The sequence below is a fragment of the Coregonus lavaretus genome (assembly GCF_964263955.1).
Source record: "Coregonus lavaretus genome assembly, chromosome: 5".
NCBI lineage: Eukaryota > Metazoa > Chordata > Actinopteri > Salmoniformes > Salmonidae > Coregonus > Coregonus lavaretus.
The window spans coordinates 30,155,694-30,227,782 of record NC_139992.1 but is presented as its reverse complement, the minus strand read 5'-3'; the positions used below and the strand labels follow the sequence as shown (position 1 = coordinate 30,227,782).

The window sequence follows — 72,089 nt, the reverse complement described above, 5'->3', positions numbered from 1 at the left end:
AATGACTAAAATGTAAATGTATTCCCTATATTGTGCACTACTAGAAGGAAATGGGGTGCCATTTGGGACTCAGACATACTGTTGGGCCTATACAGTACAACTAATCAGACACTTACTTAGCATGCAGAAGAGGGTCGAAAGGAGGATGTTGAGCACCATACACATGTTGTATGCTGTGGAGAGGAAAGAAAACACAATGACCTATTGCTATGTTTTGACAAGAAATCTACTGAATTAATGTATTACTGTGTTATAGTGAACAGTGGATAACATGTCAGTCAACTAATGCCTTGATACAGTTAAAGTGCACTCCAATAATGAGCAAATTCATAGAGCATTAATGAGCAGACTAACTTTGGTTTACTCAGGTTTCATTTGAAAGCAGCTGTCAACAGTAGTTGGCAATGTGATGCCCCATTTGATTATCTGATGAGCTAGCTAGCCTAAATGTGAAGTTACTTGAAACTTGGCTACACATCAGAAAGAAGTTCAATAAGTCGTCTTGTTATTTCATTGTTTGTGTGTTTACAATACGCTCTGACAAAGAGTCAGTTCAATCAGAAAAGGCTTCTAGCTAGCTAAATGAAAACCCTAGTAAGTTAGCGAACTAGCTAGCTAGGAATGTTAGGAATTCCTAGCTAGGAATGTTAGCTAGGAATGAGCTAGCTGGTTAGCTAAGCTAGCTGTTTACCTATCCGACTAACTTATACTAGCCTTTAGCTAGCAAATGGCTGCTGATGTGTTCTCTGCACTCACTGTCGCAAGAGTATGCGCACGTTTGACAAAAGTATGACATAAAGCAAGAAATCATTGTTGATATGTGAAAAATAAAATGTTAACGTTACAGTCAGTGTGAACTGTATTTTCAGATTCAATAGTGCAACGTAGCTAGCTATCAAGCTAACAAGCAGAGAGCAAATGTAGCTAGCAAGAAGGAACACGTCACTTACCTGCCAGGCACCTTAGCTGTGTTTCTTTTCCAGAATTGTTTCTTGTTTCCATCAGTTGACATTTTCTTTCCCCGGTACAATATGTCATATACACAAAAATCCGAGTGTTGTTAGCTATAGTTTTTAAAACGTCTAACGTGTGTTTATTTACACCTAGTTCCCTCCTCCAAAACTCAGAAAGTCGCCATGTTCGATCTGAAGTCCTCTGAGCAAGCGCTGCAGGGATTGGTCCGTTTCACATTGCCCAGCCATCGCCCAATCACAAGTACGATCTACAGTAAGTGATTTGAGACGCGTGTTGACGTCAGCTTCCACTGGTGTCAGTTGCTGCATTCATGTGCTAGTCGGAACTAGAAACTCTGAAATGTCCGACTTACTAACAGGTTGTAGTAATATACGAGCCGCATTCGAAGAATCAGCAAGTCGGAAATGTCCAAGTTCCCACCAGCTTTGTGAACGCGTCAAGTGTCGCGGAGATATAATGCCGCGTTTCACGTCCTTGTCGGAACTAGGAATCTCGGAAATACCCGACTTCATTGAACGCAGCACGTCATTAACTACAACCAGTTAGCAAAAAAGTATTTAGTCAGCCACCAATTGTGCAAGTTCTCCCACTTAAAAAGATGAGAGAGGCCTGTAATTTTCATCATAGGTACACGCCAACTATGACAGACAAAATGAGGGAAGAAAATCCAGAAAATCACATTGTAGGACTTTTAATGAATTTATTTGCAAATTATGGTGGAAAATAAGTATTTGGTCAATAACAAAAGTTTCTCAATACTTTGTTATATACCCTTTGTTGGCAATGACACAGGTCAAACGTTTTCTGTAAGTCTTCACAAGGTTTTCACACACTGTTGCTGGTATTTTGGTCCATTCCTCCATGCAGATCTCCTCTAGAGCAGTGATGTTTTGGGGCTGTCGCTAGGCAACACGGACTTTCAACTCCCTCCAAAGATTTTCTATGGGGTTGAGATCTTTGCCCCACTTGAGCGTTCACGTCCTTGTCGGAACTAGGAATCTCGGAAATACCCGACTTCATTGAACGCAGCACGTCATTAACTACAACCAGTTAGCAAGTCGGATATTTCCGAGTTTCCTAGTTCAGACTAGCACTTGAAAGCGGTATAATATGAACGGTCAGTGTGGATGACAGATGATAATTTTATGTATAGGCGGCAGGAAGTCTAGTGGTTAAGAGCGTAGGGCCAGTGATTGAAAGGTCGCTGGTTCGAGTTCCCGTGCCAACTAGGTGAAACATTTCGATGTGCCCTTGAGCAAGGCACTTTAACATAATTACTCCTGTAAATTGCTCTCGATAAGAGCTTCTGCTAAATGACTAAAATATATAGATCAAAAGCAGCAATAAACATGTAAGATCAGTACAGGGCTGGTTCATGACATAAGTGGGCACTTAGGGCCCCTGACCCAATATATATATATATATATATATATATATATATATATATATATACAGTGGGGAAAAAAAGTATTTAGTCAGCCACCAATTGTGCAAGTTCTCCCACTTAAAAAGATGAGAGAGGCCTGTAATTTTCATCATAGGTACACGTCAACTATGACAGACAAAATGAGGGGAAAAAATCCAGAAAATCACATTGTAGGACTTTTAATGAATTTATTTGCAAATTATGGTGGAAAATAAGTATTTGGTCAATAACAAAAGTTTCTCAATACTTTGTTATATACCCTTTGTTGGCAATGACACAGGTCAAACGTTTTCTGTAAGTCTTCACAAGGTTTTCACACACTGTTGCTGGTATTTTGGCCCATTCCTCCATGCAGATCTCCTCTAGAGCAGTGATGTTTTGGGGCTGTCGCTGGGCAACACAGACTTTCAACTCCCTCCAAAGATTTTCTATGGGGTTGAGATCTGGAGACTGGCTAGGCCACTCCAGGACCTTGAAATGCTTCTTACGAAGCCATTCCTTCGTTGCCCGGGCGGTGTGTTTGGGATCATTGTCATGCTGAAAGACCCAGCCACGTTTCATCTTCAATGCCCTTGCTGATGGAAGGAGGTTTTCACTCAAAATCTCACGATACATGGCCCCATTCATTCTTTCCTTTACACGGATCAGTCGTCCTGGTCCCTTTGCAGAAAAACAGCCCCAAAGCATGATGTTTCCACCCCCATGCTTCACAGTAGGTATGGTGTTCTTTGGATGCAACTCAGCATTCTTTGTCCTCCAAACACGACGAGTTGAGTTTTTACCAAAAAGTTCTATTTTGGTATCATCTGACCATATGACATTCTCCCAATCCTCTTCTGGATCATCCAAATGCACTCTAGCAAACTTCAGACGGGCCTGGACATGTACTGGCTTAAGCAGGGGGACACATCTGGCACTGCAGGATTTGAGTCCCTGGCGGCGTAGTGTGTTACTGATGGTAGGCTTTGTTACTTTGGTCCCAACTCTCTGCAGGTCATTCACTAGGTCCCCCCGTGTGGTTCTGGGATTTTTGCTCACCGTTCTTGTGATCATTTTGACCCCACGGGGTGAGATCTTGCGTGGAGCCCCAGATCGAGGGAGATTATCAGTGGTCTTGTATGTCTTCCATTTCCTAATAATTGCTCCCACAGTTGATTTCTTCAAACCAAGCTGCTTACCTATTTCAGATTCAGTCTTCCCAGCCTGGTGCCGGTCTACAATTTTGTTTCTGGTGTCCTTTGACAGCTCTTTGGTCTTGGCCATAGTGGAGTTTGGAGTGTGACTGTTTGAGGTTGTGGACAGGTGTCTTTTATACTGATAACAAGTTCAAACAGGTGCCATTAATACAGGTAACGAGTGAAGGACAGAGGAGCCTCTTAAAGAAGAAGTTACAGGTCTGTGAGAGCCAGAAATCTTGCTTGTTTGTAGGTGACCAAATACTTATTTTCCACCATAATTTGCAAATAAATTCATCAAAAATCCTACAATGTGATTTTCTGGAGAAAAAAAATCTCTATTTGTCTGTCATAGTTGATATGTACCTATGATGAAAATTACAGGCCTCTCTCATCTTTTTAAGTGGGAGAACTTGCACAATTGGTGGCTGACTAAATACTTTTTTTCCCCACTGTAAATGCATGCTCAACTCTCAAGTTGAAGTTGAACTTAGCGGCTGCTAAGAAGGGAGCAGTAGCAAACCACAACACTGCAGCCAAGGCAGCACTGGTCCACACCTGCCCTGAATGTCGGGTGAATAGTGTTGGTTGGTACTGTACGTGCCTGCTCTCCATGTAGGCTATTGTACTGGCCTGTGTGGTACAGTCTCATATTTGTAGTAGTTTGTTGCAACGTATTGCTTAGTTTATATTTGTGTCAACATTGAATTCAATCTAAACCAGAGATTAACTTCCTCCATCTCCTATGGGAGACTGGAAACTCGCGAGGAGTAGGAGATCGGGGAGGCAGTCTGGCCACCCTTCATCTATCCGAGAAAATCCGATCCAGCTATCAAACATCTTTGCCCCACTTGAGACGGACCTACAAGCCCCAGGAGTCAGCACGGATCCTGGGTGTATGCCAACAGCCGGCGGCCGCCCAGTGGCACCCTCCCCCACAGCCACCGCAGTTCAGCAGGTCTCTTCCCATCGGATTCCATCACAACCACCATCATTGTGGGCAACTCGATGGTGAGAGATTTTGGCCTGCATACGAACTGTGGACCGACCAAGGTCCACTGTCACCCAGGAGCCTGTGTCCATGACATCAACTCCCTCCTGCCCACGGTTCTGACCAACTATTCCAATATTGACACCATCGTCACTCACGTAGGTTTTAACGACCTTCGTTTTAGGCGATCTGAGGGAGGACTGCAAACATTTTTTAAACACCCTCGCTAGCACAGGGAAGATAATAATTATCTCTGGCCCCCTCCCGTGCTACCAAAGGGGTTCGGAACGTTTCAGCCGACTCTTTGCCCTGAACGAGTACCTGAAGAAACTTTGCAAGACGGGAATGTCTCTTTAATTTGCTGTGGGAGCAACCAGCACTTTATAAAAGAGATTGGATTCACCCTAACCGCAGGGGTTCCAGGATTATTTCCAGCAACATCGCAAACTGTTTTAGAGACTGACGGACAGGGTCTGGTAGTACTCATTTACATTTACATTTTCGTCATTTAGCAGACACTCTTATCCAGAGCGACTTACAGTTAGTGAGTGCATACATTTTTCATACTGGCCCCCCGTGGGAAACGAACCCACAACCAGGGGCGGTGTGTTCATTAGGGCGATATGGGCGACGCACTGCCAAACGGGAAAAGGAAGGGATTTTTTTTCTAATCAATTATATCACAGCAACAGTAGTTTTCAGTGTTCTAATCTAGACGTCTGATCTGCCACTAAATGTCCAATCAGGCTAAAGTCGTGCTTCAAATGGCCCCGCCCGTTTTGGGGCGATTTCAGTCAGGTTGAAAATCGCCCCAGAAGTCTCTCAGACTCTCATGTAAAATCTTTTTTTTTTCAAATATCAGAGCTTTCAATACAATCTCTGTGGGTTCCGGGAGGGCTTGCACTTACGCTCTTTCGTCATACGTAACATAACCATGAACATAACTAAGAAAAGAGCGGGTAGCAGCGTCAATCAATTCACGTACTACTGTGAAGATGGCTAGCGTTCAGTGCAACTCGATTGTCTCTTTGAAAGAAGTTCATTTTTGTCGGCGAACAAATCAAGATAAATTGGCAACGAAACAATTAGGACCTCCCAGACCAAATTTAATAATTCAACAGGTTTCTACTAAAGGGGGAAAGTCCTACTCCCGAGGATTTTCCAAAAATTGGTACGAACGAAAAACCTGGCTAGCAGGCTGCGATGTAGCTAATGCAGTCTTCTGCTACCCCTGCTTACTCTTTCACCCTGAAGGCGGCACGGCAGACAGCACCGCTTGGACAGCGACTGGTGTAACGGACATGCACCATCTTTCAGAAAAGATTAAGAAACATGAGCTGTCAAAGACCCACATGGATAGCTGTTTGAGATTGTCTGCTTTGGGGAGAGTGAACATTGCCACTCAACTGGATGAGGGATACAGGCTAGCTGTCCGCCGCCACCCTCAGCCGGCTAATCCAGTGTGTGAAGTTTTGCGGAGTGTTTGAGTTAGCTTTGCGAGGCAAAGATGAAACTGAGGGCTCCACCAACCCTGGTATTTTTCTTGGACTTGTCAACTTTGTGGCACAATTAGATGAGGTGTTTGATGACCATCTTAAAAATGCTAAAGTTTTCAAGGGCACATCAAAGACCATTCAAAACGAGCTACTGGAGTGTATGCTAGCGGTCATGAGGGAACATATTGTGGAGGAGGTGAAGTCGGCGAACTTCGTAGCTATCCAAGCAGACGAGACCACGGACGTTTCTACACAGACACAGCTGGTGCTTGTGCTGAGGTACATAGATAGCAAGAAGATTTAATTTTTTTCCTGGGGCTTTTTCACAAAATCATGCCCCACGTCGACATTCTGTACCAGAAGCTACAGAAGAAGGACATCGATGCTGTCTTCATCAAACGTGCCCTCGACAGCTTCACAAGCAGTGTGCAGGCCATAAGGTAAGATTAAACAATATCATTCGATCTTTCTCAAAGCAGAGCTTTATTTGAAAATGTATGCATGAAAGGAGACATCATCATATTTACAAATCTATACAATTGGCCAGAATATGGTTGTTCATTTTTACAAAGCCATACAGATAGCTGTGTTTACCTTTTCTAGAAATTATTTTCAAATTCTGTTTTCAGGCAAAATGTCTATCACTGTTCATTTTCACAAATCTATACAAGAGGGCAGAATATGGAAGTCTATAAAAATGTCTTATTACCAATAACTTGCATCAATGTTTTCAGTAGCCTCTATCAAAAGCTCCTGCTTGCTTGTTGTGAATTATGCTCAGGTGCACATATTTCCAATTCAACCACGAGGCCTTTTTGAAGCAAGTAATGTGTATATCAGTATTGACTTATATGCTGCCCCTGTCTTCATGTTGTTGCTGGACATATCTTTTTTTAAATGTGTGTAGGTCACCTAAATCATCAGAAAAATTGCCCCCCCTGAGAATTTTTTCAGGAGCCGCCACTGCCCACAACCCTGGCGTTGCAAGTGCCATGCTCTACCAACTGAGCTACAGGGGACTAGCTCCAGTTCTCCCTGTCAGAATAAGCAACAGAGGACTTGGCAAGCATATCAACTCCTGTAGAAATGGCACTATGGTTATTGTGAGTAACTTAATTTATGTTCCTTTAACTCCTCCTTCTATTGCGTTTATACTGTACAAACTGTCATCTCCTACCATTCTGATAGATTAGAGACTGTCAGAAAACGTGGTTGTAATGTTAATAATTTGGTTGTTATTCCATTGGTTACCTCGAGGCAGATGCACCAGGGGCAAAGTGGCTCACATGCATTGAATATGGCGCTTTTAAATGTTAGAGCAATCACAAGTAAAACCTTTCTCGTGAATGACCTCATTACTGAGCGCAAAGTTGATTACATGTTTCTCACTGAAACATGGCTGGCATCAGACTGTAGTGCCGCTCTTATTGAAGCCTCCCCCCGGACTACAGCTTTTCAAATTCTATCAGAAAAGGGTGGGGGGACAGCCTCTATTTTTAATAATGCTCTCAACTGTAAGGACATATTTTTGTTTGGCATCATGCTAAATGTCAGCCACCAGTGCTGGCCAGAACCCTGTATAGGCCACCAAAGCACTGACCCACCTTCTTTACTGATTTATCTGAACTATTGTCCATTGTACTTGAGAACTATGACAAAATCATTGTGTTGGGCGATTTTAATATTCATGTTGACAAATCTTTTGAGCTCTAGGGACTTTATCCAACATGTTACTGGGACCACCCATTACTGCAGTCATACTCTGGACCTGGTTATTACCAAGGGGCTTTCTATTGACATATCCTCTATTGTTGATGTTACTTTATCTGATCACCACTGTGTATTTTTTACTACCTTGTTGCCCATAGCACAGGGTACTACTGAACGCATTATTAAGAAATGCTATCTTACCTCTGAAGTTGCTACAGATTTTATTGAGCGTATGAACAATACTCCACCACCTATTCTGCCTTCCTCTTGTGATGATTTAGTTGATAACTTTAATAGCAAATTAAGGGCAACCATTGATGCCATATCTCCAGTAAAGTTGAAAAAGGCCACATCCAAATGGAGAGCTCCTTCGATGAGTGAGGAAACTAATCAGTTAAAGAGAAATTGCAGAAAGGCAGAGCGGAAGTGGAGAAAGTCAAGTTGCAGGTCTATTATGATATTCTGAGAGAGCAACTTGGCATACATAACAAGGCAATTAGAAATGCCAGACGGGCTAATTTTTCTAACTTGATCACTATTAATCTGAATAATTCGAGAGTGCTATTCTCGACCATTGATGGCCTGATAAATCCTACCCCCGCAAACCTATGTGAACTTTCCTCCACATCTAAATGTGATGAGATGCAGCATATTTCAGAGATAAGATACCCAGCCTAATGTTGGTTATCAGTCCAGCAAGACCTGATGAGAAGTTTGATATGTGCCCTAGCCTATCTTGAAAAGGCACTATGGATTTATTTTCCCTGGTTGACACAGACATGTTCAGGAAAGTGATCTCACAACATAAGCCTTCAACCTGCCTCCTCGATCCTATCCCCACCACTTTCTTCAAAACAGTTTTTAATTGCATATCTGAAGAAGTGCTAATGTTAATGTTAATCACTCCCTGTTCACAGGCACTTTCCTCACTGCACTAAAAACTGCTATGGTGAAACCCCTTCTGAAGAAAAGTAATCTAGGTTCTTCAGTTCTTAGCAATCTCCAACCTTCCATTCTTAAGCAAAATTCTGGAGAAAGTGGTGTTCAAACAGTTAAATGCCAATTGTATTTTTGAAAAATTCCAATCTGGTTCTAGTGCCCAGAACAAATTGGTAAATGATCTTAGAGCCAAAACAGATGCCAAACAGCTCTCTGTCCTTGTACTCTTAGATTTAAGTGCTGCCTTCGACACTGTTGACCATGATGTCCTTCTGGACAGACTGGAGAGGTGGGTTGGCCTCTCCGGTCCACTTCTACATTGGTTTAGGACCTATTTAACCAGTCAAGAGTTTTTTTTTTTTTTTTTACCCTTGGTGAACATAACTCAGAGAAAATAGATATCACATGTGGCATTCCACAAGGTTCGATTTTGGGTCCGGTACTATTCAGTTTATATATGTTATATATATATACAGCATTGATTTTCACTGCTACGCAGACGATACACAGCTTTACAATTTTGTGTCACCAGAGGATTTTAGCTCCACGGATAAATTATTAGACTGTATTAGTGATTTAAATACTTGGATGGCTCACAAATTCCTCCAGCTAAATCAAGACAAGACCGAGGTACTTATTGTTTGAGCCAAAGCACAGAGAGAGAATCTAGCCGCACATTTTAATTCACAGGCAATAAAGATAAAACACCAGGTAAAAAACGTAGGTGTTATTTTAGATTCTGAACTAAATTTCGAATCACACATTAGGAATAGCTTTTTACCAACTGAGGTACATTGCCAAGGTGCGGCCGTTTCTCTCTCAGGCTGATACAGAGAGACTCATCCATGTTTTTATTATAAGAAGGCTTGACTACTGTAATGCTCTCCTGTCTGGTCTACCCAAGAAAGCCATTGGTCAACTGCAAAGCATACAGAATGCTGCAGCACGGGTACTAACAAAGACCAGACGGAGAGCACACACTACACCGGTTTTAAGGTCTCTGCACTGGCTGCCGGTGAGTTTTAGAATTCATTTTAAGATTCTGTTAAGTTGCGTCAATTCAAATCTGGTATTAGGAACAAAAGAGGTCAATACACGTCTTCTAAAATAGACTAGTATTTTAATTAATGCAAACCACTTCAATGGTAAATATGATGTTCGTATATACGGGTCCACTGAAATACCATGCAGGGCACTCAGAGAACTGATCCATTGTTCTAAGTTCTTCTTCAAATACTCTGACAGAGATAGTTCCCGCTCCCTGCTGGCCAATCAGAGTAGAGACTGAGCGTGGTTTAGACTTACTCAGCCTATCCGTTGGCGCACAGGCTGGTCCCAGCCCCTTGGCGCTCAAACCGTTGCACACTGTTGCCAGGCATAAGTTGTTATCATCACAACCTGTAGAGTCAGCACCCATAGACACTGTTCCCCTGTACTCTTTGTACCTACGTCCTTGGACGGTTCACAGATCAAAGAGGCAGTGTTCGTGTATGTGAGACACAAATTCTTATCTCCCCCTACTCCCTAACGTTCCTCACATGAATCACAGCTTGTTATGTGAAACAATTTATATCAGTACAGTACAAACCTTTTATGTTTAATCATTAATGCATTCTTTCTAAGCTAGTCATCACATCCAGTTATAAGAAAATAGATCCCCACAATCCCCCTTTTCACACCCACTGGGTGTGAACCCAAAATAAGAAAACATAGGGTGCCACTCATTAAAATACAATACAAACAAAAAGAATCACACTTTTATTAATAGGCAATAATTATAATAAAAAGGCCTTCAGTCCTTCCATCTACACCTAACTTTTACTAGGTTGGCTACCAGCCACCCAGGAACTTCAAACCTTTACATAAGGAAAGACAAACATTCACAATGGTTAACTTGATTAATAAAGCATAAAACACAGGATTAATAGAACACAAAACACAAGATTATTAAAACATAAAACACAAACAGGGAAGTACATTTTGGCCCCCTTTAGACACCCTCTAGGGTGTCACTCCACCAAGCCTGGTAGGTCATATCCTTCATTCCTTAGGTCGGAGTCCGGGATTGGGCCGTATCTCACCATCTGTTGGGAAACCGCCTTCTCCATCTCCTTTCTCACCAACCCTCGGACACAGGGAATAAGACAACATCCACAAAGAACAAGTATATCCATAGAAGCTATAACTTCACCCAGAATAGTTACAACAATAGTTTTCCATTTACCAAATATGTTATCAAACCAACCGTTTAGGGAGCTATCAATACCAGAGTTCTCAGCCAGTTCGTTCGCCAGCGTGGTGAGTCCCTGAAGCGCTTTGGTCACGGACCCGTCCGGTGCTGTATTGTTGGGGATGAAAGTACAGCACATAGATCCAAACAGAACATAAACTCCGCCCCGCTCAGCCAAAAGCATATCTAAAGCTATTCTATTCTGCCATGCCATTAAGCTAGTTGCCGCTGTCTGCTCAGCCAATCCCTTTATTGCATCACGAGTGTGGTTTATAAATCTTTGCTGGTTATAGTAAATATAATTTATCCAATCTACGTTTTTATTAATTGTTGACCACCAGAAAAGACTTGATTCAAACCCAGCTGCGATCTGATTCCTAGCTTTGAATTATTCTGGAACCCCTCGAGGTACTCCTATCCCATCAATATATATCCTTTCATCAAAGGATCCCGGGAGGAGGTCCCAATTTCTACGTGACAACTCACCAGTCTCTGACACGTTTGATTGTTTGCGTATGTAGGTGAGTTCACAATCTGTTATCACCACACAACCATCAGATGTCAGCACGGGCCTGGTTTTGGTTCCTAAAATCATCTGGCTGCAACAAAGAGGAGAGATTAGTCATGGTCTCTTTAGTTGTGACATTCTCTGTGTGGGAGCAGGAGCTAAGATGCCCTACCCTGTATCCTATCTTATTAGTCCTAGAAAAACAATAATAAGAATCCCCTGAGACTTCAAACGGAGGCAACCTAGGTCGGGGTGACTTTGTTATCGGGGGATACAGATAGTGCAAGTTACTACAAGACTCCTTCACCACATTCCCAGGTGGCTTGAACAATTTAATCATGGAGGATAAACCTGACAGAGAGTTAAAGCCTGTCAAGGGGAACGGAGTAGTTGTTAACCTTGGTTTGGCTGTCCCACAGGCATAACAGTCCTCTTTAGACATAGTTCTTGCCGTATACTGAATCCATTCCAACCACAGGTTAGGATCTCTATACCCCGTCTCCACCTTTACTACTTCCTTCAGGTCTATAGTTTGCACTATCTTCAGATTTCAGTCCTTCACAGCGTAGTCTGTTACCGATTGTTTTCTTGGTGACTATGGTCCCAGCTGCCTTGAGATCATTGACAAGATCCTCTGTGTAGTTCTGGGCTGATTCCTCACCGTACTCATGATCATTGCAACTCCACAAGGTGAGATCTTGCGTGGAGCCCAGGCCGAGGGAGATTGACAGTTCTTTAGTGTTTTTTCCATTTGCGAATAATCGCACCAACTGTTGTCACCTTCTCACCAAGCTGCTTGGCGATGGTCTTGTAGCCCATTCCAGCCTTGTGTAGGTCTACAATCTTGTCCCTGACATCCTTGGAGAGCTCTTTGGTCTTGGCCATGGTGGAGAGTTTGGATTCTGATTGATTGATTGCTTCTGTGGACAGGTGTCTTTTATACAGGTAACAAACTGAGATTAGGATCACTCCCTTTAAGAGTGTGCTCCTAATCTCAGCTCGTTACCTGTATAAAAGACACCTGGGAGCCAGAAATCTTTCTGATTGAGAGGGGGTCAAATAGTTATTTCCCTCATTAATGTGCAAATCAATTTATAACATTTTTGACATGCGTTTTTCTGGATTTTTATGTTGTTATTCTGTCTCTAACTGTTCAAATAAACCTATCATTAAAATTATAGACTGATCATTTATTTGTCAGTGGGCAAATGTACAACATCAGCAGGGGATCAAATACTTTTTTCCCTCACTATATAAATATCTATATCAAATTGAGTTGAGAGCATTGGAAATGCTTTTGGAGGTTGACCTACTTCTGTTTTGTAGGTGGCACTGTGTGCTGTGTTCAAAGAATGTTTCCTGGCCTCTCTGGGGGCCTAGGGATCCTGGGGGACGGGGGTGGTTTGCCGATCACTGGGATGACAACCCAACTTGGGATGGGGAGGGGCTATAGCAGGGGGAATAGTGGAGAACAATTGGAGGGTTACTTAGTAGCAATGCAAATATCATGGTACAGCTACAGTGGGGGGAAAAAGTATTTAGTCAGCCACCAATTGTGCAAGTTCTCCCACTTAAAAAGATGAGAGAGGCCTGTAATTTTCATCATAGGTACACGTCAACTATGACAGACAAAATGAGAATTTTTTTTCCAGAAAATCACATTGTAGGGTTTTTAATGAATTTATTTGCAAATTATGGTGGAAAATAAGTATTTGGTCAATAACAAAAGTTTCTCAATACTTTGTTATATACCCTTTGTTGGCAATGACACAGGTCATAAATTTTCTGTAAGTCTTCACAAGGTTTTCACACACTGTTGCTGGTATTTTGGCACATTCCTCCATGCAGATCTTCTCTAGAGCAGTGATGTTTTGGGGCTGTCACTGGGCAACACAGACTTTCAACTCCCTCCAAAGATTTTCTATGGGGTTGAGATCTGGAGACTGGCTAGGCCACTCCAGGACCTTGAAATGCTTCTTACGAAGCCACTCCTTCGTTGCCCGGGCGGTGTGTTTGGGATCATTGTCATGCTGAAAGACCCAGCCACGTTTCATCTTCAATGCCCTTGCTGATGGAAGGAGGTTTTCACTCAAAATCTCACGATACATGGCCTCATTCATTCTTTCCTTTACACGGATCAGTCGTCCTGGTCCCTTTGCAGAAAAACAGCCCCAAAGCATGATATTTCCACCCCCATGCTTCACAGGAGGTATGGTGTTCTTTGGATGCAACTCAGCATTCTTTGTCCTCCAAACACGACGAGTTGAGTTTTTACCAAAAAGTTCTATTTTGGTTTCATCTGACCATATGACATTCTCCCAATCCTCTTCTGGATCATCCAAATGCACTCTAGCAAACTTCAGACGGGCCTGGACATGTACTGGCTTAAGCAGGGGGACACGTCTGGCACTGCAGGATTTGAGTCCCTGGCGGCGTAGTGTGTTACTGATGGTAGGCTTTGTTACTTTGGTCCCAACTCTCTGCAGGTCATTCACTAGGTCCCCCCGTGTGGTTCTGGGATTTTTGCTCACCGTTCTTGTGATCATTTTGACCCCACGGGGTGAGATCTTGCGTGGAGCCCCAGATCGAGGGAGATTATCAGTGGTCTTGTATGTCTTCCATTTCCTAATAATTGCTCCCACAGTTGATTTCTTCAAACCAAGCTGCTTACCTATTTCAGATTCAGTCTTCCCAGCCTGGTGCAGGTCTACAATTTTGTTTCTGGTGTCCTTTGACAGCTCTTTGGTCTTGGCCATAGTGGAGTTTGGAGTGTGACTGTTTGAGGTTGTGGACAGGTGTCTTTTATACTGATAACAAGTTCAAACAGGTGCCATTAATACAGGTAACGAGTGGAGGACAGAGGAGCCTCTTAAAGAAGAAGTTACAGGTCTGTGAGAGCCAGAAATCTTGCTTGTTTGTAGGTGACCAAATACTTATTTTCCACCATAATTTGCAAATAAATTCATTAAAAATCCTACAATGTGATTTTCTGGATTTTTTTCTCTCAATTTGTCTGTCATAGTTGACGTGTGCCTATGATGAAAATTACAGGCCTCTCATCTTTTTAAGTGGGAGAACTTGCACAATTGGTGGCTGACTAAATACTTTTTTCCCCCACTGTATATGGACACTCAATCACTATGGCACTTTTTATTGGTAAATTTACAAACATATACAGTGGGGAGAACAAGTATTTTATACATTGCCGATTTTGCAGGTTTTCCTACTTACAAAGCATGTAGAGGTCTGTAATTTTTATCATAGGTACACTTCAACTGTGAGACACGGAATCTAAAACAAAAATCCAGAAAATTACATTGTATGATTTTTAAGTAATTAATTCGCATTTTATTGCATGACATAAGTATTTGATACATGAGAAAAGCAGAACTTAATATTTGGTACAGAAACCTTTGTTTGCAATTACAGAGATCATACGTTTCCTGTAGGTCTTGACCATGTTTGCACACACTGCAGCAGGGATTTTGGCCCACTCCTCCATACAGACCTTCTCCAGATCCTTCAGGTTTCGGGGCTGTCGCTGGGCAATACGGACTTTCAGCTCCCTCCAAAGATTTTCTATTGGGTTCAGGTCTGGAGACTGGCTAGGCCATTCCAGGACCTTGAGATGCTTCTTACGGAGCCACTCCTTAGTTGCCCTGGCTGTGTGTTTCGGGTCGTTGTCATGCTGGAAGACCCAGCCACGACCCATCTTCAATGCTCTTATTGATGGAAGGAGGTTGTTGGCCAAGATCTCGTGATACATGGCCCCATCCATCCTCTCCTCAATACGGTGCAGTCGTCCTGTCCCCTTTGCAGAAAAGCATCCCCAAAGAATGATGTTTCCACCTCCATGCTTCACGGTTGGGATGGTGTTCTTGGGGTTGTACTCATCCTTCTTCTTCCTCCAAACACGGCGAGTGGAGTTTAGACCAAAAAGCTATATTTTTGTCTCATCAGACCACATGACCTTCTCCCATTCCTCCTCTGGATCATCCAGATGGTCATTGGCAAACTTCAGACGGGCCTGGACATGCGCTGGCTTGAGCAGGGGGACCTTGCGTGTACTGCTGGATTTTAATCCATGACTGCGTAGTGTGTTACTAATGGTTTTCTTTGAGACTGTGGTCCCAGCTCTCTTCAGGTTATTGACCAGGTCCTGCCGTGTAGTTCTGGGCTGATCCCTCACCTTACTCATGATCATTGATGCCCCACGAGGTGAGATCTTGCATGGAGCCCCAGACCGAGGGTGATTGACCGTCATCTTGAACTTCTTCCATTTTCTAATAATTGCGCCAAAAGTTGTTGCCTTCTCACCAAGCTGCTTGCCTATTGTCCTGTAGCCCATCCCAGCCTTGTGCAGGTCTACAATTTTATCCCTGATGTCCTTACACAGCTCTCTGGTCTTGGCCATTGTGGAGAGGTTGGAGTCTGTTTGATTGAGTGTGTGGACAGGTGTCTTTTATACAGGTAACGAGTTCAAACAGGTGCAGTTAATACAGGTAATGAGTGGAGAACAGGAGGGCTTCTTAAAGAAAAACTAACAGGTCTGTGAGAGCCGGAATTCTTACTGGTTGGTAGGTGATCAAATACTTATGTCATGCAATAAAATGCAAATTAATTACTTAAAAATCATCCAATGTGATTTTCTGGATTTTTGTTTTAGATTCCGTCTCTCACCGTTGAAGTGTACCTATGATAAAAAATTACAGACCTCCTACATGCTTTGTAAGTAGGAAAACCTGCAAACTCTGAAGTATATCAAATACTTGTTCTCCCCACTGTATATATAATGATAAATAGATTTGAAACTTGTATCTCATTATGGTAAGTGGTGAAATAAGTATAGCCAGTTATAAATGTAATGGCTTAGCAGATAATAACAAAATAATAACAATATTTACATGGCTCAAAGAGAAGGAATATAATATATATTGTTTACAGGAAACTCATTCAACAATATACTTCTCCCATGGGCAAAGAAACTCAAAAGGGATGATATTAATGAACAGTAATTTTGATCTGAATGTGCAAATTGTCCAAACAGATCCGCAAGGTAGATGGATTATTTTAAATATGTTATTGGACCATAAACAGATATGGCTCATTAACCTTTACGGACCAAATAATGATGATCCACGCTTCTTTGACAATATATATAATAAATTATCAACCTGCAAGCAATACAAGACTCTATTATTATGGTGGGAGATTATAATACTGTTTTAAATAGCTCAATGGAGGAAATCACACTAATAACTATCACCCTCATGCTCTTAAGGAAATCATGAATGTCATGGATTCATTAGAACTAGTAGATATATGGAGGCTTAAATATCCTGACCTGGTGAGATATCCATGGCGTAGACTCAATCAAGCTAGTCGTCTTGACTTTATTCTTATGTCATTCTCATTGGCACCAAAAGTTTAAAAAGTGTTGATAGGGGACAGAATGTGGTCGGACCATCATATAATTGGCATATTTATTACTCTTACTGAATTTCCACGTGGGCGAGGATATTGGAAATTGAATTAAAGCCTATTGGATGATAACTTGTTTTTAACTAGGACAGAGGAATTTATAACTGTATTTTTCCGACATAACATAGGTACAGCAAATCCCCTTTTTGTATGGGACACTTTTAAATGTGCCTTTAGAGGCCATGCAATTCAGTACTCATCTCGAGAACAAAAGCAATTTAGGTCAAAAGTCCATACTAACAAAGGAAATAGAAGGTCTAACAGAACAGATAGATAACAATAAAAACTGTAACAGAGGCTCAGAATAAATTAGAGGGAAAAACAAAAAGAAATGGAGAAACCTCTTTAAGAAAAATCAAGTGTAGGATATTATAAAAATGAAGCAAACTGGATGGAATATGGGGAAAAATGCACCAAATTCTTTTTTAATCTTCAATATAGAAATGCTACCAAAAGTAATTCACTGAAACTGGTTACAAATGACGGAGTCACCCATGATTCACCAAATGATATTTTGAAGGAGGAAGCAATGTACTTTAAGCATATGTTTTCGTTTCAGTCGCCTCCATCTCCTCTAACTGAAGCTAATTGTAGAGATTTTTTTTCTATTGATAATGTAAAATTAATAGCCATACAGAGAGACTCATGTGAAGGTGAAATTACAGAGGAACTTCTGGATGTAATTAAAGACTTTACAGTGGGGAAAAAAAGTATTTAGTCAGCCACCAATTGTGCAAGTTCTCCCACTTAAAAAGATGAGAGAGGCCTGTAATTTTCATCATAGGTACACGTCAACTATGACAGACAAATTGAGAAAAAAAATCCAGAAAATCACATTGTAGGATTTTTAATGAATTTATTTGCAAATTATGGTGGAAAATAAGTATTTGGTCACCTACAAACAAGCAAGATTTCTGGCTCTCACAGACCTGTAACTTCTTCTTTAAGAGGCTCCTCTGTCCTCCACTCGTTACCTGTATTAATGGTACCTGTTTGAACTTGTTATCAGTATAAAAGACACCTGTCCACAACCTCAAACAGTCACACTCCAAACTCCACTATGGCCAAGACCAAAGAGCTGTCAAAGGACACCAGAAACAAAATTGTAGACCTGCACCAGGCTGGGAAGACTGAATCTGCAATAGGTAAGCAGCTTGGTTTGAAGAAATCAACTGTGGGAGCAATTATTAGGAAATGGAAGACATACAAGACCACTGATAATCTCCCTCGATCTGGGGCTCCACGCAAGATCTCACCCCGTGGGGTCAAAATGATCACAAGAACGGTGAGCAAAAATCCCAGAACCACACGGGGGGACCTAGTGAATGACCTGCAGAGAGCTGGGACCAAAGTAACAAAGCCTACCATCAGTAACACACTACGCCGCCAGGGACTCAAATCCTGCAGTGCCAGATGTGTCCCCCTGCTTAAGCCAGTACATGTCCAGGCCCGTCTGAAGTTTGCTAGAGTGCATTTGGATGATCCAGAAGAGGATTGGGAGAATGTCATATGGTCAGATGAAACCAAAATATAACTTTTTGGTAAAAACTCAACTCGTCGTGTTTGGAGGACAAAGAATGCTGAGTTGCATCCAAAGAACACCATACCTACTGTGAAGCATGGGGGTGGAAACATCATGCTTTGGGGCTGTTTTTCTGCAAAGGGACCAGGACGACTGATCCGTGTAAAGGAAAGAATGAATGGGGCCATGTATCGTGAGATTTTGAGTGAAAACCTCCTTCCATCAGCAAGGGCATTGAAGATGAAACGTGGCTGGGTCTTTCAGCATGACAATGATCCCAAACACACCGCCCGGGCAACGAAGGAGTGGCTTCGTAAGAAGCATTTCAAGGTCCTGGAGTGGCCTAGCCAGTCTCCAGATCTCAACCCCATAGAAAATCTTTGGAGGGAGTTGAAAGTCTGTGTTGCCCAGCGACAGCCCAAAAACATCACTGCTCTAGAGGAGATCTGCATGGAGGAATGGGCCAAAATACCAGCAACAGTGTGTGAAAACCTTGTGAAGACTTACAGAAAACGTTTGACCTGTGTCATTGCCAACAAAGGGTATATAACAAAGTATTGAGAAACTTTTGTTATTGCAGGTCATTCACTAGGTCCCCCCGTGTGGTTCTGGGATTTTTGCTCACCGTTCTTGTGATCATTTTGACCCCACGGGGTGAGATCTTGCGTGGAGCCCCAGATCGAGGGAGATTATCAGTGGTCTTGTATGTCTTCCATTTCCTAATAATTGCTCCCACAGTTGATTTCTTCAAACCAAGCTGCTTAACTATTGCAGATTCAGTCTTCCCAGCCTGGTGCAGGTCTACAATTTTGTTTCTGGTGTCCTTTGACAGCTCTTTGGTCTTGGCCATAGTGGAGTTTGGAGTGTGACTGTTTGAGGTTGTGGACAGGTGTCTTTTATACTGATAACAAGTTCAAACAGGTACCATTAATACAGGTAATGAGTGGAGGACAGAGGAGCCTCTTAAAGAAGAAGTTACAGGTCTGTGAGAGCCAGAAATCTTGCTTGATTGTAGGTGACCAAATACTTATTTTCCACCATAATTTGCAAATAAATTCATTAAAAACCCTACAATGTGATATTCTGGATATTTTTTTCTAATTTTGTCTGTCATAGTTGACGTGTACCTATCATGAAAATGACAGGCCTCTCTCATCTTTTTAAGTGGAAGAACTTGCACAATTGGTGGCTGACTAAATACTTTTTTTCCCCACTGTATGTCCGGGAAAACTCCAGGGTTGGATGGCATGCCAGTTGAGGTATTACAAACCTTTTTTGATATACTCAGAGGACCGTCATTAGCATGTTTTAACCACAACTATGTAAATGGTAGATTATCAGACACTCAAGAAGAAGGTCTGATTTCATTATTACTGAAACAGGATACAAGTTGCAAATATAAAGATCCAGTCCATTAAAAAAATTGGAGGCCCCTTACACTTCAGTGTTCTAGCTAAATGTATAGCGCATAGAATTAAAAAGGTATTGTCTGACTTTATTCATTCTAATCAGACAGGCTTTTTACATGAGTACTGGAAACAATAGAACACTATGAACAATCTGGGAAACCAGGACTTCTATTCATAGCAGACTTTGAAAAGGCATTTGATAAAGTACGACTGAAGTTTATATATCAATGCCTGGAGCATTTACATTTTGGAGAATCTCTTATACAATGGGTTAAAATCATGTATAGTAACCCTAGGTGTAAAATATTAAATAATGGCTATTTCTCAGAAAGTTTTAAACTGTCAAGAGGAGTAAAACAAGGTTGTCCATTATCTGCATATCTATTTATTATGGCCATCGAAATGTGAGCTATTAAAATCTGATCCAACAATAATATCAAGGGATTAGAAATCCAGGGCTTAACAACAAAGGTGTCATGATCGTCGTTAATAGAGGAGGACCAAGGCGCAGCGTGTTGAGCGAACATACTTTAATTAGTTAAAGTGCACACACGATACAAAACGACTCGTAACGTCCTAGGTAACAATGACCAACTGGAACAAAAACCCACAAACACCAAGGGAAAACAGACAGTTTAAATATGGCTCCCAATCAGAGACAACCAGCCACAGCTGACACTCGTTGCCTCTGATTGGGAGTCACTCAGGCCAACAAAGAAACAGAAGAACTAGAACCCCCAACATAGACATATCACATAGAATGAACACACCCTGGCTCAACATATAGAGTCCCAGAGCCAGGGTGTGACAAAAGGTGTCATTGTATGCTGATGATTCATGTTTTCTTTTAAATCCACAACTTGAATCCCTCCACAGCCTCATAGAGGATCTAGATACATTTTCTAACCTCTCTGGATTACAACCAAATTATGATAATTGTACTATATTACATGTTGGATCACTAAAAAATACAATATTTACATTACCATGTAGTTTACCAATAAAATTGTCTGATGGTGATGTGGATATACTCGGAATACCTATCCCAAATTAAATAAATGATCTCACTCCAATACATTTTAATAGATAGTGTCACACCCTGGCTCTCGGGGACTCTATATGTGGAGCCAGGGTGTGTAGATTCTATGTGTTTGTGTTCTGTGTTGTAGTTATAGTATTATATTTCTATGTTGGCCAGAGTGGTTCCCAATCAGAGGCAACGAGTGTCAGCTGTTGCTGGTTGTCTCTGACTGGGAGCCATATTTAGACAGGCTGTGTTCCCACAGGTGTTGTGGGATCTTGTTCCTTTTGGTTTGTTCCGTGTTGGTTGTGTTTAGACCTAGGACGTCACGTTATCGTTTGTTGTTTTGTTTATTGTTCGTGCATTCATTAAATAAATATAATATGTTTGCATTCCACGCTGCGCCTCGGTCCTCCTCCTTCGACGATCGTGACAGATAGATAAGATCTTGTTACCATGGAAAGATAAATACCTGTCTATTTGTGGAAAAATCACCCTGATTAACTCTTTAGTATTATCCCAGTTTACCTATGCTTATGGTCTTGCCTACGCCTAGCGAACAGTTTTTTTAAAATTATATGAGAAATAAATATTCCGTTTTATTTGGAACGGCAAGCCAGACAAAATTAAAAGGGCCTATTTATATAATGAATATGAATTCGGAGGACAGAAATTATTACATATTAAAGCATTAGACCTATCACTAAAAGCTTCAGTCATACAAAAGTTGTACTTAAATCCGAATTCTGTAGCAAATTAGTAAGATTGTTTCACCCCATGTTCAAGAATGGCCTTTTCCCCTTTATTCAGATTACAACCTCTCACTTTCAGTAATTTGAAAAGGAAATCATCTCCCAAATATCACTATTTCTAAAACAAGCCATAGAAAGTTGGTTGCAATTTCAATTTAATCCTCCAGAAACGACAGAAAAAATTATGCAACAAATATTGTGGTTAAACTCAAATATACTAATTGATAAAAAAACATTATTTTTTGAAGAAATGTTTAAAAAAGGTATAATCTTCGTAAATGATATAATAGGTAGGACTGGTGGAGTTATGTTGCACGTGCAGCTAACAAAAATGTCTGTTCTACCCAAAATCACAACCAAATAATTGCAGCATTACCGCAAAAATAAGACAAAAGTGGAAGGGGGAAAAAGTAAGGAACTTGTCTGTCCACCCTGCATTAAAGACCATAATTGGTTAAAGAAATTGTGATAAATAAAAAAGTATACCAGTTTCATTTAAGTACCAAAGGATTGACAGCCGTTCCAAATAGATTGCAAAATAGTTGGTAAGAGATTTTTGACATACCGATTCCATGGCATAGTGTTTATGAACTGATACGCAAAACGGCGCCGGATTCAAAACTTAAAATGTTTCCTTGCTCGCACACGCTTTTTCAGTTCTGCTCACAAATGTTCTATAGGATTGAGGTCAGGGCTTTGTGATGGCCACTCCAATACCTTGACTTTGTTGTCCTTAAGCCATTTTGCCACAACTTTGGAAGTGTGCTTGGGGTCATTGTCCATTTGGAAGACCCATTTGCGACTAAGCTTTAACTTCCTGACTGATGTCTTGAGATGTTGCTTCAATATATCCACATAATTTTCCTTCCTCATGATGCCATCTATTTTGTGAAGTGCACCAGTCCCTCCTGCAGCAAAGCACCCCCACAGCATGATGCTGCCACCCCTGTGCTTCACGGTTGGGATGGTGTTCTTCAGCTTGCAAGCATCCCCCTTTTTCCTCCAAATATAACGATGGTCATTATGGCCAAACAGTTCTATTTTTGTTTCATCAGACCAGAGGACATTTCTCCAAAAAGTACGATCTTTGTCCCCATGTGCAGTTGCAAACCATAGTCTGGCTTTTTTATGGCGGTTTTGGAGCAGTGGCTTCTTCCTTGCTAAGCGGCCTTTCAGGTTATGTTGATATAGAACTCGTTTTACTGTGGATATACATACGTTTGTACCTGTTTCCTCCAGCATCTTCACAAGGTCCTTTGCTGTTGTTCTGGGATTGATTTGCACTTTTCGCACCAAAGTACGTTCATCTCTAGGAGACAGAACACGTCTCCTTCCTGAGCGGTATGACGGCTGCGTGGTCCCATGGTGTTTATACTTGCGTACTATTGTTTGTACAGATGAACGTGGTACCTTCAGGCGTTTGGAAATTGCTCCCAAGGATGAACCAGACTTGTGGAGGTCTACAATTTTTTTTCTGAGGTCTTGGTTGATTTCTTTTGATTTTCCCATGATGTCAAGCAAAGAGGCACTGAGTTTGAAGGTAGGCCTTGAAATACATCCACAGGTACACCTCCAATTTACTCAAATGATGTCAATTAGCCTATCAGAAGCTTCTAAAGCCATGACATCATTTTCTGGAATTTTCCAAGCTGTTTAAAGGCACAGTCAACATAGTGTATGTGAACTTCTGACCCACTGGAATTGTGATACAGTGAATTATAAGTGAAATAATCTGTCTGTAAACAATTGTTGGACATTTTACTTGTGTCATGCACAAAGTAGATGTCCTAACCGACTTGCCAAAACTATAGTTTGTTAACAAGACATTTGTGGAGTGGTTGAAAAACGAGTTTTAATGACTCCAACCTTAGTGTATGTAAAGAGGTTGAGGATAGAGGAAGTTCAGGAGTAAACACGAACAAAATAGAATTATTAAAAAAAGCTTTGTCATTATGGTGTATTGTGTGTAGATTTAGATTAAGGCTGTAACAAAATGTGAAAAAAGTCAAGGGGTCTGAATTTTCCGAATGCACTGTATATGCCCCCTTTATTAATCCTACGGGTCTGACTTTGTGTACAGGGAGACTACTGTAAGAACGGCCCATGTCCTGAATGCTGCCGCTGTACATTTCAAAAGTGCTGAACAAATAGTTATATTGACTACGTCCGTCGTAGCTCGCTCATTAATGTCTTAATTCGAAATTACAGATTGCCGCTCGTCGTTCCCTTATGCCATAGTTTGTACATCTCAATTGTCAGTAGAAACCACATTTGTTTAAGCAAGTCAGCCATATCAACTATGTTTTTTAAAAAGGCAGTAAATGAGGCTCAATGAACTGTTTCGCTGCCAAACAAGGCTCCGCTGATAGCCAGGTGTAGCAGATTCACTCCATTGTGCTGAGAAGAAAGTTCTGCTTTTGGGACAGCTTTATGTAGGCCCTAACAGTTTGTGGACACCTTTGTCACCGTTATAGTGCATTTAATGTATTGTTTAGTGTTGTGTAGTGGCTTTGCTGGCATACATAAAAAATATTTTTGGGGAGTTTGCATGCTAAAATTGCCACTGAAGAATAGTTTTATTTTCCCCAAACTAAAATCTGTTACGAACAGTGGACTAAGTTTTGTCGATATTACCCTTTACCAAAGTATTTTCTTTTTAGTTGTTTAGTAGTGCAAGGGTGAATTGAGTTGTTGCACACATGCACTTTGGAGTATGTGTTCCCTAACGGAAATATGCAAATACATGCTGGAACGCACCAATAGGATCTCGCTAGCTCATGCTTGGCTCTGCCCACTATGACTCATATGTTCCCATTGGAAAGGACAGGCTGTGGTCTATCTTGGTTTATAGAAATCTTTGGCTATAGTGTTTGAGATTGGGGGCGTTCGAGTGAATCACTTTTGTCAAGTCTTTCAAGGTGTGTTGCATTATGGGGATTAAACATCGTCAACTGCATGGGGCGGGTTTGAGTGGTAAGGTGAAAGCAAACGACTGTAGATTTAAGTCAAAGAGTGAAATCAGGTGTTATGATGAGTTTCTCGGGTATCAAAGAATCAAGGATGCAAGGATATACTTAGACATTCTGTGGAGATTTCATACCAATTATTTATTGAATCACGAGCTCGTGGGTTCATATAACAAACGGACATGGCTTTGCCCTTCGTCAGTTGAACTAACTTAACAAAGAAGACACACTATCTTATATAGCCTTTATTACCATCTTCCTTGCATACATCTGGCAAGTCTCCATGGGCACTCCCTGTCTTTGATGTTCATCCCTTTTTACCCCAAGTCAGTATCCTAAACATCACTCATGCTATCCTAAACATCACTAATCTACCTTGACATAATGGAATGTAGACTTCATGGCCCCAAACCACTCATCTATTAACTCTTCCTCGGTCCTCACAATACTATGGCATGACATCATTATACCATAAAAGCATCATATCAATCCACTTTTTTTTTCTTTTGTGGTAAGTGACATGACTTAACCCCAACAATGCACATATAACTTTGTATAAAATACAAAATACTCCCATCAGTAGTACACACATCTCTGACTAGATCCTAAACTATGCTAGATAATTGAGAATTGATCCCTTACCTGAATCCAACTTGATTCTCCATTTATTTAATCAACAAAGGTATAAATTCTCAGTCATCTATCTTATGTGATATCAAACCTCTCAAACCTCTATAAACTCAGTCTGAGTAAAAGATAAATACATAATTAACTACTATATATTCATGCTAATAATCTATGTAGTCAAAACCTTATTTTTTTATATATATAAGGAAAACTCCCACATAGATTATTATCCCCCCTTTTAAAATTAAACCTTTTTCTGATACACTTTAATTTAAAAACATACATAGAAATAAATTGTTACCATAATGACATCAACAATACAAAACAATTATACATAACCATTACTAAGTTACATGAATAGTATAATCTATACACATGACTATAAAAATAACAAAAACATCTGTCTTCTTCCTCCACACGCAGTCAGAGGACCCCCAAGCTTATCACTGGTCACCTGGGGGATCTATCTGATCAACTGAGATATCCATATTCTTCCTGTAACCCTTAATTCCATGGCATACAATTCCAATGTAACATTCCTTGTCCCTAATCAACATTATCAATGGAATCTAAACTGGAACAAGCTGACAAAGAATAATAATTATTCCTTTCCCTCCTTGCAATTAACATTAACTGAGACATCTCTAACTGTAATAACTGGCATGTTAATAATCATTTGTACAGATCTTAAAATCAACCCTCCAAAATTTGAAAACAACATCCCATAACTATGGCTACAATAATTACTATGGCCATTAGAGGACCTAGAATGCTTGCCATCCATGTTCCTATGGAATTACCACTAAAAAAAACTTTGAAAAAACTTAAACAGCATTCAAATTACCATATCATCCTCATCTTAATATAATATCATCCAATGCCCTGTGATTATCAGTTACCCATTCTAATGATTAACATCTCAGACCCAATTCTTAAAAACCCATGATTGTTATAATAAACAATATTCAACTCCGACTTTGTCCTCCTAATATACCTCAAATATAACATACACATTATAACACTATTATCACTCCCTGTTAAATCATCACATCTCTAAACTATTCCTGCTTTAATAATTCAACCAAATTCAGATCATATGAAAATATCATAACCCCATAATAATAACCAACTAAGTACTTGCCTATCAACATTAATATGTACTACTCTAAACATCCCTATCAATATCACCCAATACCCCAAATCTATATAATTACTAATATGTTAATACTTTAACCAAATGAATCAACATCCTCATTATTTCATTCACAATCCTCACTTTAACTTCCATTACAACAGTATGAGTCAACAATGTCTATTCAAAATAAATCATATAAATGTATCCTAAGACATTACCCTAATGTATCACTGTTTTAACCCCTAATATCTATATAAAACATTTCTCAATTGAGCAATCACTATCCTTCATTTTGAAAACAATTATACTAATACATACTTATATTATCATACATTATAAACATTCATACTTCAATTATAACCTTCCTCATCATGATGATAAATACAGATCATTATCTCAATGTATTCTTAATACTATCAATTTAGCAGTGTATATACCTACTACCCAACTTATCAAATTTAGATAAATCCAATTTTATTATCAACAAGCAACCCCTTTATTCCTCCCAGCACTTAAATCTTCTGGTGTCTCTCCATTATGTTCTTCAGACAGCTTCATATTTCAAAATGACTTGCCCATTACAATGTCACAACTACAATGTCTCACCACCAACTACACAACTTCAATGTCATGTCCATTTGCCAACCATTATACCAACAACATGAGAAATGTTGCATTCGAACAGATCTTTCTCCATTCTCACTCAATGGTGGACTCCTTTCCCACTCCTTCGATATAAAACATGAGAAAATCCTTTGATATCTTCGATTGGTTGTTGTAGACCAGTTGCATGTAGAAATTGTATTTTACAAAAACGTCTTCAACGCCTCTGATATACCTCTTCAGCCGGTTCATAGTTTGTTACTTTTACTTATTTATAGGTTCACACCATTCTATACCAAATTATCCCTTATTATGCATCAAGATACCCTCTGTATTTACCTCACTAGAAGACAAAAACACAACAGCTTAATTGATTTCATTTCTAAACCAATAAATCCATATAAACATTCATCATATGACAAATTATTATGCTTTAACAATTATTCCTAATACCAATTCCTAATATACTTCCCAATTTCTATTATATAAACCCTTTAAATACATATAACCTAATGGAATGACAACCAGTTGATTCCTGAAAATCTGAAAATCTTGAAATTATTGGAGGTCTATAGCTCTGTTCCTCCACTGAGGTTATCAGCCATAACCCACATCTCATCATTATCCTTCATCTGACACCGTCCTCCATCACCTGATAATTGTCATCAACAGTATCCTCATCTCTAATCGTCAATTTCATCGTAGCAATCCGTTGCATTGGTTGACATGATACCTGTTCAATCTCCCCTCTATCCATACCTCCTTTGTTGTAGACTGTGTGATGCTGCATTAACCTTCTTCCTTCACCAGTTCTATGATCATGCAGTCCTTCTCCATTTATCACCATCTCTCTGTTGTTGTTTCCTTCTATCAGCGTACCAATATTCCCTGCTTCCAAAAACACACAAACAAAACAAAACAAAACAATGCTCCGCCGAAGCGGTGCCATCTTCCTCCTCTGCGTTAGAAAAGTCCTACAATGGTACATACAGATCTAGGAATCTCTCTCTTACTTGCCCCTCCATCAAGGTAGCCATCAACACCTATTACTAACCTTCCCACTTGGGTGTTGTCCATCAATGACCTCCTTAATCCTTTACCACCACATACTCTCCAAGTTGCAAAAAATGTCCAGATTATCCTGGTAGGTCTGTCAGAGAAGTCTTCACCTTTTCTAAAAAAAAATCTTCGTAACATTGTTAGTTGAGACACAGCATGCTACTTCAACCTTTCTTCTTATCATTCCTGATAATCCTTTTAGATAAGGAAGTGCACATTCTTGCAGCTTGTTATAGTCACTAATGTCATAGAAAGGCTTCCTCTAAATTCTGCCTTATACCAAAAATACATTTTCCCTTAAAACATTTAATCTAACCCATAACACATTACTTACTACTGCACATATACTTAATACAATATGCAAATATACCAATAAATCCTCATACCATCAATACTACCCCCTTTTTTGAACAAATGAGTCACAACGTGATTCATGCTTTCAAAAACAAAACACCAACATTGTTTATTAAACCCTAATAAAAATTAAATGAAGAAGACAACCTTTGATAATACCTAAATTTACTTCTATCCCGTAAAGTAATCCATGATTAGTATAATTAACTATCAACATGTATCCCTCATTCAGGATAGCTCTCTCTCTCCCTTGTTATTATATAGCCCAAACCATATACATTGGGTAGAACAAGTATTTGATACACTGCCGATTTTGCAGGTTTTCCTACTTACAAAGCATGTAGAGGTCTGTCATTTTTATCATAGGTACACTTCAACTGTGAGAGACGGAATCTAAAACAAAAATCCAGAAAATCACATTGTATGATTTTTTAAGTAATTAATTTGCATTTTATTGCATGACATAAAGTATTTGATACATTAGAAAAGCAGAACTTAATATTTGGTACAGAAACCTTTGTTTGCAATTACAGAGATCATACGTTTCCTGTAGGTCTTGACCAGGTTTGCACACACTGCAGCAGGGATTTTGGCCAACTCCTCCATACAGACCTTCTCTAGATCCTTCAGGTTTCGGGGCTGTCGCTGGGCAATACGGACTTTCAGCTCCCTCCAAAGATTTTCTATTGGGTTCAGGTCTGGAGACTGGCTAGGTCACTCCAGGACCTTGAGATGCTTCTTACGGAGCCACTCCTTAGTTGCCCTGGCTGTGTGTTTCGGGTCGTTGTCATGCAGGAAGACCCAGCCACGACCCATCTTCAATGCTCTTATTGATGGAAGGAGTTTGTTGGCCAAGATCTCGCGATACATGGCCCCATCCATCCTCCCCTCAATACGGTGCAGTCGTCCTGTCCCCTTTGCAGAAAAGCATCCCCAAAGAATGATGTTTCCACCTCCATGCTTCACGGTTAGGATGGTGTTCTTGGGGTTGTACTCGTTCTTCTTCTTCCTCCAAACACGGCGAGTGGAGTTTAGACCAAAAAGCTCTATTTTTGTCTCATCAGACCACATGACCTTCTCCCATTCCTCCTCTGGATCATCCAGATGGTCATTGGCAAACTTCAGACGGGCCTGGACATGCACTGGCTTGAGCAGGGGGACCTTGCGTGCGCTGCAGGATTTTAATCCATGACGGCGTAGTGGGTTACTAATGGTTTTCTTTGAGACTGTGGTCCCAGCTCTCTTCAGGTCATTGACCAGGTCCTGCCGTGTAGTTCTGGGCTGATCCCTCACCTTCCTCATGATCATTGATGCCCCACGAGGTGAGATCTTGCATGGAGCCCCCGACCGAGGGTGATTAACCGTCATCTTGAACTTCTTCCATTTTCTAATAATTGCACCAACAGTTGTTGCCTTCTCACCAAGCTGCTTGCCTATTGTCCTGTAGCCCATCCCAGCCTTGTGCAGGTCTACAATTTTATCCCTGATGTCCTTACACAGCTCTCTGGTCTTGGCCATTGTGGAGAGGTTGGAGTCTGTTTGATTGAGTGTGTGGACAGGTGTCTTTTATACAGGTAACGAGTTCAAACAGGTGCAGTTAATACAGGTAATGAGTGGCGAACAGGAGGGCTTCTTAAAGAAAAACTAATAGGTCTGTGAGAGCCGGAATTCTTACTGGTTGGTAGGTGATCAAATACTTATGTCATGCAATAAAATGCAAATTAATTACTTAAAAATCATTCAATGTGATTTTCTGGATTTTTGTCTCTCACAGTTGAAGTGTACCTATGATAAAAATTACAGACCTCTACATGCTTTGTAAGTAGGAAAACCTGCAAAATCGTCAGTGTATCAAATACTTGTTCTCCCCACTCTATATCAAAATCAAATTATAAACCACTACACAATAGTCAGTTTTAATCAATTACCCTCAATAAAATGAACTCTCTTAAATTCCTCAGCCCTTGTTTCTAGATTTACTAGTGTGGATGATCAGATCACACCAGCAAGTCAGAACAGAGGTCAGAGGTCATTGAAATCATTCAACGAATTGTTCCATCAAATAGTATACTAATCATTACCAATATTCAAAACATCTAATAAATGTTATGTACCCCAAGTGTACATTAAATCCTCATGACATGTATTGTCATAAGAAATCATGTATACCCAAAACTCAGTCAAAAATCAAAATCAAAATCCATAAAAGTCATTGTGTGTGCTCCTTTAAGACGTATCACCTTTTGACCTGTTGAAAATCCCCTTAAATAAAAATAACAACCTTTTATAACATCATCCTAGGTGTGTTGTGTGTTTATTTGAAAAACCCATTTGGAAAATAAATAAAACAAACATGGCCAGGCCTTATATAATTTGGTAGCTCCCTATGACAACCTAAAAATAAAACTACTTCATTTTACTAACTAGTTCCACCTAGCCTACATGCTTTTTAAACATCCCAATGAGATATAAAGAAATCCCCATGTTCCTGGAATAGAAAGTATACATGTCGTTAACATTTATTTACAATCAGTAATCCAAAGATAGTAAGTAAGTACACACAAAACATGATACATACATCCACAGTCCTATCTCATCAATAATAATTTGTATCAATCTCACTCCTCATAACTACTCCATAAAAATACTATATAAAACCTTTCACAAATTAAAACCACTCAAAATTCCTCTGAGTTTACCATGATGATGTTTAATTGATTACTCTTCAGATCATATCCTCTTCAAATCTCACCATGATTATTGAACCCCTACATCTGCTCCTTGTGATCCCATATCAAATAAACCATTATCGTTTACAGTATCAACAACCTAGGAAATATCAGTTACCCCTTTTATTGTTCCTAACTTCCCTCTAAATGTCAAATTCCATACATTATCCAATACAATCACGTACTCCTCTTAAGTAAGACTAGATATCTTATCCCCAGCATTGATAAAAAAATTGTTTGATACGTTGTGTCTTACTTTACCCCTAACATAAATATTATAGGAGACATCCATCAATTCTGGAAAAAAAACTCCCACTTAGAACACACTAGATAATAACACGTTTCATTAAGTTAACTACACCTTCCACTATAAACCTATAACCCCTTTTAAGTAATTGAATCATCGCAAACTGTTGCATTGATGTTATTAAAATATAAACCTATTGTTTAATAACTTCAAAACCCACAAAAAGATGTCTACTTAATCCATCATGCCAACAGCAACAACTATCTCCCATCGTTCAACGTACCATAAACAGCCTATCGTTATCTGAAGTAATGAACCGTCGTCAAAACTCACCTCTGTTTAAACAAACAATATAATATATGTATCAAATATCGTTCCTTATTCAACTATCTAGACATGTTCTTCATTAGTAAATCGTCTCCACAAAGCAATACTACCTAATAACATATTCTCATTCTCCTAAATATAAATAATTACTTATATTAAACAATCCCATTCAACATCAAGTCAACCTGTCTCATCACCCAATTAACTTACTTACATTGTAAACCCTCTACAATATCTATCATACTCTACCGCTAATTTTCCTCATAACGGTACCTCAATAGATGACAAATTAATTAAAAGTTACAGTCAAAACAAATAAAACATCCAATTCAAAGCTATGCAACTTTAATTACTATGTTATCCTATCCGACATGGATTGGTAGGACAATATCTTTCCTGTAATTTTATCAATGAAACCAGTAATTCACGTCAATAGCATCAATGTAAAATATTTGCTTTCTATCCCTCTCTGGGTTTGAACCAGGGACCCTCTACACATAGACAACATTCACCATCTACACACCATACCAAATCCGCGATTCTTGCAAAGCAACTACTTCCAGTTCATAGAGCAAGTGACGTCACCCAATGAAAATCTAGCCCTAGCTCTCACCGCTAACTAGTTAGCCATTTCCTGCCAAACATTCAACCCCCAATGACTTCTTACAAAAACGCGATCCTTGTACACCTAACGTAACCCATAATGTCCCTTACAGCGCTCTCACGTCTCAGCAAGCCCCAATGGTTAACACCCACAGACAAAAATGGAAATTCCAACAACGGTATAAACTTAGAAAACCCATATGAATTACTTTCTTCACCCACAACGTACGTCTACGTTTGGGTGAGCAAGTTTAATACACTCTAATTATGATTTTGTCATTACCATTTCCAAATCGTCACAACTCCTTACAGAACGTTAGAACTTTCTATACACTCACCTCAAATAATACTTCAGTTATTTTAGCAATCCTCATTCAACCCAAATCAGCCTCTCCTTCATTCTCTCAGCAGAACCAAAAAAACAGACTGTAATTTCCAAGGACACTGCCATGCCTGTCCCAGAAAACAGACTCTTCCACTACTTTCTACAATAACATCAAGCTCTATTTACCCCCTATAAATACTCTCCTGAGGATATTCATTATCACCCATGCAATGTTAGTAACATTCAATGTTAGTAATTTAAATACTTGCATCAAATCCACTTCTGATAATGTTTTTAAAATGTAGTTTGCCTTTAAATGTCATTTTTTGGTGCTATGATTCAATATGTTACTTGTCATTGGCTCCCTCTCCTAGTCATTTTGAGTAATTCATTAAAATATTAATTCAAAAGGGCCTTAAACCCACTCATTCATAATGTTTTTTTTTTACCATTATGATTTAAACATCACAATAAAGAATTCCTGCTCACTAAGGCCTGTAACCTTTGATTCTATTTTACACTGCTCAAAAAAATAAAGGGAACACTTAAACAACACAATGTAACTCCAAGTCAATCACACTTCTGTGAAATCAAACTGTCCACTTAGGAAGCAACACTGATTGACAATAAATGTCACATGCTGTTGTGCAAATGGAATAGACAACAGGTGGAAATTATAGGCAATTAGCAAGACACCCCCAATAAAGGAGTGGTTCTGCAGGTGGTGACCACAGACCACTTCTCAGTTCCTATGCTTCCTGGCTGATGTTTTGGTCACTTTTGAATGCTGGCGGTGCTTTCACTCTAGTGGTAGCATGAGACGGAGTCTACAACACACACAAGTGGCTCAGGTAGTGCAGCTCATCCAGGATGGCACATCAATGCGAGCTGTGGCAAGAAGGTTTGCTGTGTCTGTCAGCGTAGTGTCCAGAGCATGGAGGCGCTACCAGGAGACAGGCCAGTACATCAGGAGACGTGGAGGAGGCCGTAGGAGGGCAACAACCCAGCAGCAGGACCGCTACCTCCGCCTTTGTGCAAGGAGGAGCAGAGGGAGCACTGCCAGATCCCTGCAAAATGACCTCCAGCAGGCCACAAATGTGCATGTGTCTGCTCAAACGGTCAGAAACAGACTCCATGAGGGTGGTATGAGGGCCCGACGTCCACAGGTGGGGGTTGTGCTTACAGCCCAACACCGTGCAGGATGTTTGGCATTTGCCAGAGAACACCAAGATTGGCAAATTCGCCACTGGCGCCCTGTGCTCTTCACAGATGTAAGCAGGTTCACACTGAGCACATGTGACAGACGTGACAGTCTGGAGACGCAGTGGAGAACGTTCTGCTGCCTGCAACATCCTCCAGCATGACCGGTTTGGCGGTGGGTCAGTCATGGTGTGGGGTGGCATTTCTTTGGTAAAAAGTAATTTAATAAGATTATTTCATTCATTCAGATCTAGGATGTGTTATTTTACTGTTCCCTTAATTTTTTTGAGCAGTGTATAATGTCGTACATAACCTAATTTACTCCCATGATGATACTACACATCAGTCTCATAACCTAATTTACTCCCATGATGATACAACACATCAGTCTCTCTTTACCAATTTATGCTAATGACTGTTAACACACCTTGTTTTGAATCATAGCATCATGTCATTTTGCAATTTAATATTCCTCCTTACATCCCTTTACATAATTCAACACCACTCATCGTCCCCTTTTAAAATATAGAATTTTAAACGTTCGTTACAGTTCAGCTTTACCACAGATAAGCAGATTTTGACATAATTCAAAAAATGAAAGTCTGCTCACCTGTTAGTTGAGCTGTGAACTGCATCCTGTTCGTTTAGACGCCAATCTGTTATGATGAGTTTCTCGGGTATCAAAGAATCAAGTATGCAAGTATATACTTAGTCATTCTGTGGAGATTTCATACCAAGTATTTATTGAATCACGAGCTCGTGGGTTCATATAACAAACGGACATGGCTTTGCCCTTCGTCAGTTGAACTAACTTAACAAAGAAGACACTATCTTATATAGCCTTTATTACCATCTTCCTGGCATACATCTGGCAAGTCTCCATGGGCACTCCCTGTCTTTGATGTTCATAACTTTTTACCCCAAGTCAGTATCCTAAACATCACTCATGCTATCCTAAACATCACTAATCTACCTTGACATAATGGAATGTAGACTTCATGGCCCCAAACCACTCATCTCTTAACTCTTCCTCAGTCCTCACAATACTATGGCATGACATCATTATACCATAAAAACATCATATCATCAGGTGAGGTGCATCTGCCACAGCCAAGAGTTGGACACTGTAGTGGTTTTCCAACAGCAAGGCTCAGATCAACATGGCAGTATCAACATAGCTGTAGCAACATAGTTTATATAAGTGTCTGTAAAAATGTCAAAAACTTTTCTATACACCCATATCACACACTCAAACTGGAAACATAACGTGTGTACAATTCATTGGTTAGAGGTCTCAAATTAGTTCATTTGTATCCCCTGTAGCGTTGAAATGTTGCAAAGTTGGTTCCTGTTTCAGTCATGTATTTGGCCACATTTGCCAAACAAAAACACCCTAATGATTGATTGACAAATAGTGCCTCCCACAATGGAGGTGGTGGCTGCATGGTGCAGTTGGTGAGAAACAACTGTAGCGACTTACATTTTACATTTACATTTTAGTCATTTAGCAGACGCTCTTATCCAGAGCGACTTACAGTTAGTGCATACATTATTTTATTTTTTCATACTGGCCCCCCGTGGGAATCGAACCCACAACCCTGGCGTTGCAAAAGCCATGCTCTACCAACTGAGCTACATCCCTGCCTGCCATTCCCTCCCCTACCCTGGACGACGCTGGGCCAACTGTGCACCGCCCCATGTGTCTCCCGGTCGCGGCCGGCTACGACAGAGCCTGGATCGACTTGAAGGCAACTTCGTAAAAAACTGAATGACCTTAATCACAATTTTTGTCATTCATGCAGTCGACATTTCGTCGCAAGTCAGACAATTTTTATAACAATAATACAACACTTTGAAAGAAGGTATCCAACAGTGGTCAATGACTTGACAAAAGTGATCCACTCGAACGCGCCCGCTCTCTCCCTTTGCTGCCAGCAAAACACTGTTGAGCGATTATGTGCTGAAGCAACGCGTTTACCTCGGTTTGCTGTGTACGGTAAACACTACACATTACAATATGCCGACAGTACTGCAGCATTATAAAAATTCTTAAGCGAATTCTTCATTATGGTAAATCAAACAACGTTTTGTCATCGCAACTTTTTTACAAGAACAGGGTTGTAGAAGTGACTCTGAACCGCGTTATGTTGGGATTTTGGAAGGAGATTGAGGCGAGTAGAAAACGCTCTGCCAGCTTTAATTGTAACGTTATTTCTAAAGATGGTAAGTAAATGAAATGCTATTATTATCAGGTCTAGCTTTTAGACATAGACCAGCCGTTTCATTGGCCAGTGTCCAGTTGGATAGCCGGATTAACAGCAAAGTTGTTATTTTTGCAGTTACAAATTCAGTGGTGGAAAAAGTACACCGTTGTCATACTTGAGTAAAAGTAAAGATACCTTAATACAGGGGTGTCAACCTCATTCACTTGGAGGGCCTAGTGTCTGCAGGTTTTTACTTTTAATTAAGCCCTAGACAAGCAGGTGTGGTTCATTACTAATTAGTGACCTCATCAATCAGGTACAAGGGAGGAGCGAAAACCCGCAAACAGAGTTTGACACCTCTGCCTTAATAGAAAATTAAGTGTAAGTCACCCAGTAAAATACTACTTGAGTAAAAGTCTAAAAGTATTTTGTTTGAAATATAATTAAGTATCAAAAGTATATGTAATTGCTAAAATATACTTAAGTATCAAAAGTAAAAGTATAAATCATTTCAAATTCCTTATATTAAGCAAACCAGATGACACTGTCGTATATGATGAGTGGTGGCAATTATCGCTGTCAACACAGAGTCCGTTATGCTGCATCGTGTGAAAGGCTTTTATTAAAATCACGAGGTTACAGCATAGGTACAGACTCGCGATGTCCGGAGAACGGCTCCCCAGATTGCTATGGCCGTTCTGCCGTCTCATCGTTTAACCCCTATTTATAAACAATGCAAAAAGAGGGGTGACTCCCTCTTCTGGCCAATCACCAGTCTCCCCTGGGGCATCACCCTCCCAACGCTACATTTGAACTAAGATCATAAAACAACATTCTTTGTTCCTCCAAAACATTTAACAAAGGCATAATCTTCAGATACGATAACACCATTGTCTTTTTTAAATTTACTGATAGCCAGCAGTGCACTCCAATACTCAGACATAATTTACGAACGAAGCATTTGTGTAGTGAGTCTGCCAGATCAGAGGCAGTAGGGATGACCAGGGATGTTCTGTTGATAAGTGCCTGACTTGGACAATTTTACTGTCCTGGTAAGCATTCAAAATCATTCTTTAGGAATGTAGTTAAGTAAAAGTAAAAGTTGTCAAAAATATAAATAGTAAAGTACAGATACACCAAAAAACTACAAGTACTACTATTTTTACTTAAGTACTTTACGCCACTGTACAAGTTAAATAGTGCGGTATTTACAATAAACAGGAAAATATCTGAAATCAATACTGAACAAAAATATGAATGAAACATGTAAAGTGTTGGTCCCATGTTTCATGAGCTGAAATAAAAGATCCCAGAAATGTTCCATACGCACAAAGTGTATTTCTCTCAGATTTTGTGCACAAATTTGTTTGCATCCCTTTTAGTGAGCATTTCTCCTTTGCCAATATAATCCATCCACCTGACAGGTGTGGCATATCAAGAAGCTGATTAAACAGCGTGATCTAAGACAGACCACCCGGAGAGCTGATGAAACTGTGGGTTTGCACCTTGTGCTGGGGACAATAAAAGGCCACTCTAAAATGTGCAGTTTTGTCACACAACACAATGCCACAGAGGTCTCAAGTTTTGAGGGAGCGTGCAATTGGCATGCTGACTGAAGGAATGTCCACCAGAGCTGTTGCCAGATAATAAAATGTTCATTTCTCTATCATAAGCCGCTCACCTGTTAGTCGTTTTAGAGCATTTGGCAGTACGTCCAACCGGCCTCACAACCGCAGACCACATGTAACCACATCAGCACAGGACCTCCACATCCGGCTTCTTCACCTGCGGGATCGTCTAAGACAGGCCACCCGGAGAGCTGATGAAACTCTGGGTTGGCACAACCGAAGAATTTCTGCACAAACTGTCAGAAACTGTCTCAGGGAAGCTCATCTGCGTGCTTGTCGTCCTCACCAGGGTCTTGACCTGACTGCAGTTTGGTGTCGTAACCGACTTCAGTGGGCAGATACTCACCTTCGATGGTCACAGTTTCAACTGTACCGGCCAGATGGCAGACAGCGTGTATGGCGTCATGTGGGCGAGCGGTTTGCTGATGTTAATGTTGTGAACAGAGTGCCCCATGGTGGCGGTGGGGTTATGTTATGGGCAGGCATAAGCTACGGAAAACGAACAAGAATGCATGGCCCCAATGCACGGCCCCATGTTGCAAGGATCTGTACACAATTCCTGGAAGCAGAAAATGTCTCAGTTCTTCCATGGCCTGCATACTCATCAGACATTGAGCATGTTTGGGATGCTCTGGATCGATGTGTACGACAGCGTGTTCCAGTTTCGGCCAATATCCAGCAACTTCATACAGCCATTGAAGAGGAGTGGGACACAACATTCCACAGGCCACAATCAACAGCCTGATCAACTCTTTGCGAAGGAGATGTGTCACGCTGCCTGAGGCAAATGGTGGTCAGACCAGATACTGACTGGTTTTATGATCCACGCACCTACCTTTAAAAAAAAGTTATCTGTGACCAACATATGCATATATGTATTCCCAGTCATGTGAAATCCATAGATTAGGGCCTAATGAATTTAGTTCAATTGACTGATTTCCTTATATGAACTGTAACTCAGTAAAATCTTTGAAATTGTTGCATGTTGCGTTTAATATTTTTGTTCAGTGTATTTACTCTATGATATCCATGGTTTTCCACCAATTTATAACATTTTTGACATGCATTTTTCTTTTTTCCCTCACTGTATGCTGAGCGCTTGTTGGCTGCTTTTCCTTCACTCTGCCGTCCGACTCATCCCAAACCATCTCAATTGGGTTGAGGTCGGGGGAGTGTGGAGGCCAGGTCATCTGATGCAGCACTCCATCACTCTCCTTCTTGGTAAAATTGCCCTTACACAGCCTGGAGGTGTGTTGAGTCATTGTCCTGTTGAAAAACAAACGATAGTCCCACTCAGAGCATATGAGCGGAGTGGAGCGGTGAGAATCTCAGCTCCTCGCTCACGGAGCTGTTCACCCCTCCGCTCCCCCCGCTCAAAGCCACATCAGGCCAGTCCGCTCATTATCGCTCAGCGCTCAACGCAGTTTGCATCGCGCTCCACTCAAATCGCCCCCCGCTCACTCCAAAAAAGGAACAAAATCTGCATGTATTTCACTTTTAGCTTAAACCACAGCCTTACTTTATCTCCCCGAATTTGTTGCATACAGACTCATCTCGGATTATCCATTCTGTCTTGAAACGGGGATCTAACACTGACGCTAAAATGAGATGTTAATCAGTATAGTATATTCCATAGCGAATTGACACGTTGTTTGCCAATGTTTCTGCAAAAGCAGCGATGCCCATTGGAAGTGCAGCGTGAGTGTAATCGGTGAGCAGGGATTTGATTTCTGTGACAGCAGGGAGGATCATCCCCAGGTTCCCCAGCTCCTTCTGCATTTTGTCTGTGAGGTCTGCTAGTGGTGTCAGCACACTGACAAGGTGCGTCAGCTGCCGTACTTGATTCAGGGTGATGTTAGCAACATTAGACTTGAGTTTGTTTTACCATAACGGGTCTTTTTGGAACAACCGGATGAACGACTGAATCATCCGCAGCTGGCTGCTCCATCGAATGGCGCAGGCATTTGTGGGGCGGACACCTAATTGGTCGGTTTCCTCTGTGCTCTTGCGTACACTTTTCACCAGGTGCCCGACTTTCACTAACAGCCTATTAATGTTGTCGTGCTTGTTAACGGCGTTTTTGATCGCCAGCTGAAGCATGTGATTGGGGCATCTCAGATGTAAATTTGACAAAGTAAAGTACTGATTTATCATAGTTTCTTGGGGGAGTGTAGCCCGGTTGAGCTGCGCTGGCGAAGTGTTGCATCCCTTCGCGTTCTCCTTTACTCAGCGGTTCATAGTCCATGAAAATCATTTTTAAAAATGCTACATCCAGCTCTCTTTTTCTCTCCCTTGTTATGGTTGGGCCTTTGCGTGCAGTGAATAAACTTTTGAATTCCTCAACCCTTTTCTCTTGTTGCTGCTGCTGCTCCTCTCGCTCTATAAAATACAAATTAATGGACGACACAAATTAAATTAAACAGATGGATTCTGGGTCAGGCTTGAGCATGCTTCAGACTCGTGGTGTGAGCGAGCGAAATTGGAGCGGGACATAGGGCGACGCTCCGTCCTTTTAAAAATGCCGCTCTGCGCTCTGTTCAAAATCCGTCCGCTCACGCTCCACGCTCGCTCCCGCTCCACTCCGCTCATATGCTCTGGTCCCACTAAGCCCAAACCAGATGGGATGGCGTATCGCTGCAGAATGCTGTGGTAGCCATGCTGGTTAAGTGTGCCTTGAATTCTAAATATATCACAGACAGTGACACCAGCAAAGCACCATAACACCTCCTCCTCCATGCTTTACGGTGGGAACTACACATTCGGAGATCATCCGTTCACCCACAACGCGTCTCACAAAGACACAGCGTTTGGGAACCAAAAATCACCAATTTGGACTCCAGACCAAAGGACACATTTCCACCGGTCTAATGACCATTGCTTGTGTTTCTTGGCCCAAGCAGGTCTCTTCTTCTTATTGGTGTACTTTAGTAGTGGTTTCTTAGCATCAATTCGACCATGAAGGCCTGATTCACACAGTCCCCTCTGAACAGTTGATTTTGAGATGTCTGTTACTTGAACTCTGTGAAGCATTTACTTGGGCTGCAATTTCTGAGGCTGGTAACTCTAATGAACTTATCCTCTGCAGCAGAGGTAACTCTGGGTCTTCCATTCCTGTGGCGGTCCTCATGAGAGCCAGCTTCATCATAGCGATTGCACTTGAAGAAACTTTAAAAGTTATTGAACTTTTCCGGATTGACTGACCTTCATATCTTAAAGTAATGATGGGACTGTCGTTTCTCTTTGCTTATTTGAGCTGTTCTTGCCATAATATGGACTTGGTATTTTACCAAATAGGGCTATCTTTTGTATACCACCCTACCTTGTCACAACACAACTGATTGGCTCAAACGCATTAAGAATGAAAGAAATTCCACAAATTCACTTTTAAGAAGGCACACCTGTTAATTGAAATGCATTCCAGGTGACTACCTCATGAAGCTGGTTGGGAGAATGCCAAGAGTGTGCAAAGCTGTCATCAAGCAAAGGGTGGGTATTTGAAGAATCTCAAATCTCAAATATATTTTCATTTGATTTTTGGTTACTGCATGATTCCATGTGTTATTTCATAGTTTTGATGTCTTCACTATTAGTCTACAATGTAAAAAATAGTACAAATAATGAAAAACCCTTGGATGAGTAGGTGTGTCCAAACTTTTGACTGGTAGTGTACATCAAAACACAATAATGTTGGTGTATGACCCCTGACAACTAATATCAACTCAATATCAATATTGCCTTGTGCAGCGTAATTCCGTTACCAAAACCCACATATTTTAAAGATATTTTCTACTTTCTCTTCCTCATGAGGTGGGAGGATAATGAAAGTAACAAGTAATGGTAGACCTTTTAGTTATAGTGATTTTACTGATATTAATTTTGTTTACTAATTATTAAGTGATTGAAACTCGTAATTCCGTTACCAAATTGGCTACAATGGGAAATCACAAACCACAGTTGGGTCACCTTCTACTGTCCTCCCTTCCACTGGCATACTGTTATGTTCAGCTCATAACTGTTTTCTTTGTCTTGATGTTGTCTGTTGGTCAAACCAAGTCTTGTGTCTGGACAATCTTGTTCTCTCTCTCTCTCGTTAATGTCACCTCTCCCGCTCTTACTGACACCTACCCATCAGCCACCTCTCTTTCCATTTACTTTAACCAGCATCCTCACCCACTGAGCACCGATTGACGTTAAAAAGTAGTTGTCATTTGGTCAGTCTCCTTTGGCCTTAATGTTAATGTCCACAGACTGACCGGACTGGCCAAATCTGAACCTACACTACATGACCAAAAGACACCTGCTCGTCGAATATCTCATTCCAAAATCAAGGGCATTAATATGGAGTTGGTCCCCCCTTTGCTGCTATAACAGCATCCACTCTTCTGGGAAGGCTTTCCACTAGATGTTGGAACATTGCTGTGGGGACTTGCTTCCATTCAGCCACGAGCATTAGTGAGGTCGGGCACCGATTAGGCCTGGCTCGCAGTCGTCGTTCCAATTCATCCCAAAGGTTTTCGATGGTGTTGAGGTCAGGGCTCTGTGCAGGCCAGTCAAGTTCTTCCACACCAATCTCGTCAAGCCATTTCTGTATGGACCTCCCTTTGTGCACGGGGGCATTGTCATGCTGAAACAGGAAAGGGCCTTCCCCAAACAGCTGCCACGAAGTCTGAAGCACAGAATCGTCTAGAATGTCATTGTATGCTGTAGCGTTAAGATGTCCCTTCACTGGAACTAAGGGGCCTAGCCCGAACCATGAAAAACAGCTCCAGACCATTATTCCTCCTCCACCAAACTTTACAGTTGCCACTATACATTGGGGCAGGTAGCGTTCTCCTGGCATCCGCCAAACTCAGATTTGTCCGTCGGACTGGCAGATGGTGAAGTGCGATTCATCACTCCAGAGAACGCGTTTCCACTGCTCCAGAGTCCAATGGCGGCGAGCTTTACACCACTCCAGCCAATGCTTGGCATTGTGCATGGTGATCTTAGGCTTGTTTGCTGCTGCTCGGCCATGGAAACCCATTTCATGAAGCTACCAACGAACAGTTCTTGTGCTGACGTTGCTTCCAGAGGAACTCAGTTGTGAGTGTTGCAACTGAGGACAGACAATTTTTACGCGCTTCAGCACTCGGCGGTCCCGTTCTGTGAGCTTGTGTGGCCTACCACTTCGCGGCTGAGCCGCTAGACGTTTCCACTTCACAATAACAGCACTTACAGTTGACCGGGCAGCTCTAGCAGGGCAAAATATTTGACGAACTGACTTGTTGGAAAGGTGGCATCCTATGACGGTGCCACGTTGAAATTCACTGAGCTCTTCAATAAGGCCATTCTACTGACAATGTTTGTCTATGGAGATTGCATAACTATGATTTCATACATATTTCAGCAACGGGTGTAGCTGAAATGGCCAAATCCACTAATTTGAAGGATATATATATATATATATATATATATATATATATATATATATATATATATATATATATATATATACAGTGGGGAGAACAAGTATTTGATACACTGCCGATTTTGCAGGTTTTCCTACTTACAAAGCATGTAGAGGTCTGTAATTTTTATCATAGGTACACTTCAACTGTGAGAGACGGAATCTAAAACAAAAATCCAGAAAATCACATTGTATAATTTTTAAGTAATTAATTTGCATTTTCTTGCATGACATAAGTATTTGATCACCTACCAACCAGTAAGAATTCCGGCTCTCACAGACCTGTTAGTTTTTCTTTAAGAAGCCCCCCTGTTCTCCACTCATTACCTGTATTAACTGCACCTTTTTGAACTCGTTACCTGTATAAAAGACACCTGTCCACACACTCAATCAAACAGACTCCAACCTCTCCACAATGGCCAAGACCAAAGAGCTGTGTAAGGACATCAGGGATAAAATTGTAGACCTGCACAAGGCCGGGATGGGCTACAGGACAATAGGCAAGCAGCTTGGTGAGAAGGCAACAGCTGTTGGCGCAATTATTAGAAAATGGAAGAAGTTCAAGATGACAGTCAATCATCCTCGGTCTGGGGCTCCATGCAAGATCTCACCTCGTGGGGCATCAATGATCATGAGGAAGGTAGGGGTCAGCCCAGAACTACACGGCAGGACCTGGTCAATGACCTGAAGAGAGCTGGGACCACAGTCTCAAAGAAAACCATTAGTAACACACTACGCCGTCATGGATTAAAATCCTGCAGCGCACGCAAGGTCCCCCTGCTCAAGCCAGCGCATGTCCAGGCCCGTCTGAAGTTTGCCAATGACCATCTGGATGATCCAGAGGAGGAATGGGAGAAGGTAATGTGGTCTGATGAGACAAAAATAAAGCTTTTTGGTCTAAACTCCACTCGCCGTGTTTGGAGGAAGAAGAAGGATGAGTACAACCCCAAGAACACCATCCCAACCGTGAAGCATGGAGGTGGAAACATCATTCTTTGGGGATGCTTTTCTGCAAAGGGGACAGGACGACTGCACCGTATTGAGGGGAGGATGGATGGGGCCATGTATCGCGAGATCTTGGCCAACAACCTCCTTCCCTCTGTAAGAGCATTGAAGATGGGTCGTGGCTAGGTCTTCCAGCATGACAACGACCCGAAACACACAGCCAGGGCAACTAAGGAGTGGCTCCGTAAGAAGCATCTCAAGGTCCTGGAGTGGCCTAGCCAGTCTCCAGACCTGAACCCAATAGAAAATCTTTGGAGGGAGCTGAAAGTCCGTATTGCCCAGCGACAGCCCCGAAACCTGAAGGATCTGGAGAAGGTCTGTATGGAGGAGTGGGCCAAAATCCCTGCTGCAGTGTGTGCAAACCTGGTCAAGACCTACAGGAAATGTATGATCTCTGTAATTGCAAACAAAGGTTTCTGTACCAAATATTAAGTTCTGCTTTTCTGATGTATCAAATACTTATGTCATGCAATAAAATGCAATTTAATTACTTAAAAATCATACAATGTGATTTTCAGGATTTTTGTTTTAGATTCCGTCTCTCACAGTTGAAGTGTACTTATGATAAAAATGACAGACCTCTACATGCTTTGTAAGTAGGAAAACCTGCAAAATCGGCAGTGTATCAAATACTTGTTCTCCCCACTGTATATATATCATAGACGTATGTTTGGATAGTACAGTACAGTGAGTACAGTATAGTCCAGCACAATACTGTACAGTCATTAGAGCACATTACAGTAGTGAGAGGGAGAGAGCCACTGCCGTATTAAAAGCACCGTAGGCCCTGCCACGTCATCATCCCCTCCAGATCTTTACTTATGACTGAGTCAATATAGGAAATTAATATTGAGCCTGTGTAGTACAGCTGCTCATATATTGCCTTTCCATGACCCCAGGGTATCTAAAGGAAGTAGGAACCACTAATAGGAATTTTAGAATGACTGCATGTTGTTATTTTCCCACAGTGGTTATGGGTAGGATTGTTGGAGGGTTAGCTGTTCTTACAGGAAATGTCTTTGAGCTGAGAGTTTGGCCTCTTGGCCTATGTATATAGGGGTAGATCTTGGAGCGTGAAGGAGAATCCAAAACAATACAGTATGTTCTGTTTGTGCATACAGTACAGAGCAGGAATCGGGTCTGACAGGATGCCACCTGACTACATTATGGGAGACTGCGGGCAAAGGTTATTACATTTACATTAGGGCTGTTATGGGGACCGTATTACTGCCACACCGGCGATCATGAGTCATGACTGCAGTCAAATTCCACGTGACCGGTTAGTCACGGTAACTAGGCTTCTCCAAGCTCTGATGCTGCTGTCATTAGTAGCCTACCAAACTTGCTAACTGCCTGGTACTCAGTGCTCTATGAAAATGAACCACGGGAAAAGCGTCCTCCATTCGCTATTTAAGTGCATAGATGACATGTATTTTTTTCCCCATGCCCCTGTTCTGAGACAGGTGCATGATAATGGTCCATTCTAAATTAAAACAAATTTCACACATATTATTTAGTATATGTAAAGACAACATTAAATTAAGAATAGTCTGATGGGTGACAATATTAGCCTATCACTTGTGAATGATGTATTATCACTTTTGAATGATGCCCAGCATGTACAGTAAAGCAAGAAACAGCGCATGCCTTTTTTGCGACTTTTTCAAATCATAGTTGCACACCTCATGTAGGCCTATATGTTTTGATAAGGTTTGTATCACAACTAAAGTGGCCAAATAACTTCTTAAAATTTAAGCACATTAATCCGCTTTATAGCTGGTGTAGAGCCTAACTGGCATACATAGGCGGCACCTGAGTTTCAAGTTTGGGGAAGACATTTTCACCATAAAATGAACCTTTATAATAAAGCATTACGTGCATAATCGCATTTGCGGTCACTTTTGAGAACAGTGTTTTCCCGCTAATTTTTTGCATTTTGGAACGTTCGCTCTTATAACCTACTGCCGTGTGTGCATTGCTGCGCTTATAATGTGAATAAATAGTTTATCAAATAGATTATCAACATTTTAAGCTAAACATTCTGTTGCATCAGCGTCGTTGCATTTAAATGGTTTTTTAATGCGAGTGGTTGTATTAATTTGGAATCTATAGCATCCCACAACTGTCCCAGAGTATGTTTGGAATATTTATTTATTTCAGAGAAGGACAAGTTGACCAATAGAATAGGTCAACTTTTGTGCTATTGGGGATAGTAGATCGACATAGGCTAGTGCTTTTGCTATTCGTTAGGGCTACTCATCTTGTTGGCTGACAAAAAGTAGGCTAAATGTGGACCGTTCTTCTAACATCTTCAATATGTGCCTCGGAATTCGACAAGAGGGACGCACGCAGTTGCATCCCCGATATGTCTGTCTTCACTTGTAGCCTACATCTTAGCTGAGATGCCTGTGAGAAGGACCCGATCACGTGACGGGCATTGGCTAATAAGAATTTAGATATCTGAGAGAGCCATGTGAGTGAGAGGTGCTTAGGAGCACGGCAGCCGGGAGAAGGGAATTATAATTATTATATTCAGCCCAAGGGCACAATGGCCACGTTGGCCGCAAAAGGCATGGATTTTTTTTAGGGGGCTTTACGGCCACACAAGGGGGATGCCGCCGGAAAATATCCTTTCTATTTTATTCAGCTATGTTCAATTGTATTCTTTATACTGTAAAACATTTTTAAAGAATGCCTACGGAATTCTAAGCAAATCTTGTCTGCTAAATGAGCTAGTATAGCCCACAGGATGGTATAGCCATATCAGGGCCTAACATAAGGAAAACTGAGTATGCTATTCTGTTCTTCTGAAATAGACTACATTTTCTTCATATGTTTCTTTAGACCCGTATAAAATAAATAATTGATTTATTTTGATGGTGTAGGCTATATTAAATGATTTATTCAACTTTTTAAAATGTAGATGTTCCAAAGGTCTGCATCAGTGGCTTGTAGGCTATGCATTGAAGCCAGGAGATACTAAACGTGTTTGTTAATTAACGGTCAATTACCATGAGACCGGCAGTTATTTGCTTGGCAATCATTTCATGACCGCCACAGCCCTAATTTATATTACATTTTATTCATTTAGCAGACGCTCTTCTCCAGAGCAACTTACAGGTGATGCATTCAACTTAAAATAGCTAGGTGAGACAACAACACATCACAATTGTATCATGTACATCATCCCTCAAAGTATTTATCAGCAAAGTCAGTGCTAGTGGGAAGGGGTGGTTGGGGGCACCGTGAAGGTTATTTAAGATGCTCTTCAAAGAAGTAGGGTTTGAGATGTTTTCGAAAGATGGGCAGGGACACCGCTGCCCTGACTTTAGGGGGAAGCTTGCCTTGTTCTGCTGTTGGGGTGCCAGGACAGAGAAGGGCTTTGACTGGGCTGAGCGGAAGCTTCCCTCCCAGAGGTGGCGGAACAGAGTTCTCGAGTTGGAATGTAGGGTTTGCGCATAGCCTGAATGTAAGGAGGTGCAGTTCCCCTTGCTGCTCCGTAGGCAAACACCAGGGTCTTGAAGATGATTCAAACTTTGACCGGAAGCCAGTGGAGTGTGCGGAGGAGCGGGGTGACATGGGAGATCTTAGGAAGGTTATCATTTAGAAATTGTACTATTCCATTATCAGGCCAAGTAGCAATGGGTTTGAGGTTAAAAACGGCTGAGTAGGTACTTTATAAAACCCCCATGCTTTGCTTTACACAGCTCACCTTTCTATGGATGTTTAATATATTGTAGCTGGAGGACTGCCAATTCCCCCTTTGGGGTATTTGTATAATCCAGATATTATGAGATAATATTCACACTTCTTCCCTTGGTTATATCTGACTGTACTCATTAGGACCAAGTTGTTTTTCCTGACCATATGACCTGACTATAAAAACTCTGGGTCCCAGTTAGGTCATGTTGTCAATATAATCTCGAAGCCCTGTGCATTCTATACACAGTAGTTGTTAGACAACTTATTTTGGTTATAGCTGTGCCAGATCAGTGAACTGTGTGTGAAAAAGCTCCTGTGTTTTCTAACCTGTGTCACACCATCAGGTCAGGTCACATACTGTCCAGCAACAGTAATTGGGTTGTGTGTTCAGCGTGGATGGTGAGTCAGCTGTGCAAGCCAGTGATTCAAGGCAGCGCTTACTTAGCCACCGACTTTAGAGGCTTTACGCAAATTGGGTCTGCTCTATAATCATCAGCTTCTAATACTGAAGTATCTTGAAGATGAAGACCCAATCATAGATGACTGAGGCCCAGCAATGCACACATGACACTGTAGTTTACTTGCTGACCAGTTTTTCTTCCAGATTTTTTGTTCTTAGGCGTTATGCCATGTAAAGGCAGAGCATCTTTGGGTCCGTTGGAATGTTCCAGCGAACTTCCACTTACCCAGTTTAGTGAGGGTTGTTGTCTTCATACTGGGGTGCCCCAGGGATGGGTTGACTGCTTCTCAGGTACCTCTCTTATTTTATGATTATGACGGGCTGTAAACCTGGAGTCACCCTTCCCATCTCTCTGCTATCACTAATCAGACAATCCATATGTGACTAAAGAATAACCCCTCCTGTTGATATACTGTCGCTAATATACTGGAGAATGTACAAGGAATACCGCCCATCTCATTGTTTAGCATTTCCAGTACTGGAATGTTTCCAAAGCTCCATTGTTCTTTATGTTGAGAATAAAATATGATATTATGACTAAGTATAGAACCTAAGTATAGAACTAAGTATAGAATCGTGTTTCCCGAGTGGCGCAGTGGTCTAAGGCACTGCATCGCAGTGCTAGCTGTGCCACTAGACATCCTGGTTCGAATCCAGGCTCTGCTCTAGCCGGCCGCAACCGGGAGACAAATGGGGCGGCGCACAATTGGCCCAGCGTCATCCAGGGTAGGGGAGGGAATGGCTGGCAGGGAGGTAGCTCAGTTGGTAGAGCATGGCGTTTGCAATGCCAGGGTTGTGGGTTCGATTCCCACGGGGGGCCAGTATGAAAATAAAAAAGAATAATGTATGCACTAACTGTAAGTCGCTCTGGATAAGATGCTAAATGACGTAAATGTAAATGTTATGCTTGACCAAGCTGGTGTAAGTTGGCTGACTGCCCATGTCACAACACTAAAAGGTACAACACACACAAATTCCTATAGGGCAGGGATCATCAACTAGATTCTTGAGAGGATGGTCAGGGGGCCGGAACATATTCCAAATAATTTGTAGCTGCAAATTGACCGCAAGTAGCCCAACCATTTGACTAAAACAATGATTTCAAACCTTGCTTACATTTGAATACGATCACATATATCTCTCTCTTATTCATGAGATTCCTTTGAACAGATTTCAGTGTTTTTTTACAGTCTTTTATGTCCAACAATAAAACAATTGAAACACATTTTTTTGGGGGGGTCAGAACTTGGGGGGACAAATAAAATCACCAGAGGGCTGTCAGTTGGGGAACCCTGCTGTAGGGTGTATGAGGAGCAGCTCATATTTTGAGTGATAATTCTTCAAGCGTTGTTCTTGCTGCCCTGTATCATTTTCATGGTGTCAGTTAACTTCCTCCAATGGCTTTCATCATGATGCAGATTAGGCTGTAGAACTAAACGTTTATGTATGTCAACGTTAGGTGGTTTACTGTATATGACTGTGAGGTAGATCATTAATTTAACCTAGTGTCTGGTCTAAACCCTCCACCCTCTTGAACAAAGCCATAATCACTCTGATACTGTCAGCCTACTCCCAGTATGACACAGTCACATGATATGTTTACTGGCATACAGTGATGCAAGCTATAGTGCCCACAGCCTGTTAATAGGAAAGTCAACAAAAAAGGAAGGCCCATTCCAAGCATTCACATGGTTCCAAGACAGAAATAATGTTATTTGATTTCATTCATGCAACCACTGGGAATATGACCCTAAAAAGACGACCATTCAAGTAAAGTTAACCTCAGGTTATCTTTGCCTTTTAATAGCGTATCTCTATTATCGTTGAATTGTAAATCCTGACCGCAGGTCAAACTGTCCTTTGTGTAGTTGCTGTGTTGTTATGGGGCACTAAACTGTTGTTCTGTGTTGTTTCTTAATGTTTACAGCAGACCACCATTTTCTCCTGCTGTCTGAGATAGTTGGTGCCAGAGAGACTGAAGAAGAAGACCGAACAAACAAAGATGTTAGAAGGAAGCAAGTTCTGTTGTATCCGTATGCATTCACAGGTAGGGGAGGGATACATAATCTGACATGGGATGGTTTGTGGAGGCAGACAACATCTTTGTTTTGTTTCATCTACCCTAACAAGCCAGGAATTCCGTTTTTTGTTGGAATGATAGTATCCTTCTTGACTTTTCAGTTTTTCTGTCTTTGTTATCTATTTTTCTATTTCTCTCTCTCACCTTTTTCTAAATATATTGTTCTACACGGAGAGGACCAAACATCACTGCTTGCGGTGTAAAGATATCATCTTCCATTGCTTAGATGAGGCACAGCGTTAACAGTGGGTCCAGACCATCAACAACCAGCTCTCACTACTCAGTATGTCCTTTTCAATGCAGACTGTTTTACTGGCCTTACTTTAAACAAACACCAACTTTAAAGGTTCATGATTTGAGAAACATCTATAAAGGCCTAATATGTTGTCTGTGTAAAGTGAGACCATTTTACCAACCATTAACACACTATTTAGCATCTTACAAAGAAGTACCTTTCCAATGCTTTTTGCTCATCTAGCCTTCAATATCCCAACAATTTATTCTAGAGAACATTAAGAGAATCAGTCAGAGGATGTCAGTTTGATGATGACGGAGCATTTCTGTAAAGTTTTGTTGGTTAATGAAAACTTCATGAAGTTGTCAGACAGTCACACTCTACCGTCCATTAAACTAAATGTTGAGTCCTCCATTTTAATGACCAAACCAGACTCTCCTTCACTTTGCAAGCAGCCGACCGAAACGCTTGCTAGTGTACATCAATCCCTACAGTGGAAAACAACACGGGAAGCGGATTTACGAGCAGAGAGTAAGCCCCACTCTTCTCCCGAGCCTCCATCTCCACCGACGTGATCGGTGAGTTCCTGTCAGAGGGCCTACATTAACATTTAAATAAAAAATTAGCTTTTATGGCCGGCAAATATTTATTTGTTGACTTGGCAAACAGCCTATACCCACCAACCACTCCCAAGAATATGATTTTATTTATAGCACCATCCATCAAGGGAACACTGTAATGGAAGCTGTGATAGTCGATAAACATGGGAATCCATTCCAAACACATCTATGATTCATGGGATGCTTTGGGAAGACCATGGAGCGTCTAGGGCAGGAGTACTCAACTCTTACCCTACGAGGTCCGGAGCCTGCTGATTTTCTGTTCTCCCTGATAATTAATTGCACCCACTTGGTGTGCCAGGTCTAAATCAGAACCCTGATTAGAGGGGGACAATGAAAACGAGGACTGGAACTGGCTTCGAGGTCCAGAGTTGAGTTTGAGGGGTCTAGGGTATTAGCAGGGGGAGGCATCACATAGCTTGTGAAGATCATGGATCGTCTAGGGCAGGGATGGGCAACTCCAGTCCTCGGGGGCCGGAGTGGTGTTTAACTTCTTCCCCATCCCTAGCAAAAACAGCTGATTTTAAACTAATCGCATTCTAAACTGAAGAGCATGATTAGTTGATTATTGGAGTCAGGTGTGTTAGCTGGGGCTGGGGCAAAAGTGTGACACCAATCAGGACCCCGAGAACTGGAGTTGCCGATCCCTTGTCTAGGGTATTGGCAGCTCGTGACCATAGAACCGTCATGGGCTTAAGGCTGGACCCAGCCCCATAGCTCGAGGTGTTTTAATTGGTGTTGGCATTTCACCATTCGTTGGAACACCTTAATGGTAAAAAAAATAAATAATTCCTTTAAGACAATGGGAGGAGCAATACTGTGTGCAGGATTCTTGGCTTAACTATTTTGTGTTGTGTGTGCAATGTCTTGACTAGATAGACTTGAGATATTCGTCATGGGTTTTTAATACTGACAAAATAACTTGTTTCCATAGTTACGGAGAGTGCCAATCATGCCAGGGATCACTTGAAGACTAAGGTAGATCTGAAGCAATGTGACGGGTGAGTTTTAGACCCAGTAGGAAGACACTTCCATTACCTGGCATAGACTTTATTATCTCAGTCAGAAATTACTTTGTTGGTGCAAAAGTCTAAGTGAAGATTTCCGTACAAAACAGTCCATGTCCAACCACAATGCATTCATGTCTGAGGGAAGGGGACTGCTGAGAGCGAAGTGGACATTAATGGCAGTATCAATGCAACAACAACATTAACATGAAAGCTTAGGGGGGCAGAGTGTCTTCGGGTTTTTACTCCTCCCTTGTACTTGATTGATCAATTAATTGATTAGTCAGGAAATCCCTCACCTGGTTGTCTAGATCTTAATTGGACACAAATTGAAAGGAAATAACAAAAACCAGCAGACACTCTAAGGCTGGTCTCAAAGGAGTGTTTTCATGCATCGTGGGTGTGTTTCCCTGTTCAGGGTGGTGTGTGTGGGAGGGGACGGGATGTTCAGCGAGGTTGTCCACGGCCTGGTCTCTAGGACCAAGAGTGATTCCAGAGTGGACCAGAACCAACTGAACCAGGACCTGGTTCCATGTGCGCCCTGCATCGGAATCATCCCTGCAGGTGAGAGAGGAGGGGTGGGGAGAGGAGAGGGGAAGGGAGGAGAGAAGCAAAGGAGAGAAATGGAGGAGAGGATAAAGAAGGGGAGAAGGTAAGGTAAAGGCCAGTTATAGCCCATAGAGTAGGACTGTGTTATACCTCCTCTGTTAGTGGCCATGGCTATGATTGACTCCCACGGTAGCTAACCTTAGCCCCCATGTTCTGTTATCTGGCTGTTGCTGAGTTACGGGTAGCAATTTCTATAGCAACAGGGCTTGGGGTCCCACAGGGTGTTGTGAAGGGTCTATCACTCAAAACTCCATTAGAAGGGGGCCTGTTGTGCTTCGTGACAGTAAAAAAAAAAAATCATCATACATTTCACCACCGTGAAATCCATTACTTCACAATACCCAAGGTTGAAGATGGAGGAGGAGAATCAAGTCACAGCTGGTTAGGCCTATAGCTTCAGTGATTCTGCAGGTTAATGCTACTTCTTAGCATTGAGTGCCTGCTGCTGCTGTGGTCCAGAATTACAGCCTTTTTCCAGTCAGTCAGACGAAGATGAAATTATTTTTCACTATATCTACAGAAAAGTTATCACAGTATCACAGTTTTTGTTGTGCATTTGCCTTGGTTGGTTTCCTACTGACAGGTTTCATGAGGTCAAGTATGGCTTTTTCTGCTGCGACTGCTTAGCCTGTATAAACCTTTTAAATATTGTTACCTATCAATCAATCATTACATAGTTTTGAGGCTGATAAGTGATAGTGATAAGAAACTATCATGGTGTACTTCAGTTCCATATACTAGGAGAAATAATAACTCAAAGTAATAATGATGTATTAATCAGACGTGGTAAGATAACGAACAGAACCTCTCAGTATCAAATAGACTTTCACTGAATAATATGAGTGTTTACAAAGTCAACACAGCACACATACAGCCTTGGTTACACGTCCCCAGTTTTATCAGGTAACCTACCTAGATACCTAGTGGCTGTGTGTAATTCAACGCATTCACATTGTCTTATCACATATTTTCTAGGTACTATGTTTAGTTAAATGACTGAACCTTGACTGTTATTCTATTAGTTAGGCAGACAGTGATAATGAGAGAAGCTTTGGAAAGATTCAAATGAGGAAGTGAGTCAAAACTGCAGAAAATATCTCCTAGATAAGAATCTGGAAATTCACGGAGGGATATTTTTAGCTGAGAGAGTAGCTAGTTTCCTCTCTTCTGTGAATATTTTGACTGGGTGTTAAGATTTGTTGTTTGAAAATGACTACACGCTTGGCTCACACAATCACACACCCAAGGCAGCCAGGCTTCCTTCACACAGATATCTTCAGTCTTCACTTGAGTAAGAAATAAGGAAGTGTAAACCAGTCTGTAGCACTACAGTAAGTTTAGATTTAAATTCAGGAACTTTTCAAAAAGTATTGGAGAAGCAAACCAATCAGCCAATGTCACCATTTTACTCTCCGCTGTGTCATTGTCAGATTCTTCATAAGAGCAATCTGAAAAGAGAGGAGTGTGATTACTAAGCAATGATGAAGAGAGGAAGATAACTCCTCTTCATACTCATCTCTGTGTCCATCTGTAAACGGCAGGTCTGATTTCCCAGGCTGCTCTCTGTTCTGTCACGGTTCCCTGAGTCAGCTGAAAACATCTACCTTGCATCCCAAATAGCACCCTATTCCCTATATAGTGCAATACTTTTGATCAGGGCCTATTAGGGAATAGGGTGCCATTTGGGAAGCATTCCTAGCATCAGTCTGTTGTCTAGCTGTAGAGATGGAAATAGGAAATAAGTCTGTCTCCTCACCGGTCTGTCTTGGTGTCATTGGTGCGTCTCAACAGATAGTAAATTATCAAACTGTGACAGATATGCCTGAAATTACTGTCCCCCGGCTGAACGGTAGAGCACGGTCAATAGAGACCTATTACCATAATATCAAATCAGAGATTTCGAAGTCAAACTGAACATTTCTCTCAAGTGCCAGGCAGGGTCTGCATCTCGCTTTCCCCTCATTTACTGTGTAGTGAGTGCTGATTGCCCAGACCCAGACAGACCCATTGGCTATGATATCTTTCTTTGGCTCTGATACATATCACCTATTTTCTGCCTAATAATACTACTTAAACTGTTTTTCTAACTCTGTCTCAAAACTCTCTTCTTCAAAAACTTTTCTGGTCATTGATGATTCAATAAAACAATATTTAAACAATGAAAACTCCCCGTGACAAAGTCCTGGGCTAAAAAGCAATTTCAATAGAGATTTTACATTGAACAGTCCAGAACTAGGGTTAATCTGTTTCTGGGAAAACGGCCCCCAAAGTTGATGGTTTGGGATTTGTCCTGAGACTCAAGGTGCTATTACGTGACTGACATGTGGCCTGCATTTCTCCTATCCAACAGGTTTGACTGACTGTATCTGATATGCTACAACAGGCACCAACGATCCAGTGACTTCATGGGAAAGTAGCCATACACACACACATACATACATACATACATACATACATACATACATACATACATACATTCACACACACACACACACACACACTCCATACCAAACAGGTCTACCTGTCCACGCAGAGATTTAATAGATTTTCTTACCAATATATCTCTGTCACAATGCTCACGATTAGCTACATCTCTCAATAGTACAGCATTCTATGTCCTGCATGTACACTTGTGGTGTCCCATGCACACACAGTCTGGAGTGTGGTTTAAAGAGATAACATTGCACTCTACTAGAGTCCTGTCCAGGAGGTGTACTTGTACATCAATGTGCCTCACGGCACAGAAACAGGTAGCGTGGACAAGGCTTACTTGTCCAAAGCTTACTTATTGCACTCTGCTTAACCGACTTGACTGATATTGAAATGGCATTGACCCCAACCCTGACTCCAAGACTATTCTATATGGAGTGTTCTGTGACGACATTCCAACCAATTGAATAAGGCCCTTTCTGTCTGTCTATTCTGTCTATTCTGTTTGTTCCTCCTCCAGGTGACTCCCAACCCATGGACGTGTGTTCTGTCCATCACAACAACACCTTCCTCAGGTACTCCGTCTCGCTGTTCGGATACGGTTTCTACGGAGACGTGCTGACGGACAGCGAGAAGAAGCGCTGGATGGGGCCTTCCAGATACGACCTCTCAGGTAAATAATGGAGTTATAATTGTTATTACAATGTAATTACCACATTATTAGAATGTAGTTACAATTGCAGTCAAACAATGTAATAACGGTATTATTATTAGATAATATGTTATGTAATAGAAACAATCCTAAATTTTCCCGAAAATGACCTACAGTGAAAGGGAGGAATGAGTGGAGAAAATAAACATTTCACACGTCACCATCAGGATATTCAAAGCCACACACTGCTTCTGTTGCAGGTCTAAAGACGTTCCTGACCCATCAGTACTATGAAGGGACCGTCGCTTTCCTGCCCGCTGACGACAACCTGGGGAACCCTAGAGACAAGATCAAATGCAAAACTGGGTGCCATATCTGTGAGCAGGGTGCCAACAATAGGCAGCCCCTCTCAGTGGATCATGTCTACAACATGGCTGAAGAGAACTCTGACAAGGGTAAGAGGTTATTGCCCTCTGTAAGTCTGTGCTGTGTGTAGTCTTTTCCCTGTTGCCATGTCTGTTGATAAAGCTGACAATTACCCAGCCATAAGCATGATGTCCCTCCTGTCCTCACGTCTGTTCCCTCGTCTGTCTGTCTCTCCCTCACTGCTATGACTCCCTACAGACAGTCAGAGTAGACCGTTTGGTGTTGAACACACACACACACTCCTCACAGCCCACTCTTCTCGTCACAGCCCCCCCCCCCCCCCCCTCTCTTCTCAGACGGCGTTTGTTTATTCAGAGCAGCAGATAGGAGGATACGTCGTGTTTTACTGAGAGCCACAGAGAGATTCCCTTTTTCCTCTCCTCTTCCGGGACTCTAATTGGTGTTAATTCCCGGCTTCTCTGTTGTGCTTGGCTGGGACACAAAACACACAGAGGGAGACAGAACCCCACTAATTAGGGAGATAGTCGGCCTGGCTGCCGGAGTTGGCGGGGGACTTGCTGTGCTCGTTTTGGCGATCAAATCTCCAACAACTGCTTAAGCAATGGGGCAAGATGCCGGCTGGGTGCCACGTCACAAACAAGCCTCCCGAAATGTTAATGTGTGAGGGACACTTGAGAGGTTCCCGAGCTAAGACGATGCCAAGGCCCACAATAAAGATTGTAAATGTCTAATCATAATCCGATTGGTAGTTTTTGAAGACATCTAATAATTTACTTTCCAATTAAATGTATTTGTTTTTTAATCCCTGTGGACTTGTTAATGTTGGGTCAGGTTATCGCTCCCGTGAGTTTGTTTTACGAGACAAGGAGAAGACTAAGCGTTTTATGGCCTCGGATCACATAATATTCCCCCTGCGATCAGAGATATTATCGTAAAACACTCAGACATTTTGGAGTTACTGTACATCCCCCATTAAACCACTCAACCACTAATTTAATGGCAGAATACTTTGATTCACCTGAGTGTTACTGAGTGGTATCACATGAGTGTAATAACACATAATATTTTGTCCAGCCTCGCTCCTGATTTAAGAGCACCCCAAAGATGGCACGTTTAATCGATCAACTCCTCGTGTGTTTAAAGAGACCAGCGGTGATAGTTTATGGCGGGTGATCCAGGGGAAGTTCCTAGCAATCAACGCTGCCAGTATGAGCTGTGCCTGTCCTCGCAGCCCTAGAGGCCTGTCGCCCTCTGCCCACCTGGCCGATGGCACCACGGACCTCATCCTGGTACGCAAGGCCTCCCGCCTCGACTTCCTCCAACACCTCATACGACAAACCAACAAGGACAACCAGGTAGGTAACTCTTTGAGTTGTTATTGTTATTCCTTTTTTGCTATTTATTCATTTTCACATTGGCAATCATAAAATATCATTAGATGTAAGATGATTCAATCAGAGGGGGATATCATCCCCCCAAAAAGGTTATAAGAATTAGCAAAGAAATTTGCAAAGTAAATACTATTATTTTCAAACCATATTAATCTCAGGTAATGTATTGTGGATCAAGCCAGTAAAACTTTTGAAAGTCACAAGGAGTTCAGGTGGAGATGGAGAATGCCTCAGTCACTTACTCACTCAGTCACTCTCAGCTCTCCCACGTACTGCATGTCATGGGTTACTCAGCCTTCACAGAGAGAGATGGGGATTGAGTGGGAGAGAGTTTCCCTGTACTTTGCTTCCTGGTTTAGTTGGCTGACACAGCTCTTTCTAAATCAGGGTATACCTCAGTTCAGACATTTGCTTCCCACTCCGCTCTCTCACTTTTCGTAAATATCCCAATTCTGCAAAGCGATCTGGATAACTTGCATCATCCTCCTGCGCATACTGCCACACACACACACATGCATACCCTACCAGTCAAAAGTTTGGACACACCTACTCATTCCAGGGTTTTTACTATTTTCTACATTATACAGTCGTGGTCAAAAGTGTTGAGAATGACACAAATACTAATTTTCACAAAGGCTGCTGCCTCAGTTTTGATGATGGCAATTTGCATATACTCCAGAATGTCATGAAGAGTGATCAGATGAATTGCAATTAATTGCAAAGTCCCTCTTTGCCATGAAAATGAAATTAATCCCAAAAAAACATTTCCACTGCATTTCAGCCCTGCCACAAAAGGACCAGCTGCCATCATGTCAGTGATTCTCTCGTTAACACAGGTGAGAGTGTTGACGAGGACAAGGCTGGAGATCACTCTGTCATGCTGATTGAGTTAGAATAACAGACTGGAAGCTTTAAAAAGGAGGGTGGTGCTTGAAATCATTGTTCTTCCTCTGTTAACCATGGTTACCTGCAAGGAAACACGTGCCGTCATCATTGCTTTGCACAAAAAGGGCTTCACAGGCAAGGATATTGCTGCTAGTAAGATTGCACCTAAATCAACCATTTATCGGATCATCAAGAACTTCAAGGAGAGAGGTTCAATTGTTATGAAGAAGGCGTCAGGGCGCCCAATAAAGTCCAGCAAGCGCCAGGACGTCTCCTGAAGTTGATTCAGCTGCGGGATCGGGGCACCACCAGTGCAGAGCTTGCTCAGGAATGGCAGCAGGCAGGTGTGAGTGCATCTGCAAGCACAGTGAGGCTTTTGGAGGATGGCCTGGTGTCAAGAAGGGCAGCAAAGAAGCCACTTCTCTCCAGGAAAAACATCAGGGACAGACTGATATTCTGCAAAAGGTACAGGGATTGGACTGCTGAGTACTGGGGTAAAGTCATTTTCTCTGATGAATCCCCTTTCCGATTGTTTGGGGCATCCGGAAAACACCTTGTCTGTAGAAGACAAGGTGAGCGCTACCATCAGTCCTGTGTCATGCCAACAGTAAAGCATCCTGAGACCATTCATGTGTGGGGTTGCTTCTCAGCCAAGGGCGTGGGCTCACTCACAATTTTGCCTAAGAACACAGCCATGAATAAAGAATGGTACCAACACATCCTCCGAGAGCAACTTCTCCCAACCATCCAAGAACAGTTTGGTGACGACCAATGCCTTTTCCAGCATGATGGAGCACCTTGCCATAAGGCAAAAGTGATAACTAAGTGACTCGGGGAACAAACATCAACATTTTGGGTCCATGGCCAGGAAACTCCCCAGATCTTAATCCCATTGAGAACTTGTGGTCGATCCTCAAGAGCCGGGTGGACAAACAAAAGCCCACAAATTCTGACAAACTCCAAGCATTGATTATGCAAGAATGGGCTGCCATCAGTCAGGATGTGGCCCAGAAGTTAATTGACAGCATGCCAGGGCGGATTGCAGAGGTCTTGAAAAAGAAGGGTCAACACTGCAAATATTGACTCTTTGCATAAATGTAATTGTCAATAAAAGCCTTTGACACTTATGGAATGCTTGTAATTATACGTCAGTATACAGTGAGGGAAACAAGTATTTGATCCCCTGCTGATTTAGTACGTTTGCCCACTGACAAAGACATGATCAGTCTATAATTTTAATGGTAGGCTTATTTGAACAGTGAGAGACAGAATAACAACAAAAAAATCCAGAAAAACGCATGTCAAAAATGTTATAAATTGATTTGCATTTTAATGAGGGAAATAAGTATTTGACCCCTCTGCAAAACATGACGTAGTACTTGGTGGCAAAACCCTTGTTGGCAATCACAGAGGTCAGATGTTTCTTGTAGTAGGCCACCAGGTTTGCACACATCTCAGGAGGGATTTTGTCCCACTCCTCTTTGCAGATCTTCTCCAAGTCATTAAGGTTTCGAGGCTGACGTTTGGCAACTCAAACCTTCATCTCCCTCCACAGATTTTCTATGGGATTAAGGTGTGGAGACTGGCTAGGCCACTCCAGGACCTTAATGTGCTTCTTCTTGAGCCACTCCTTTGTTGCCTTGGCCGTGTGTTTTGGGTCATTGTCATGCTGGAATACCCATCCACGACCCATTTTCAACGCCCTGGCTGAGGGAAGGAGGTTCTCAACCAAGATTTGACGGTACATGGCCCCGTCCATCGTCCCTTTGATGCGGTGAAGTTGTCCTGTCCCCTTAGCAGAAAAACACCCCCAAACCATAATGTTTCCATCTCCATGTTTGACGGTGGGGATGGGGTTCTTGGGGTCATAGGCAGCATTCCTCCTCCTCCAAACACGGCGAGTTGAGTTGATGCCAAAGAGCTCCATTTTGGCCTCATCTGATCACAACACTTTCACCCAGTTCTCCTCTGAATCATTCAGATGTTAATTAGCAAACTTCAGACGGGCATGTACAGTGAGGGAAAAAAGTATTTGATCCCCTGCTGATTTTGTACGTTTGCCCACTGACAAAGACATGATCAGTCTATAATTTTAATGGTAGGCTTATTTGAACAGTGAGAGACAAAAAAATCCAGAAAAACACATGTCAAAAATGTTATAAATTGATTTGCATTTTAATGAGGGGAATAAGTATTTGACCCCTCTCAATCAGAAAGATTCTTGGCTCCAAGGTGTCTTTTATACAGGTAACGAGCTGAGATTAGGAGCACACTCTTAAAGGGAGTGCTCCTAATCTCAGCTTGTTACCTGTATAAAAGACACCTGTGCACAGAAGCAATCAATCAATCAGATTCCAAACTCTCCACCATGGCCAAGACCAAAGAGCTCTCCAAGGATGTCAGGGACAAGATTGTAGACCTACACAAGGCTGGAATGGGCTACAAGACCATCGCCAAGCAGCTTGGTGAGAAGGTAACAACAGTTGGTGCAATTATTCGCAAATGGAAGAAACACAAAAGAACTGTCAATCTCCCTCGGCCTGGGGCTCCATGCAAGATCTCACCTCGTAGAGTTGCAATGATCATGAGAACGGTGAGGAATCAGCCCAGAACTACACGTGAGGATCTTGTCAATGATCTCAAGGCAGCTGGGACCATAGTCACCAAGAAAACATTTGGTAACACACTACTCCGTGAAGGACTGAAATCCTGCAGCGCCCGCAAGGTCCCCCTGCTCAAGAAAGCACATATACAGTGAGGGAAAAAAGTATTTGATCCCCTGCAAACGTACAAAATTAGCAGGGGATCAAATACTTTGTTCCCTCACTGTACCATAGTAACATCTGACAAAAATATCTCATAACACTGAAGCAGCAAACTTTGTGAAGACCAATACTTGTGTCATTCTCAAAACTTTTGACCACGACTGTAGAATAATAGTGAACACATCACAACTATGAAATAACACATATGGAATCATGTAGTAACCAAAAAAGTCTTAAACAAATCAAAATATATTTATATATTTGAGATTCTTCAAAGTAGCCACCTTTTGCCTTGATGACAGCTTTGCACACTCTTGACATTCTCTCAACCAGCTTCATGAGGTACTCACCTGGAATGCATTTCAATTAACAGGTGTGCCTTGTTAAAAGTTAATTTGTGGAATTTCTTTCCTTAATGCGTTTGAGCCAATCAGTTGTGTTGTGACAAGGTAGGGGTGGTATACAGAAGATAGCCCTATTTGGTAAAATACCAAGTCCATATTATGGCAAGAACAGCTCAAATAAGCAAAGAGAAACGACAGTCCATCATTACTTTAAGACATGAAGGTCAGTCAATACGGAACATTTCAAGAATTTGTGAAGTTTCTTCAAATGCAGTCGCTAAAAAACATCAATCGCTATGATGAAACTGGCTCTCATGAGGACCGCCACAGGAAAGGAAGACCCAGAGTTACCTCTGCTGCAGAGGATAAGTTCATTAGAGTTAACTGCACCTCAGATTGCAGCCCAAATAAATGCTTCACAGAGTTCAAATAACACACATCTCAAAATCAACTGTTCAGAGGAGACTATGTGAATCAGGCCTTCATGGTCGAATTCCTGCAAAGAAACCACTACTAAATGACACCAATAATAAGAAGAGACTTGCTTGGACCAAGAAATACGAGCAATGGACATTAGACCGGTGGAAATCTGTCCTTTGGTCTGATGAGTCCAAATTTGACATTTCTGGTTCCAACCACCATGTCTTTGTGAGACGCAGACTAGGTGAACGGATGATCTCCGCATGTGTGGTTCCCACTGTGAAGCATGGAGGAGGAGGTGTGATGGTGCTTTGCTGGTGACACTGTCTGTGATTTATTTAGAATTGCAGGCACACTTTACCAGCATGGCTACCACAGCATTCTTCAGCGATACGCCATCCCATCGGGTTTGCGCTTAGTGGGACTATAATTTGTTTTTCAACAGAACAATGACCCAAAACACACCTCCAGGCTGTGTAAGGGCTATTTGACCAAGAAGGATGATTGAGTGCGGCATCAGATGACCTGGCCTCCACAATCACCCGACCTCAACCCAATTGAGATGGTTTGGGATGAGTTGGACTGCAGAGTGAAGGAAAAGCAGCCAACAAGTTCTCAGCATATGTGGGAACTCCTTCAAGACTGTTGGAAAAGCATTCCTCATGAAGTTGGTTGAGAGAGTGCAAAGCTGTCATCAAGGCAAAGTGTAGCTACTTTGAAGAATCTCAAATATAAAATATATTTTGATTTGTTTAAGACTTTTTTGGTTACTACATGATTTCATATGTGTTATTTCATAGTTTTGATGTCTTCACTATTATTCTACAATGTAGAAATTGTAAAAATAAAGAAGAACCCTGGAATGAGTAGGTGTGTCCAAACTTTTGACTGGTACTGTACAAACAGGTGGGATGGTAGGATGTTCATTGCATTATACCTGTTTAATATCTGCATAGCCAATCCACCAAGGAGCGAAACAAGGAGTGAGAGGCCACTAAGTGTATTCATAGTTTTGTCAGAAAGCCTTTTAGGGGACACTTGGTATGAGTGTGATGGAGAATAAATCGCTCTCAGACACTCTCTCCTCTCTTCTCAGACAGTCTGTGGAGTAGAACTGAGTAGTGATGGGAGGATAAAGAGAGATTGTTTTCTGAGGCAGTGAAAGATTGAGCCCTTGGTACTGTTGACTGACCCTTTCTTTTCGGCCTCTTTTCCCTACTTTCTCTCCATCCCCTCGTCTTCACTCCCTCATTCTCTATATACTGTACCTCCCTCCCCTAACTTCCCACCATCCCTCCCTCTCTGCCTCCACAGTTTGACATGTCCTTCATGGAGGTTCACCGTGTGCGGCGGTTCCGGTTCATTCCGAAGCGCAGCAACGTGACCTCAGAGGTGGACCTGAGTGAGACAAGCGAGAAGAAGATCTTTAACCAGATCTGTACAGCCCATCCCAGCTACGACACAGGCCATAGCAACTGGAACTGTGACGGGGAGATCCTGCCTCATGCGGCTATACAAGTCAAGTCAATTTTAATCTATTGGTTTTGTTAAGAGATTTAGGAAGTTTGAGGTTTACCCACACGCAAACACACACAAGTGGTCCCACTTCTTCCACCACAACATCAGTAGAGATCATTATATAGCATGATGGTGGCTCTCCCTCCACCACAACGATTTCAGTAGAGATTTTTATATAGCATGACAGTGGCTTTCCTCCTGAATACATCATTTACTTGATGCTCCGTTATACTTTGCCAATGAGGCATGGCTGTGTAATTCTAGTATATCTAATTTAATATCCCTCCCACTGTTAAGAGCCTACTCACTTTTAATTAAAATACAAGTCCATTCATTTATTGCCTTTTTCCTCTCCAGTAATTGTTCTTGGAATGAGTCAGCAAATGAGCAGCTGAGATAATTGATGGTGATAACCCTGATCGCCCCTAAAACAATCAGAAAAAAAAGAAGACAGAAAGAAATCGGCTGCTTTCTTTCACTGCTGAATATCAGTAGGTGACTTCAATTTTTTTTCTTCCATTGGTTCCATTGCACCAGGCAAGCTCAGTCAAGCACAGCTGAAGTATTTGAAAGAAAACAAATATTAATTGAACCACCAGTGTGACTGACTGGAAAATAAAATCTGTATGGTCTTTGCAGCATCATCTGAGTTTAACTTTTATTAAAGTCGGGGTCTCCATACTGCATTAACAACTGCCACACTACTAACGGACCATTCCAGGTCTCATCACAGTGTTTCTGTAACCAAGCCACGTGGAAGCTAAATACCAATCTCAATTTTTACTCTAAAATTGACAATAAAGCTTCTGAACTTGGAACTTCAGCTCCATTCCATTAGTTTTAAACATCTGTGATATGGACAGTAAAGTCAGACTGGAAACGAACACTCATCATATTGATGAATGTGTAACTTTCCTTCTGTGCGTCTCTGTCTCCCTACAGTGTTCACTGCCAGCTGATCAGACTATTTGCCTGAGGCGTCGAGAGGGGGGCCACACTTGACGCATACACATGGTCTGTAATAGAAGGATCTAATCTAATCTCTCGTGGCAAGCTGAGGGTGACCAACTGTCCTGAGTTGTGCTAGAAAGTCCTGCATTTTGACCCTTTATCCCTCATCCTGCAACCACACATGCATGTCCCACATTTTATAAAAACATAACATTGAAAAAAATAAAAATAAATAAATAATGTGTCTCGTATTTCAGACTTCCCATTTATTTGATGAGAATTGCTGTCAGGTTGCGCTTTTGACAAGATATATAGGCTATCATATGGAGCTTACCCTTCCCAGTCAAGTATATTTTCTGATACATCTTCACCCAGGGCAACAGTTAGTCTATTTAGAAGTTACTTAGTTAAGACTAGTTGTCTCTGCAGAGTACCCCTCTTCACTAGCAGTGGTTTGTCTTCTGTGTGTAGGGTAATGTCTTTGTGAGAGTGCCATCATAATGAGTTAGCGCCGTTACAATTATACACCAGACTGCCAACAGACAGATGCTGCCTCCTACAGCCAAAACATCAACCAACTCCAGGACACACACACGCACTCCATGCACACACACTCTCACACACACACACACACACACACACACACACATCTATCATCTGCCACTGTGAAACTAAACACAGACCTAAACTCTCAATACTGTGGGAGGCTCAGCCTGTTCTTTTGGAAACCTCTCCAAGATCATTACTGGTTGCTGTGAATGGCCATGATTATATTTCAGCTCTGAGCTGTGAGTGAATCAGGTAGTGCTATAATGTTCCTTGTGGGTCTATGGTCTCTGTGGCTGTCAGATTCTGATGAACTGGCTGATGTGAGTCTCTTTGCTGTATAATACATATATCTGTGTGGAACCAAAAGGTGCCATGTCAGTCCCACCCTGACTCACTAAGCCAGCTGACTAGGGGAAACATTTTGACTGTAACACAGATAACACATGGGTCTTGTATGGCTAGTCCTGCTGAAGGCTTTATAATGACTGAATATTATGTAATCCATTCCTCTTGCAGGTCTCAAGATGACATGACAAACTGTATGTAACTAACCTGTGATGTGGATTAGGATGTGATATGTATGAATGTTTGGATACAGTTGAATAAAGTGCTTTTAAACTAATATTAGCTTGTTGTTAACATAATTTTTTTTAAAGATTGTGACTTTGGTGTCAAGTGCAAATAGATTTTTTACAGTAGCCTTTGAGGCTTTTAAGAAATGTAAAGCCTTCATCAAGGTTTTGTAGTGGGTATATGTACAGTACCAGTCAAAAGTTTGGACACACCTACTCATTCAAGGGTTTTTCTTTATTTTTACTATTTTCTACATTGTAGAATAATAGTGAAGATATCAAAACTATGAAATAACACATATGGAATCATGTAGTAACCAAGAAAGTGTGAACAAATATTTTAGATTCTTCAAAGTAGCGACCCATTGCCTTGATGACAGCTTTGCACACTCTTGGCATTCTCTCAATCAGCTTCATGAGGTAGTCACCTGGAATGCATTAACAGCTGTGCCTTGTTAATTTGTGGGATTTCTATCCTTCTTAATGTGTTTGAGCCAATCCGTTGTGTTGTGACAAGGTAGTGGTGGTATACAGACGATAGACCTATTTGGTAAAAGACCAAGTCCATATTATGGCAAGAACAGCTCAAATAAGCAAAGGGAAATGGCAGTCCATCATGACTTTAAGACATGAAGGTCAATCAATCCAGAAAATGTCAAGAACTTTGAAAGTTTCTTCAAATGCAGTCGCAAAAACCATCAAAAGCAATGATGAAACTGGCTCTCATTTTTTATTTATTTATTTATTTCACCTTTATTTAACCAGGTAAGCCAGTTGAGAACAAGTTCTCATTTACAACTGCGACCTGGCCAAGATAAAGTAAAGCAGTGCGATAAAAACAACAACACAGAGTTACATATGGGGTAAAAAAAAAACATAAAGTCAAAAAATACAACAGAAAATATATATACAGTGTGTGCAAATGTTTCAAGTTATGGAGGTAAGGCAATAAATAGGCTATAGTGCAAAGTAATTACAATTAGTATTAACACTGGAATGCTAGATGTGCAAGAGATGATGTGCAAATAGAGATACTGGGGTGCAAAAGAGCAAAATAAATAACAATATAGGGATGAGGTAGTTGGGTGGGCTAATTTCAGATGGGCTGTGTACAGGTGCAGTGATCGGTAAGGTGCTCTGACAACTGATGCTTAAAGTTAGTGAGGGAGATAAGAGTCTCCAGCTTCAGAGATTTTTGCAATTCGTTCCAGTCATTGGCAGCAGAGAACTGGAAGGAATGGTGGCCAAAGGAGGTGTTGGCTTTGGGAATGACCAGTGAGATATACCTGCTGGAGCGCAGACTACGGGTGGGTACTGCTATGGTGACCAATGAGCTAAGATAAGCCAGGGATTTGCCTAGCAGTGATTTATAGATGGCCTGGAGCCAGTGGGTTTGACGACGAACATGTAGTGAGGACCAGCCAACAAGAGCGTACAGGTCACAGTGGTGGGTAGTGTATGGGGCTTTGGAGACAAAACGGATGGCACTGTGATAGACTACATCCAATTTGCTGAGTAGAGTGTTGGAGGCTATTTTGTAAATGACATCGCCGAAGTCAAGGATCGGTAGGATAGTCAGTTTTACGAGGGCATGTTTGGCAGCATGAGTGAAGGAGGCTTTGTTGCGAAATAGGAAGCCGATTCTAGATTTTACTTTGGATTGGAGATTCTTAATGTGAGTCTGGAAGGAGAGTTTACAGTCTAACCAGACACCTAGGTATTTGTAGTTGTCCACATACTCTAGGACAGACCCGTCGAGAGTGGTGATTCTAGTCGGGTGGGCGGGTGCCAGCAGCGTTCGATTGAAGAGCATACATTTAGTTTTACTAGTGTTTAAGAGCAGTTGGAGGATACTGAAGGAGTGTTGTATGGCATTGAAGCTCGTTTGGAGGTTTGTTAACACAGTGTCCAATGATGGGCCAGATGTATACAAAATGGTGTCGTCTGCGTAGAGGTGGATCTGAGAGTCACCAGCAGCAAGAGCGACATCATTGATATACACGGAGAAAAGAGTCGGCCCAAGAATTGAACCCTGTGGCACCCCCATAGAGACTGCCATAGGTCCAGACAACAGGCCCTCCGATTTGACACATTGAACTCTATCTGAGAAGTAGTTGGTGAACCAGGCGAGGCAGTCATTTGAGAAACCAACGCTATTTAGTCTGCCAATAAGAATGCGGTGGTTGACAGAGTCGAAAGCCTTGGCCAGGTCGATGAAGACGGCTGCACAGTACTGTCTATTATCGATCGCGGTTATAATATCGTTTAGGACCTTGAGCGTGGCTGAAGTGCACCCATGACCAGCTCGGATACCGGATTGCATAGCGGAGAAGGTACGGTGGGATTCGAAATGGTCGGTGATCTGTTTGTTAACTTGGCTTTCAAATACTTTCGAAAGGCAGGGCAGGATGGATATAGGTCTGTAACAGTTTGGATCTAGAGTGTCACCCCCTTTGAAGAGGGGGATGACCGCGGCAGCTTTCCAATCTCTGGGGATCTCAGACGTTACGAAAGAGAGGTTGAACAGGCTAGTAATAGGGGTTGCGACAATTTCGGCGGCTAGTTTTAGAAAGAAAGGGTCCAGATTGTCTAGCCCAGCTGATTTGTAGGGGTCCAGATTTTGCAGCTCTTTCAGAACATCAGCTGTCTGAATTTGTGTGAAGGAGAAGCGGGGGGCGCATGGGCAACTTGCAGCGGAGGGTGCAGAGTTGGTGGCTGGGGTAGTGGTAGCCAGGTGGAAAGCATGGCCAGCCGTAGCAAAATGCTTGTTGAAATTCTCGATTATTGTAGATTTATCGGTGGTGATAGTGTTTCCTAGCCTCAGTGCAGTGGGCAGCTGGGAGGAAGTGCTCTTATTCTCCATGGACTTTACAGTGTCCCAAAACTTTTTGGAGTTAGTGCTACAGGATGCAAATTTCTGTTTGAAAAAGTTAGCCTTTGCTTTCCTGACTGCCTGTGTATATTGGTTCCTAACTTCCCTGAAAAGTTTCATATCGCGGGGGCTATTTGATGCTAATGCAGTACGCCACAGGATGTTTTTGTGCTGGTCAAGGGCAGTCAAGTCTGAGGAGAACCAGGGGCTATATCTGTTCTTAGTTCTGTCTTTTTTGAATGGGGCATGTTTATTTAAGATTGAGAGGAAATTACTTTTAAAGAACAACCAGGCATCCTCTACTGACGGAATGAGATCTATATCCATCCAGGATACCTGGGCCAGGTCAATTAGGAAGGCCTGCTCGCTAAAGTGTTTTAGGGAGCGTTTGACAGTGATGAGGGGTGGTCGTTTGACCGCGGACCCGTTACGGACGCAGGCAATAAGGCAGTGATCGCTGAGATCCTGGTTGAAGACAGCGGAGGTGTATTTAGAGGGTAAGTTAGTCAGGATGATATCTATGAGGGTACCCATGTTTACGGATTTAGGGTTGTACCTGGTAGGTTCATTGATAATTTGTGTGAGATTGAGGGCATCTAGTTTGGATTGTAGGATGGCCGGGGTGTTAAGCATATCCCAATTTAGGTCACCAAGCAGTACAAACTCTGAGGATAAATGGGGGGCAATCAATTCACATATGGTGTCCAGGGCACAGCTGGGGGCTGAGGGGGGTCTGTAGCAAGCGGCAACAGTGAGAGACTTATTTCTGGAAAGGTGGATTTTTATAAGTAGAAGCTCAAACTGTTTGGGCACAGACCTGGATAGTATGATAGAGCTCTGCAGGCTATCTCTACAGTAGATTGCAACTCCACCCCCTTTGGCAGTTCTATCTAGACGGAAAATGTTATAGTTGGGGATGGAAATTTCAGAATTTTTGGTGGCCTTCCTTAGCCAGGATTCAGACACTGCTAGAGCATCAGGGTTGGCGGAGTGTGCTAACGCAGTGAATAACTCAAACTTAGGAAGTAGACTTCTGATATTTACATGCAAGAAACCAAGGCTTTTGCGATTACAGAAGTCAGCAAATGATAGCGCCTGGGGAGTAGGAGTGATACTGAGGGCTGCAGGGCCTGGGTTAGCCTCTACATCACCGGAGGAACAGAGGAGGACTAGAATAAGGATACGGCTAAAGGCTTTAAGAACTGGTCTTCTAGCTCGTTGGGTACATAGAATAAAGGGGGCAGATTTCCGGGCGTTGTAGAAAAGATTCAGGGCATTATGTACAGACAAGGATATGGAAGGATATGAGTAAAGTGGAGGTAAACCTAAGCGTTGGGTAACAATGAAAGAGATAGCATCACTGGAGGCACCAATTGAGTCGGTCTCCGCGTGTATGGGGGGTGGGACAGTCATGACGACTGCCAGAGGAAAGGAAGACCCAGAGTTACCTCTGCTGCAGAGGATAAGTTCATTAGAGAAACTGCACCTCAGATTGCAGCCCAAATAAATGCTTAGCAGAGTTCAAGTCACAGACACATCTCAACATCAACTGTTCAGAGGAGTGCGTGAATCAGGCCTTCTTGGTCTAATTGCTGCAAAGAAACCACTACTAAAGGACACCAATAATAAGAAGACTTGCTTGGGCCAAGAAACACGAGCAATGGACATTAGACAGGTGGAAATCTGTTCTTTGGTCTGATGAGTCCAAATTTGAGATTTTTGGTTCCAACTGGCGTGTCTTTGTGAGACGCAGAGTAGGTGAACGGATGATCTCCGCATGTGTGGTTCCCACCGTGAAGTATGGAGGAGGAGGTGTGATGGTGTGGGGGTGCTTTGCTGGTGACACTGTCAGTGATTTATTTAGAATTCAAGGCACACTTAACCAGCATGGCTACCACAGCATTCTGCAGCGATACACCATCCGATCTGATTTGTTTTTCAATAGGACAATGACCCAAAACACACCTCCAGGCTGTCTAAGGGCTATTTGACAAAGAAGGAGAGTGCTGCATCAGATGACCTGGCCTCCACAATCACCTGACCTCAACCCAATTGAGATGGTTTGGGATGAGTTGGACCGCAGAGTGAAGGAAAAGCAGCCACAAGTGCTCAGCGTATGTGGGACTTCCTTCAAGACTGTTGGAAAAGCATTCCTCATGAAGCTGGTTGAGAGAATGCCAAGAGTGTGCAAAGCTGTCATCAAGGCAAAGGGTGGCTTCTTTGAAGAATCTCGAATATAAAATATATTTTGATTTTACACTTTTTTGTTTACTACATGATTCCATATGTCTTATCTCATAGTTTTGATGTCTTCACTATTATTCTACAATGTAGAAAATAGTACAAATAAAGAAAAACCCTTGAATGTGTAGGTGTGTCCAAACTTTTGACTGGTACTGTATGTTGCTTGTTAATTTCTTCTCAGTGTCTCTTCTCTTGTCATTCCTTTAACAGGGAAGGACATTTGCCACACACAAAGGCACAGACTGAAAAACGGGCCCCAGACTCAGCCCTGTCTGTGGCTGGTATCCCTATCCTCTCTTGGCATGGTTTACAGGATGTTATTGTAAATATACCTCATGAAACCAATACATGTTTCCCTGTTATCTCGAAGGGTCTTCCATAATGCTGGATGCGCCACAAAGCCCATTCCACTGACAAATATGCTTTACTGGGGAAAGGGACGAATGAGATGCCAGAGCATTTAATGGGCTTATTACATAAAAACGACTGCAGGGGAGATATAAATTAGCTCTAGCTCGTCTCTTCTCCCCTGGCATCCGATGGAGAGATATTTTGCCTCGGCCACATTTGTTCATCCACCCCGTCTCGCTCAATGTTTTTGATATGGCCCATACATTATGGTGCTATCTGGACCAGCATGGCAATGAAGCAAGGTAATTTTCCGATCTCCTCTTCCTACCCGCAGAGTACATTCCGTTTCCTCCCTCTTTCCCGTCTCTCGGGCTTCACTGTGTCTTCATTGAAGGCGGATTGCGGGTCACGTTCCCGTCGGGACCCACTGTCTCATTCTCCTCTAGAACCCGGCCTTTGTCCTGAGACAGAACAATAAACACACACACAGCCAGCTGCTGTCCTCGGCTCACATCTAAACTGGACGGAGATTGGAGACAACTCATTGTGAGTGTGATTACACTTGCATTTTTACCCGGATGATGAGTTTCCATTCCCATCCACTTTGAGACAGCTCCGCTCTGTCAGATCCCAGGATAGTACCTGTCTACACTGATCCCTGGTCTCAGGCCCTAAAGGAGCCACAGCTGGGCTCAGGTAATGCATTCTAATGGGCAAGAGAAACAGCCACTCCAGGTAAGGAGCCAATGCAGCGATGCGGAATTAATCATAAGGCCATGTGATGCAGAACTGGGTAAGCAAACCATTCGGGGCCTTAAAAGGTTAGCGTTTTCTAAGATAATGAAAGATATCCCACATTGATGAGGGAAGCGAAAGTGGATACCTAGTCAGTTGCACAACTGAATGCATTCAACCAAAATGAGTCTTCTGCATTTAACCCAACCCCTCTGAA

General features: G+C 41.9%; 1 protein-coding gene and 1 pseudogene across 2 annotated transcripts in view; one reads left to right on the top strand and one right to left on the bottom strand.

The window, feature by feature from the left end:
- LOC311129131 (TBC1 domain family member 22B-like) overlaps window positions 1–1,157 on the bottom strand; it is a 193,745-nt gene extending 192,588 nt beyond the window's left edge. The window contains exons 1-2 of the mRNA XM_084161423.1: window positions 951–1,157; window positions 117–173 (exon numbers count right to left, since the gene is read on the bottom strand). Coding sequence (XP_084017549.1) covers window positions 117–173; window positions 951–1,012 — 119 coding nt within the window. The 5' untranslated portion in view covers window positions 1,013–1,157. The remainder of the gene's footprint in view (window positions 1–116; window positions 174–950) is intronic.
- Window positions 1,158–35,236: 34,079 nt separating this feature from the next.
- On the top strand, window positions 35,237–65,700 carry LOC311129229 (ceramide kinase-like; annotated as a pseudogene). The gene is made up of 13 exons (XR_014615310.1): window positions 35,237–35,265; window positions 35,865–36,033; window positions 50,183–50,302; window positions 50,496–50,622; window positions 51,026–51,148; window positions 52,125–52,191; window positions 52,616–52,761; window positions 55,157–55,219; window positions 55,757–55,909; window positions 56,149–56,343; window positions 57,419–57,630; window positions 63,395–63,603; window positions 64,541–65,700. The product of XR_014615310.1 is annotated as a ceramide kinase-like (transcript).
- Window positions 65,701–72,089: the final 6,389 nt, after the last annotated feature.